At 39.7% G+C, this 61,395-nt stretch overlaps 1 protein-coding gene across 1 annotated transcript; it reads left to right on the plus strand.

Annotated features, from left to right (window-relative positions):
• The first annotated feature begins 45,986 nt into the window (after positions 1-45,986).
• ZNF510 (zinc finger protein 510) lies at positions 45,987-60,470 on the plus strand. The gene is made up of 6 exons (XM_036260375.1): positions 45,987-46,047; positions 47,717-48,003; positions 49,135-49,193; positions 56,298-56,424; positions 56,712-56,807; positions 58,786-60,470. Exons 2-6 carry the CDS (start codon positions 47,937-47,939, stop codon positions 60,468-60,470), a joined length of 2,034 nt encoding a protein of 677 aa, XP_036116268.1. The 5' UTR covers positions 45,987-46,047; positions 47,717-47,936.
• The last annotated feature ends 925 nt before the right edge of the window (positions 60,471-61,395 follow it).

Here is a 61,395-nt window from a genome sequence, read left to right on the forward strand (position 1 = left end):
CAGTGGTATTATTTGTTGATTGTTTGTGCAAACTCTCCATGTCACTGTGCAAGCGGGCGACGGAGGGACACACTCGACCTGCTCTTTCTTCTAGTCTTCCGCATTCTGCAATCAAGTCTTCTCCATTCTGTCTCTAAATGATGTGTGGGAGGTCAGAGAAAAGTTCAAACCACCTTTGTCTCTTGCTTATCGAATGTTTCTGAACTGGTCTCCTTCTCTCTAGTCCTAATCTCTTCCACGCCCCGCCCCACCTGCTCCCCCCAGGGCCTGCCCCCTCCCGGCGCCTTGGCTGAAGTGCAGCAGGACTTGGCGTTGCTCTGGACACCAAACTGCAGAGCGGCCTGCCTCGCAGACCTTCCTGGTGTGGCCCGGCCCGCTTCTCCAGCTGCATCTCTCCCTGCCACACATGCTCAGCTGAAACCACGACACAAATTACTTCCCACTCCCTGCATTTCTCATCCGTGTTTGCCTATTGGCCTTTCCCAAGCCGGTCCCTCTGACGTGAACACACTCGTCTCTTCTGCCTTTTCACCTGTGAGCTTTTAAGCTGCTCATCCTTTGGGCTCAGCTTAGAAATCTTCTTTGAAAGGCTTTGGTGATCACCCAGTGCGGGAGCCACTGCTCCACGCCCGCTGTTGGTCTGGGCCGTGACAGTAATCCTACTGGACAGTAATCTTCCAGAGGCTGTCTGCTCTTCCCTTGACTGGATTTCTAAACTAGCTGAGCTGCTTCCAAGCCCAGTTCGTGCGGACACCGAATTACACGTGAGAGTAAAGCTTTGTTGACAGATACACAGACTAAAGCAGAAATTAACAAGGTGGAGCCTCACAGCGGCAGAGGAGACTTAAACTAAGGGACTTAAAACACTTCGTATTTTTTTTCGATAGAAGCAAAGTCATTAAGAGGTTCACTATTAATAGGGTGCAAGACAAAGTCCAAAAACAACTCAGACCATCAAGAAAGGCACGTCCAAGGATTACTTCGCATAAGAGGAGCTCCGGGAGTGTCTGAGCTGCTCCCCGCGAGGGCCGCGAGCCCCAGGGGACAGCGCGGGAGGCAGTGAGCGTCTGGGGGAATCGTGGGAGAACAGGTGACACCGGAAAGCAGAAATGTAGGTGTGCTGGGCGAAAGGTCAGCTAGAGTAGGGTGGTGGGGACAGGGGTTAGCCGGCAGGTGGAGGGGAGATTAGCGAAGAATGCCTGAGGGGACAGAGGGAGGAGGGGTACGCTGGAAGAAGGGATCGGATGTCGAATCTGGGTGGAATGGTTGGCGGCTGGGTACCCTGAAAAGAAAGGTGAGGAGGTTGAAGAAGCCAAAAGGGTAAAGGAAAAAGGAAGTCCAAGGCCAGGGAGGACGTATTCCAGGGGTAGAAAAGATCCTAGGAGACAAAGGATGCGAGGGAAAAGTTTCCTTCCAAACTCTCCCTCCTCCCCCCAAAGATCAAGACTTAAGGCTTGTCAGTCCTTTGACTCAGCTGAGATGTGCAAATATCCTCGATGAGACAGATATCGTCTTAAATGTATCCTATTCTGTTGTGAAATTTATCAAGGTGTATTTATCAACTGTAGTTTAAGCCTGTCGTCCCAGGAAAGCCCCCCAAGAGCTAATGGTTCTTCCCTAGTACTTGGCCTTGTTGTGGTCTTGATCTCTCTACCTCTCAACCTCCTCACCTTTCCCCCACCTACCACCAACCTCCTGTGGAAGGGTGATCTTATTGATCGGTTAATCACCTATGATATATATGTTCAAATGAATAGTGATTGAATGAATAATTGCTCACAAATGGAGCAGCTTTGGCTCTGGTGTGATTCTTGTGTTGACAACAGTGAGGTGATTCAGATGAAACATAGTTTTGCAAACCAGCTTAATCCAATTTTCTCATAAGACGGTAGTGTACTTGAAAAGCACTATTGCAATTGAAAAGTCTTGTGATATCCAAGACAGAAACTTAGGACATGTGTGTAAATAAAAAAAATGAACAAAAAAGTATGAAATAGTCAACACATTCCTCAGAGAGACTAGATGAGTACTACTGAGGCTTGGAGACAGAAGGAATAGATTCCATATTGGGATGAGGGAAGGAGAAATCAAAAGATGTTTTCTGATTCTTTCTCTTCTTACCCCTTTAATGTTTTTTCCAGTTTCAAGACAATCCTCTATTATAGCATCCCTATTAAGATCTCACTTCTGTTCTTTCTTATTTCTCGCCTCTAGCTCCCCAGTGTCATTTCATTTCCTACCTAATTTAGCAGCGTGTCCATTTCTGGCTCCTTCCTCAATTCGTATTCTCCACATTTCCACAGAACATTTGTAGATCAACTTTGTCTTCAAAGAAAAGGGAGAAAGTGTAGTCCATTGATGATTAAGAGAGAGATTACTGAATCTCAAAATTTTTCAGATATAAAAAACATAAATCTGAAAATGGAAAGTATCTGCATATTAAAATTATGTTTTTTCCTCAGTTTCAGAGAACTTGAGTCTGAGTCTGAATTTTGATCATTTCATTTTGACATTGGAGGAAAGGAAGACATATTTCTAGAAGTTACTAATTAATCCATTAAACCAAATAACTAGAATTGTTTTTAATGGATTAAAACTAGATTTAGGTTGTATATATGCAACACTATCAATTTCATCACATTGATTTTTATTTCTAACATTTGGTCTTAAATTCAGACTGGAAGCAGTTATCCACAGCTTTATTAACATCTTTCTTTCAAAATTTTCTGTGTTGCAAAATATTTAACAATTCAATAATTTAACTGTTAAATGGAAAAATTTTTAAATCTTTCTGGATATGTTCAGTCTTCATAGTATTTAGAGATGGAGTAGACTATTAAGATCATCTATTTCAGTCATTTCATTTTATAATGAGTAAAGTGGGGTTCAAAAAGACTAAAATCTTGTAAAGGCTTCACCCAACTTGGGGTTTTCAACCCTGGCTGCATATTGGAATCATCTGGGGCACTTTTTAAAAAATGTAGTTGCTGCCCTGGCCAGTTTGGCTCAGTGGTTAGAGCGTCGGCCTGCGGTCCTAAGAGACCCGGGTTCGGTTCCCGCTAAGGTCATGTACCTCGGTTGCAGTTTGTCCCCGGCCCTGGTTGGTCGTGCGGGTGGCAGCCACTCGATGTGACCCTTTCACATCGATGTTTCTCTCTCTCTCTGTTCCTCTCTCCCCCCCACTCTACCTGAACAAAAAATGGAAAAATGTCCTCGGGTGAGGATAAAATAAAATAAAATAAATGTAGTTGCTCATTTGGCATTTGTTTCTTTGTTTCACCATGTTGGCTATCACAGTGGGCTTTGGAGCCTGCCAAATTTTCCACATGGGTGTTGGTGTTCTGCTGTTGTGGCTCCTTCTCCTGGGTTTGGATGAAGGAGGGAGGGCCCACGTTAAACACCACTGTCAAGTCTTACTTTCCTGCTTAGTGTTACTAGCCCAGGAATAGTTCAGTTATCCTCCAGCTTTTTGCCTAAAGGTTATCAGTAGTGGTTACTTGAAGAGCCTTGGGTACTCAGTTGAATGAAAAACTCCCTCAGGTGTTCAGCATAAGGGGAGTTCCCGAGGGGCAGATGCTGGTGGTTAATGAGCCTCAATTTGCATTTCAATGGCCCACCTGGGTGGGGTTGAATCTCCGAGGGAGGGGCCACCTCCTCTCCCAGAGCCCTAGGAAGGAGTAAGGACCACCTTCCTGCGTGGCTGCAACTCAGCAAAAGCTCTGAGCACCCTCCAAATCCTGAGTGTCCCCACACAGTTCCAGTCCAGTCCACCCTTCCTCTGCCAAAGCCCAAGATGAGTGGCTCTGGCTATTTTAGCATCTGTCCCTGCTCTGGGCTGTAGAGCCCCTTGGGACTTTAACCTCAAGGGCGCTGCTCACAGCTAAGACTGCTGCTGTCAAGTGGGCTCCCAGCCCACCTCTCGCACCTCCTCAGTCCTACCAGGATTGAGCCAGTGTCCCTGGTTATATGATCCTCACAAGCTGCTTTTCTGTTGCTTTTTTCTGATGATTTGTCTTTATTTTAGTTGTAATTCCAGTTTGGTCCTGGGAGATGGTCTATGTAGCTTCCATTCACTCCGTCATCATTTTGGAATTTTTCTCTTTGGCTTTTGTGACCCTTCTGAGTCAGCCCTTCTTTCTGATGACTTCAGTTATCATCTTAATAACTAATTTCTCTGAAATCCTTATTTTCATTTTAGACCTTTCTTCTTTATTCCAAAATTATGCAACCAACAGTGAAATCCATCACCTGTGAAACTAAATAGTTCCACGGGTGTTTTGAGTGCAAATGAAGAACCTCTCCTTCACTACAACCCAACCTCTCACTCTTATTCATTCTTCTCATCGGTGTGGATGGTGTCAGCATCTACTCGGTTGCTTCTGCAGCATCTCTGTATAGTTGCACAAGAAAATAATGACCAGATTTTGTTTCCTATGGGGATTCATTTCTTATAGGGATTCTTTATTTTTGTTGCTTTGCCTTCATTTGGGTCTTTTGCTTAAGACATTGCCCATTATTCATACAGAGCAATGGCTCCTCACTGGGGCCAGTTCTGCTTCTCAAGACACATTTGGCAATGTGTGGGGTTTTATTTTTCATTGAGTTGTAATTGACATATGATATTCTATTAATCAGAGGTCTACACAACATAGAAATTCAATATTTTTATGTATTATGAAGTGATAACCACGATATGTCTAGTTAGCACCTGTCACCATACAAAGTTACTATGATATAGTTGACTCTGGTCCCTAGGCAGTACCTTCCATCCATGACTTATTTATTGTATAACTGGAAGTTTGTACCTCTTAATTCCTTTCACCTATTTCTCCCATCCTTCGCCTCCCCTTCGGCAGCCACCAGTTTGCTCTCTACATCTATGAGTCTGTTTCTGTTTTGTTTTATTTGTTCATTTGTTTTGACTTTTACATTCCACATGTAAGTGAAATCATGCAGTATTTGACTTCTCTGTCTCACTTATATCACTTAACTAATATCCTCTAGGTCCATCCATGTTGTTGCAAATGGTAAGGTTCCATTGTGTGTATATAGATATGAATAAAGAATATAGCACATCTTCTTTATCCACATCTATCCATAAACACCTAGGTTGCTTCCGTGCCTCGGTAGTTATAAACAATGCCACGGTGAACATAGGGGTCCACATATCTTTTCAAATTCACGTTTTCATTTTCTTCAGATAAATACCCAGAAGTGGTATTGCTAGATAATATGATAGTTTTCTTTTTAATTTTTTGAGGAACCTGTGTAGAGATAATTTTATTATTACAACTGGGCATGCTACTGGCATCTGATCCATAGAAGACAGGGATACTGATAAACATCCTAAAATACACGGGGCAGTCTTGCACCAAAATAGCATCATCTGGTCCCCATGTCAGTAGCACCAGGTTGAATACATCCTGTTCTAGAGCATTGTTCCTGAAATATAAACATGGTGATGTGTAATACCTCCCCAGGCTTACATGCATCTCTTCATTGGGCCCCCTTTACCCCAACAGAGAACTCCAGGTTGGGGGGTATATACTCTCCAAAGGCCTCAGCATAATCCATTGGTGTATGGAAAAGATATACAAGAATTCTATTTACATAAACTTTACCTGAGAAAATAAGGCAATAAGCTTTTTCATATTATATAACAATATGTATGTATAATTTAAAAATAAATTTAAATGCATTGGAGTATGAGAATATATATATATTTTTTTACTAATTGTGCACATATCCCCAAAATATAAGACAGAGTTAGGACCATCTTTTATAGCATTTTGTTTTAAACTCCCTAAACAGTAAGTATATTAATTGTTAGTTTCCCAAGTATTTTCCGTGTCCCTGATTCTGGACCCTCAGTGGATGAGAAATGTGTTACTACAGGCCTTGGTGTCATTCAAGGACGTGACAGTGGAGTTCACGCAGGAGGAGTGGAGACAGACGGACTCTGCTCAGAGGACCCTGTACAGAGATGTGACGTGGAGAACTGCAGCCACCTCGTTTCACTGGGTGAGCAGACCTTACCCTGTGACTTCCTATGGACTGCAGATTCTCTTTTCCTTTTTTAAGTGTTAATCACTTCTGTTGAGGTGTATTTAACAGAAAATAAAATTCAGCCCTTTTCAGCATACAAGTCAGTGAGTTGTACCATCATCAAAATCATGATTTGGAATATTTCCATCATCCCCAAACGATGCCTGGTAGCCCTTCGCAGTGAATCTCCTCCCTGCATCCCTGCCTCTCAGAGCTCTGCCTATCACTGATCTGCTTCCTATTGCAAAAGTTTTGACTTGGCTTGAATTTCATTTAAATGCTGTCGTAAAGTATATACTGTCTATTGTCTGGCCTCTTTCACTTAGCATAATGCTTTTGAGACGTGTGTGTGTGTGTGTGTGTGTGTGTGTGTGTGTTTCACCAGTTTATTCTTTTTAACCAATTTATTCCTTTCAGTTGATAGACACATGGGTTTTTTGTTTTTCAGTTTAGGGCAGTTATGAATAAAGCAGCTATGAACATGTACATACTAGTATTTGTGTTGATATGTTTTCATTTCTCCTGTGTAAATGCCTAGGAGTGAGTTTGCTAGGTCTTCTGGTAAGTTTATGTGTGATTTTATAAGAACTCACCAAATGTTTCCAAGATGTCTGTACTGTTTCTCATGCCCATAAGTAATGTCTGAGAGTTCTCATCGCTCTTTGGTTACCAACATTTGGTTTGGTAAGTCTCATTATGTTTAACTGTTGTAGTCAGTGTCTAGTTATATCTTATTGGGTTGCAATTTGCATTTCCCTGGTAATTAACATGTTGAACCTTCTCTCATGTGCTATTTAATCATTCATAATCTCCTTTAATGAAGTGTTGATAAAATCTTTAACCCATTTTCTGTTTAGTTTAGTCTTTGTTGGTTTTGTTTGTTTGGGGCTTTGGCGGGGGTTTTGGTCCTATTTTGGTCTTACGGTTGAGCTGAAGGAGTTTAGACATTTATCAAGTATGTATTTTGCAAACCATTTTTCCCTCTATCTCTGGCTTGCTTTCTTAAAAAGAAAATGTTTTCAGATTGTTTTTAGTTTTCACATGTACTTAAAAAATCTTATTATATGACATGGTTATAGATGCACAGAAATTAACACAATTGTATTTTTGATAAGTTTCCTCCAATGGTTACTTTTCACTTGACTATAATACAGTCTTAACACCATTTGTAAGGAGACAGTGATACAATGTGTGTGAATAGCTCCATGCCATTTTATCACATGTGGAGATTCATGTAACCACCACCTCAAATAAGATACAGAACTGTTCCATCACCACAAAGACTTCTTTGATGTCACCTCCTTATAATCATATCCAGCCCCCACCATCTCTAATCTTAGCCAACTACTAATGTGCCCGTCATCTCTACAATTTTGCCATTTCAAGAATGTTATATAAATGGAATCATACAGTATTTGATGTGTTGAAATTGAGACCCATCCAAGTTTTTGTGTGTACCAATAGTTTATTTCTTTTATTACTAAAATGGTATTCCACTGTGTGAATGGATCATAATTTGTTTAGCCATTCACATATTTAAAGGACATTTTAGTTGTTTTCTAATTTGGGCTGTTTTAAATAAAGCTACTATGAATATTCATGTTCAGGTTTTTGTGTGATTGTGGTTGCTTGGTAAGTATATGTTTTGTTCTTTAAGAAACTGCCAAACTATTTTTCAGGGTAGCTGTACCACTTTGCATTTCTACCAGTAGTGAATGAGAAATTAAGTTTCTTTCTGTTCTTCCTCGGACTTAATATTATCGCTATTTTTTGTATTAGTGGTTAAAATAGGTGTATAATGATAGATCGTCGTGATCTTAATTTGCATTTCCTTAATGGTTAATGATGTTAAATATTTTTTCATGTTGTTCACATGACATTTATGTATTCTTAGATAGTAAATGTCTATTCATGACTGTTGTAAATTTTTTCCTTTCTTTATTGAGGTATAATGACAGATAAAAATTGCATATATTTGCCCAGCCAGTGTGGCTCAGTGGCTGAGCACTGACCCATGCACCAAGAGGTTGCTGGTTCGATTCCTGGTTAGGGCACATTCCCAGGTTGTGGCCAAATCCCCAGTGGGGGGCATGCAGGAGGCAGCCAATCGATGTTCTCTCTCATCAATGTTTCTATCTCTCTCTCCCTCTCCCTTCCTCTCTCACTCTAAAGCAGTGGTTCTCAACCTTCCTAATGCTGCAACCCTTTAATACAGTTCCTCATGTTGTGGTGACCCCCAACCATAAAATTATTTTTGTTGCTACTTCATAACTGTAATTTTGCTACTGTTATGTCTTAGGCGACCCCTGTGAAAGGGTCGTTCAACCCCCAAAGGGGTCACAACCCACAGGTTGAGAACCGCTGCAAAGTCAATAAAGAAAAAATATTTTTTTAAATTGTGTATATTTAAGGTATAAGACTTGATGTTTTGATATACATATACATTGTGGAAATAAGTGACCCAGGTCACTAAAATCAGAAATGAAAATGTTTACAGCTACAAATGTCTATCTCACTTTTGCCACATCTCATAAATTTTGATATGTTGTTTCCATTTTCACTCTCAGAGTATTTTCTAATTTTCCTTATTTCTTCTTTGACTTGTTGGTTATTTAAAGTATTTTGGGCCCAGGTTGGGTTGCTCAGTTGGTTGGAGCATCATCCCATACACCAAAAGGTTGCAGGTTTGATTCGTGGTCAAAGCCCATACCTAGGTTGCAGGTTAGATTCCCAGTCGGGGCACGTACGGCAACTGAGCAATGTTTCTTACACTGATGCTTCTCTGTCTCTCAGATCAATAAACATATCCTTGGGTGAGGACAACAAAATAAATAAATAAAAACATTTTGGTTATTTTTTTATATATCTGTGACACATTTTCCTTTTGTTATTAATTTCTTAGTACATTTGCATGGTATCTATTTTGTTCCTCTTATAATTTTTCTGTTTCTTTATATTTAAAATGAATTTCTTGTAGACATTATATACTTGGGTCTTGACTTTATATCCAATCTACTAATCTTTGCCTTCTAATTGCAATGATTAGACCATTGGTTGTGTTTAAATGTACCATGTGGCTCTTTGCTAACTCTTTTTCCAATAATTGTTTTCCTTTTTTCTACTTTTGCTGCTTTCTTTAGATTAATTGTATATTTATAGTGATTCTATCATATCTACGTTAGTGATTTATTAGCTGTGCTCTTTTCTGTGTGTGGTTGCTTTAGCATTTACAGTATACATCATTTTTTCTTAATTGAATTTATTGGGGCTACATTAGTCAATAAAATTATATAGGGTTAAGGTGTAGTTCTGTAATACATCATCTGTATATTGTGTGTTCACCACACCAGGTCATGTCTCTTTCCATTACCATTTTCCCCCCTTTACCCTCTCCTGCCTCTCCCCACCCCATTTTCCCCTGGGAATGTCCGTACTGTTGTCTCTCTGTAAGGTTTGGGATTGTTTCTTCATTTGTTTGTTTGTTTTGCTTAATCCCTTCACCTTTTTCATCTATCCCCCTACCCACCCCCTCTGACAGCTATGAGTCTATTTCTATTTTTTCAACATACATCTTTGACTTTATCACAGTCTACCTTCAAACAATAATGTTTACTTCATATATATAATAAGAATTTTATAAAAACTTTTTACCTTTCATTTTTTGTGGTGTTATCATCATATATCATAAATCTCACAGTATATTGTTGTTTAAAACATAATTGACCATGTTTTAGAGTTCTGAAAATTAGAAAAGTATTTTATTTTTATACTCATGTTTTCAGGTTATGGTACTCTTCATTTCTACATAGAAATCCATTCCCACCTGATGACATTTTTCTTCTGTCTAAAGAATTTGTTTTATCTTTTCCTGCAATACATGTTAGGAAGTGATAAATCAAGTTTCATCTGTCAGAAAATGTCTTGCATTTGCTAAGTATAGAATTCTAGGTTGACTTTTGTTCTCTTTAGAATTTTAAAACTGTCCATTTATTGTCGTCCGGCTCATATAATCTCTGACCAGAAGTAGGCATTCATTCTTATCTTTGTTCCTCTGTACATATTATGTCTTTCTCTGTCTACTTAAGATTTTCTTTTTGTCAGCAATCTTTAGCAATTTAATTGCAATGTACTTTGATGTGGGTTTCCTCCTTGGCATTCATTTAGTTTCTCGGATCTGAGGGTTTATACATTTCATAAAAATTTAAACATTTGTTCATTATTTCTTTAAAAAAAAATTTTTGTCCTCCTTTTTTTCTTCTGAAATGCTCCTTACCCGTGTTAGATAACTTGATCTTACCCCACAGATAACTGTGCTTATTGTTTTCCAGTCTTTTTTCACTGTTGGTTTTCTTCTTTGATAGTTTTAACTGATCGTAACTTAACTATGCCTTAAAGTTATTTATCTTTCCTTATGTGGCATCTGTATTTTTTTATTAATCCTCTCCAGTGTTTTCTTATCTGCTTTATGGTTGGTTGGTTTTCTCGTTGCAGATGTTTTTCATATTTAAAATTTTAGTTTGGAACTTTTTTTTTAATTCCCCTTTTCTTCTCATCATGTTCACGTTTCTCTTTCTCTTCTTGAACATATGGAGTACATTCGCTGTTTGAATGACCTTATTAATTTTATATGTGTCATTTCTTACTCTGTTGCTACTTACTGATTTTTCTCCTTAATAAGAGTTATATATCCCTGCTTGTGTTCATTCCTAGTAATTTTTGTTGGGTGCTGGATGTTATGAGTTTTATATTATGTGCTAGTCTTGTGTTATTTTAAATTTTGGGTGGTCTTTTCTGGGATGTAGCTGAGTGATTTAGAATGAATTTGATCCTTTCAAGGTTTGCTTTAACCTTTGTTATGTTAGATTCAGAGCTCACTTTAGTCTTGTTTTACTTAAGCTCCTCTGCTAAGGTGGTAATACCCTTCTGGTGTTATTCTCCCCAACTGGCCATAAATTAGGAAGTTCTTCTACCATGACTGGTGGGAACAGAAACTTCCTACCTCTATGCACACTTTGGTGATTTTCAACCTACTCTTTGTCACTGGTCTTCACCCCCCCCCCCCCACACACACACACACACACCACTGGTTTTCTTACATGCCTGTAAAGTTAGTATTCAGGAGACCTTTCTGCAGGTCTCCAAGACTTTTTATCAGTCCATCTCTCCTCTCTGGTATTTTATGCTACAAGTTCTAGTTGCCGTGGGTTCCTTAAAATCCATTTCTGTTTCCTCATCTTACTGCGTGAGCCAGGCTCTGTTTTGGTCTCTTGTGCTGTGGGTTGGAGCCTCTCTCATCACAAGCAGTAGTAACCCTGGAGCTCCCCTCACTCATTCCCCTACTACCAGGCATCCCTGTCTACACTGCCTGTTGTCTAGCGTCGAAAACCCATTTCATTTCAATTGTGTGGGTTTTTACACGTCTGCTATGGAGGGGTAAATCTGTTTCTTTTACTCAATTATGGCCAGATTTCAAAGTCCTTATGAAATCTCCTGTTCAAAACACAGAAATTGACCATTTTAGAAGTTGACGTCATAAGGGGGTTTAAGGAGAGCGATCCATGTGTGTAAGAAATGTTTTTTGTTGTCACTTCCCCAAAAAGTTCCTAGTGAACATCCTCAATGTGCTTCTGAATCTGTAGCACCTTCACTTTCAAAACAGGGAAAGCACGCAGCTAACTCATGTGCCGAATCATTCCCACTCACAGGCGCTGCTGTACCAGACCAGACGGATCTCCACGCTGGAACAAGGAGAAGACCCGTGTTTCGAGGGAAGACATCTGAGCAGAAGCCCCGGTGAGTCACTGAGCACTGGCAGGAGGCATCCAAGAAACGAGGCTCGAGTAGTCAGCTGGCAGTGAGCGGTGGGGGTCTTCCCAGCACCCTTGATCCAGAGGCCTTTACATTTGAAACTGCAGAAGTAACAATAGGTCTAAGTGTAAGGTGGGCAGCCAACAAAAGGAATGGATTATAAACATATTGATATTTTCATCTTTAAAAGGTAGGAGCGAAGTATAGCATTTGAAGCTAAAGAATAAATAATGGGTATATGTTAACCATAAAAAGATAAAAACTAAGATTAGGTCAATAAGGCAACTAAACTTGGGAGTAAACACATCAGAAGAGAGAAAGGAACCATTAATTTTATCATCATATAATAATTGCTCAATACTATCTAAATAAATAGATAACTAAGGAATTACATAATGTACTTAGAAAGACAGCTATTGGAACCAGCTGCAGTCTTCCTAATTGTTAGCAGTAGTATGTTTGACAGAGCGAAGAAAACAGCCGTGTTACTAGAAAACTTTCTGTAAAAGCTGCATCAAGGGTCCCCTGGCCTCCACCAGGTTCACTGAGTCTCTAGGACTCAGCACATGGTCACACTCATAGCTAAGGTGACACGGTGAAAAGATATATGGCGAAATCAGCACAGAGAAAGACACATGGGACAAAGTTGAGGGAAAACCGGGGCACGCTTCCAAGCCCTCCGGCTATGAATTGTGACAACACGTGAAATGTTGTCTAACTGGAAAATTCATGAGGACAAGGTTCTTCGAAACCATCTTGAAATCTAAGTTCTCAGATGCCAGCCAAGGGCTCATCTTCCAAGCAGGCTTTTCTAAGGGTAGCAGTCTCGGGCCAGCTGTGGTAACTCTTTTCTGCACAGAAGCTGTGCAAACTCACTACGTAACAGAGTGAAACAAACATCTGCTATATTACTAATGTAAACAAATTAAATTCACCTGTTAAGAGAAATGCTATCCTATTATCAAAGAGATACACCTAAAATGTAATGTAGGAAGTTTGAAATACAGTCATGAATTGTTAAGCCAATAAACAAAAAGAGCTCAATATTTATTTATGTAACTAATATGTAAGGTTCAATTCGGGTCAAAAAGGACAACTACTCAAAAAGACAAACTTTTAAAGGGTATATAAAAGTTTAGGATATTACTATACCAAATAAATTATCATCAAGAGTTGTAAGGAGAAACAGGACACATTCACTGTCACAGACCCTAATGTCCTCTCTGATCTCATACCGGCGCCAGCGGACCCTCGAACACCGCTCTGCAGGCCAGCGAAGACTAACACATTTACTCTTGGGCCGTTTATAGAAAAGGCTTACCGACCTCTGGTCTAGAAATTGTAAATAACATATTTTTAAAAAGTAATCTAGTCCAGGTCTTTCAAAACTCTATTTTGAAAACAAAGAATAAGCCTCATTGTAAAGGACCTTGGAGCATTGACAAAATGTAAACAAAATTTAGGCAAATGTCGATCAAGTGCACAAAGTAAACATTTTGTTTAATAACACTAAATTGTAAACAATATGAGAAAAATTAAAATCCCTCTGGCTTAAATCAATGTCATATATATCTTTTTAAAAAATAAACCTATTTAATCAAAGTAAATCAGTATTACAAAATATCCAAAAATTTTTTATTTTATTTTTTTATCATCCTCACCCGAGGACATTTTTCCATTTTTTGTTCAGGTAGAGTGGGAGGGAGAGAGAGGAACAGAGAGAGAGAGAAACATCGATGTGAAGGGACACATCGAGTGGTCGCCACCCGCACAACCAACCAGGGCCGGGGACAAACTGCAACCGAGGTACATGCCCTTAGCGGGAACCGAACCCGGGTCTCTCCGGACCGCAGGCCGACGCTCTAACCGCTGAGCCAAACCGGCCAGGGCCCCAAAATTTTTTAAATAAAATATATATCTATTAGAATTTTTGGACTATAGATAAAGCAGTACTTAGAGAAAAATTTTCAGTCTCATATATTTATTTTTAAAAACAAGAAAAGCCCTGGCCGGTTTGGTTCAGCGGTTGGAGTGTTGGCCTGCGGACCAGAGAGTCCCGGGTTCAGTTGCCACTAAGGGCACGTACCAAAAAAAGAAAAAAATAATAAAAAACAAGAAAAGTCTTAAACCTAAGCAGAGCAAAAAATGCAATAAAGATAAAGCTATAATGGTAAAATTATAAAACCAAAAGTTGGTTCTTGGAATAAAATAATTAAAATAGCTAATCTCAAGCAGGAAAAAGAAAGCACTATTCCTCATGTTAAGGAGATAAACCAAAGAACTAACGTGCAGATATGCACAACCAGTCCACACGGACACTAGACTGGGGAAGTCAGGAGGGGGGTGGGAGTGGGAAGGAAGGGGTCAATGGGTAAAAAGGGGAGCATCTAATACTTTCAACAATTTAAAAAAGGTTGAGCTCAGATTCCTACCTCTCTAATATACCAAAATATTTTAGCCTATCTCTTTCTTTTGTAAACTCTTAACCCACTTGGGTTTGTCAAAAGAAAATGAGTTTCTGCCAGAGAGCATACAGTTATTGAATGAACTCCTTTCATCAACGGGGTTATAATCTCCCAAAAAAAGGTAGTCTCTGTTTTACTCTTCCTTACTCTGGTACGTATCATCTAGTGAATATTATTTAATAACATTGTAGATTGATTGCAGATTCAGGTAGAGAATGGTGCTTCATACTGATTCACTCAGGAAACACTACCCATAAATGCAGATGCCCAAGTCAAACCTCTGGGACGTTTGAGTCATCGGGTGTAGGTCAGCACTGGAGCTGAGCCCTTGTGCTCATGGAAAAGCTGCCTAGATAATTCTGAAGCACACTGCTTTTTTATGGGCCACTTAATTCATATTACAGAAGTGTATAAAGAATATCACAATTATTTTGGAGAGCTGCGCAAAGCTGCATAAATATATCTTCTATCATATAAGGTGCTATTGGTTAAAAGGTGAACCATTATTTTAGGTACAACCAAGAAAGACATTGGACGTGCCATCAATTTTAAGATATCTTCTGATTTCAGTGATGGTAATTACTTTAAAAATTATGAGTCATCGATATGGGAGCTCTGCATGTATCGCTTGTGAAAATAAATTATTCAGGCACTAACTTCTTTCAGATTTTAAAATAAATATTGTTTAAATTTGCGAAAAGATATTAGAACCCCCTTTTTAAATTAAGATTTGGAAAAACAGTTTTACCCTGGCTCACAGGGCATCTAGATTCTAAATAGTTCTAAGGCTAGCATGGAAGATAATTTAGGGAAAGAATGTGAGGATAAAGTTATTGCTGGAAATAAACCATTTCATGGGGATTGATATCCTGACAAGACTAGAGCAGATCATACTGTGAACTAGTGGAAGAGTAGCTAGAATATAAAATGAGCATGTAGTTAGTGTAAACTTTCTTTCCTGATTCACTTCACTTAAATCTTTCAACGCCTTCAAATACTTTTAGCCTGACATTTTTTGCATGGAGTGTAACAGCAGGGCAAAAGTAGTCAAATATTCACAATAAATTTATGGTAAATAAATATAAAGGATATCACTAAAATTTCTAGGGCCAGTTTGAAACACATGATACTTAAAGTTCTCACGGTCAATAGCAACTAGATAGATGTGTTAAAAGGTAGACGGAAAATAGCATTAAGGCTTGGATAGGGGCAAGATTGGTTTGGGGGAAATGAGGAAGCAAATTGAAAAGAGGAAAGTTAAGACTTAATGAGCAAGAGCGATTCCCTATTGGACAACCCTGGTATGAATACCAAGGTCACAACCAGGATGAAGTGGTGACCCCAGTCCACTTGGAAAACTTACTTTAACTCTCAGTTTTTTCACTTTCACTGATACATTTATGTTTCTGTGAATGATACTACAGAGAATTCAAGGGTGGCCAATAGAATTACTTCTTTCAACACTAAAAAGTTGGTGCCATTATAAATGTATTTGTCTCCTTAGTACCATAACCCCTGATGAATGCATCCCATCCTCTGCTTTGTTCTGTTCACAGAATCCAACTCCACACTCAGTTGTTTCTTCCCTTTGTATCCTCTTCTCGACTCAGTTTTGAAAATTATATCTTAAGATGTCAAATACATATGTATATTTATTTCTAGTTTCTGCTCTCTTTTTCTACTACACAAGGTTTATTTTTAACTAAAAGGAAGAATATACACTTGGAATTTCTTTATTGTTGGGAAACTGAGTCAGAAACCAAGGGGTGATGTACCTAATAGGGCATATAAGTCCCCTTCCATAAGGAGTGTGTTAAATATCATAAAGCATTTTTAACTTTCTCATTTTTAGAAAAACCCAGACTTGATGGAGTTTCGGAGAAGAGCGCAGAAATCCAAGGCCAACAGTTGTGGAAAGTTTCATTTACCAACAAATCATTGACTACAGAGCAAGATGTCCCAGGAAAACCACGTCACCTGGACAGAAACGTTTTCCCTGCGGGAACGGCGGCCTGTCGGTTTGACACCACACGCCCGCTTACTTGCGTCTCAGCTCATTGGCCCCACACTGTCAATATTCAAGGAAGAAGGCTCGTGAGATTACTGTGTGTGAGAAGTGGCTCCTTGGTATCAAGGACGGCAGAACTGATACTGCAGAGAAGTCTTTTGTTTACAGTAAAAATGGAAACGCCTTTGGTCAGAAAGATGAAGTTGTTCAGCATCAGACAGTTCGGACTGTGTGGCTGGCTTTTGAATATAACGAATGTGGGAAAACTTTCCTTGAAAAAACTGCCCTCATTACATCCGATAGCACCGACCCAAAAGTGAACTTTTATCAACCCAATAAATTAGGGGAAAACCAGTGTGATAAGTCAACCCTTAGGGTCTCTAGAGCAATCATCCAGAAGAGAAGAGTCGCTATGAATTTCATGGATATGAATGTACTGAAACCAAAATAACTTCAGTAGAATCACTCAAAGAACTGACACAGAGGGAAACTTTCAGCCAAAAATCCCACATTAGAGAACACAAGAAAATTCACAGAGGGTGGAACCCTCTGAATATGGAAAGAATTTCAGCCATAATTCAGCCCTCTTGGTGCATCAGAGAACTCACAACAGACACGGCCTCTGACTGTGACACGTGTACAGAGGCATTGGCTTACCTGTCAACTTGCAACACACATCAGAGCTCACTTACCAGTGAGACCCCACGCGTGCCGTGAATGTGGGGATCCTGCTGGATGAGTCCACACACGAGTCAGCCGCAGAAAACACACCCGGGAGAAACGCCATGAATGTCACGAACGTGGGAAAGCTTTCGGTGAGAAATCCCGCCTGAGAAAGCATCTGAGCACTCACACGGGAGAAGCTCTACAATGTGATAGTTGTGAGAAATCTTTCAGTGCAAAGTCAGGCCTAAGAATACACCAGAGAACTCACACAGGGGGAAGCCCTATCGCTGTGCTAAACGCGGGAAAACTTTCAGCCAGAAATCAAGCCTTGGAGAACATCAGAAAGCCCATTCAGGAAGCTAAACATATGAATGGAAAGAATGTGGAAACTCTAAGGTGGAAATCAAATCTCACGATACAAAAGAGAACAAGTAAGAGAGAACCCCTGTGAATACAACGAACACTTGAAAGTTTGTCTGCAAGAGACCAGCCTTCACTAAACATCAGAGAACTTAAACAGGAGATAAAGTCTTAGAATATATTTTATATGGATAATCTTTCATCCCGAGGGCAGACCTCACTATAGATCACAGAACTCTCCCAGGAAAGAAACTCACAATATTTAAGATAATGACTTTTATAAAAATACTCTGTGCACTCAGTCCTCAGAAAACTCACACTGCAGGAAATCTGTGGGAACGTAATAAAAATGCGAAACCTTTGTGCCAGCACTTAAATCTCATTTATCATCAGAGAAATCGTAGTGAAAAAACTGAGAATGTAATCAATGTTTGATAACTGTTCAAAAAAAAAAAAAAATCTTTCTCAGTACAGCTGAAAATACCTAGCAGAGCAACACAGATAAGAAATGAGGTACTGGATATGGAACATCCTTCTATTCTAAGTCACCCCTCAATTTGACTTCCCAGGGGTAACCCCCTATGTTATAATAACCATTAATCGGTCACCAATAACCATTTCCTCTTCTCCCTCATGCCATACCTAGTCTAAATTTATCAGCCATTCTGTCATCCACATCAGGTCATATTATTAACATCTGGCTAGTGGAATGTGGGGGCAATGACAAGTCTCATTAGATACATCCCTTAAATTCTCTGTGTTTTTTCCGGTCCCTTGCCAGGGTGGAGTGGCAGCTATCTTCAGTGACACCATGGAGCTCAAGGTGGAAGGGAACATGGTCAAAGAGCGACTGCGAATGGAGTTTTCTCCATCTACACAGACTTTCGCAGTGACAAAATTAATGTGTTCTCTGCTGAGCTCCTACAGGGTTGGGTACACTTAATATTGACGTTTATTCGCCATCTTTCAGTTTACAAAGCCTCTGAGCATTTCTGTGGACATCTGACCTCGGTATCAGAAACATCACATAGGAGAAACCCCTACAATATACTGAATGGGCGTAGTTTTTATCAGTGAGTTTTCCTCATAAGTCAGAAAATATCAGGAGAAGAAATCCAACATTTCAACATATGTAGAAAATTCTTTACCAAAATTCGAAATCTCATTAGATATCTGATAATTCAGTTGTGAATGTGTGAGAGTTTTCAACAGGTCATCAAACTTTAATCTCTGTCAGAGTGTATTACAAGAGGAAAATCTGTTAATTTAAGAAAGGTACGTAATAGCTTTACCTAGCAAATTTTATATCAAAACTATTTTCCATGTGTAATATTAAAACATTTCATGATATGGAACTATTGATTCATAGATATTCACTAGAATAAAAAGCTTTAAAAGAATAAGAAATAAATTCCACCAACTGCACAGCATTGAAGTATGTAAATATTTCTGAGCTCTGTATTGTTTATCCATGTGGGTTTACACACATGCATGCCACATAACAGGTATTTGCTTTATGTGTTTTGACAATGTTGTAATAGAATTATGTAACCTTATTTAGTAACTATTCTGACATCAATTTCAGTTTGCCACATTTATATTAATAACACTTTAAGCTTTTATAGGAAGTCTCTGAAAATTCAAAATCATACCACATTCCCTTTCTCATGCTGCCATCTGATAATGTGGATATAGGAAAGGATATTGCTATTAATTATCTCTTTTCAATGAAGCCAAACTATTAAAACATGTACATTTAAGCATATATGTGTATGTATGTATATGTGTGTGTATGCACATATACACATACATATATATACACATAGATAACACATTAAATATCACTAACTCCTCAAAGGTATCAAGTACACTAAGGAACTCTGAAAACATTATTTATGTCCTTTCTTTATTTCTAGCTTTTATTTTGTGTGTGTGTGTGTGTGTTCACATAAGTTTTTTTTATTTAATTTATTTTTGTTACAGATGTTTCTCATTTTCCCCCCACTAATTCCCCCTTCTCCATCCCTCCCTACCCTGTCCCCAGTTTTATTGTCTATGTCCATTGTTCATGCATACATGCATGTAAGTTCTGTGATTTATCTCTTTCCCACCACTCCCTCTTCAGGTGATTGTCAGTCTGTACCCCACCTCCATGTCTCTGGGACTACCCCATTCCTCAGACTGTTATGTTCATTATATTTTACAAATAATTGAGGTCATATGATACTTGTCTTTCTCTGTTTGGATTGTTTGGCTTAGGATAATACTTTCCAGGTCCCTCCATGTCGTCTCAAAGGATGAGAGATCTTTCTTTCTTACAGCTGCATAGTACTCCATTGTGTATATGTACCACTGCTTTTTTATCCATTCGTCCACTGATGGACACTTGGGCTGTTTCTAGATCTTAGCTATTGTAAATATGCTTCTACAAACATGGGGGTACATATATTCTTTTTCATTGGTGTTTCAGGCTTCTTAAGGTATATTCCCAGCAGTGGGATCACTGGGTCAAATGGAAGTTCAATTTTTAATTTTTGGAGGTAGCACCATATTGTTTTCCATAGTGGCTGCACCAGTCTGTATTCCCACCAGCAGTGTACTAGAGTCCCCTTTTCTCCAAACCCTTGCCAACACTTGTTGTTTGATGATTTGTTGATGGCGGCCATTCTGACAGGTGTGAGGTGATACTTCATTGTTGTTTTAATTTGCATCTCTCTGATGATTAGTGATGTTGAGCATTTCTTCATATGTCTCTTGGCCATTTGTATATCCCGTTTTGAGAGGTGTCTATTTAGTTCCTCTGCCCATTTTTTAATTGTGTTCTTTGTCTTCCTTTTGTTGAGTTGTAGGAGCACTCTATATATATTGGAAATTAACCCCTTACCTGATATATCATTGGCAATGATGCTCTCCCATACAGTGGGTTGCCTTTCCATTTTGATGATTGTATCTTTTGTTGTGCAGAAGCTTTTGAGTTTGATGTAGTCCCATGTGTTCATTTTCTCTTTTGTTTCTGTTGCCTTAGGTGATGTATCAGTGAAAATTCTGCTGTGTATGATGTCTGGAATTTTGTTGCCTACAGTTTCCTCTGGGATTTTTATGAATTCATGAGTCATATTTAAGTCTTTTATCCATTTTGAGTTTATTCTTGTATAGGGTGTAAGTTGATGGTTTAGTTTCATTTTTTTGCATGTAGCTGTCAATTTTCCCAACACCATTTATTAAAGAGGTTGTCTTTACTCCTCTGTATGCTCTTGCCACCTTTGTCAAATATTAATTGAGCAAATTGCCTTGGGTCCATTTCTGAGTTCTCTGTTCTGTTCCACTGGTCTATATGCCTGTTCTTGTGCCAGTATCAGGCTGTTTTAATTACAGTGGCTTTGTAGTATAACCTGAAATCTGGTAATGTGATCCCTCCAACTTTGTTCTTCTTTTTCAAGATTGCTGTGGCTGTTCGAGGTCTTTTTTGGCTCCATATGAACTTTTGAAGTATGTGTTCTAGTTCTGTGAAGTATGTCATTGGTATTTTGATGGGAATTGCATTGAATCTATAGATTGCTTTGGGTAGTATGACCATTTTAATGATGTTAATTCTTCCAATCCAATAACAAGGTATGTGCTTTCACTTTTTTGTATCTTCCTCTATTTCTTTTTTCAAAGACCTGTATTTTTCTGCAAATAGATCCTTTATTTCTTTGGTTAAGTTTATTCCTAGGTATCTTAATTATTTTGCCGCAATGGTAAATGGGATTGTTTTCTTAGTTTCTCTTTCTGTGTGTTTATCATTGGTGTATAAGAATGCCATCGATATCTTGACGTTAATTTTATATCCTGCTACTTTTCCAAATTCATTTATTAAGTCTAGTAAATTTTTGATGGAGTCTTTGGGGTTTTCTACGTATAGTATCATGTCATCTGCAAATAATGACAGTTTCACTTCCTCCTATCCAATTTAGATTCTTTTTATTTTTTCTTCCTTTCTGTTTGCTGTGGCTAAGACTTCCATTACTATGTTAAATAAGAGTGGCGAAAGTGGACATCCTTGACTTGTTCCTGTTCTTAAGGGAAATGCTTTTAATATTTTCCCATTGAGTATGATGTTAGCTGTAGGTCTTTCATATATGGCCTTTATTATGTTGAGATAAAATTCCTCTATTCCCACATTGCTGAGTGTTTTTATCAGAAATGCAAGCTGGATTTTGTCAAAGGCTTTTTTGGCATCTATTGATATAATCACATGGTTTTTATCTTTCATTTTGTTTATTTATGTGGTATATCACATTTGCTGATTTGAGAATATTGTACCAGCCTTGCATCTTTGGGATGAACCCCACTTGGTCATGGTGAATAATTTTTTTGATGTATTGCTGGATCCAATTTGCTAATATTTTGTTCAGGACTTTGGCATCTATATTCATCAGGAATATTGGCTTATAGTTTTCTTTCTTTGTAATGTCTTTTTCTGGTTTTGGAATTAGAATTATGCTGGCCTTATAAAACAAGTTTGGAAGTCTTCCTTCTTCTTGAATTTTTTGAAATAGTTTGAGGAGAACAGGTATTAGTTCTTGTTTGAATGTTCGGTAAAACACCCCCATGTAGCCATCCGGGCCTGGGCTTTTGTTTGCTGGGAGAGTCTTGATTACATCTTCAATTTCCTTAGTTGTTATTGGTCTATTCAAGTTTTCTATCTCTTCCCAGTCCAGTTTTGAGAGACTATGAGTTTCTACAAATTTGTCCATTTCGTTTAGATTGTCAAATTTGTTGCCATATAATTGTTCATAGTAGTTGTTAACGATCTTTTATATTTCTGTGGAGTCAGTTATTACCTCTCCTCTTTCATTTCTCATTTTGTGTTTGGGTTCTCTCTCTCTCTCTCTCTCTCTCTCTCTCTCTCTCTCTCTCTGTTTCTTGGTGAGTCTAGCTAAGGGTCCATCAATCTTGTTTATCTTTTCGAAAAAACAGCTCTTTGTTTCATTGATCCTTTGAATTGTTTTCTTGGACTCTATGTCATTTATTTCTGCTCTGATCTTTACTATTTCCTTCCTTCTACTTGCTCTGGGGTTCTCCTTTTGTTTGCTTTCTAGTTCATTGAGTTGTGAGGTTAGAGAGTCTATTAGAGATTTTTCTTGTTTCTTGAGGTAGGCTTGTAGTGCTATGAACTTCCCTCTCAGAACTGCTTTCGCTGCATCCCATAGATTTTGTGTTGTTGTGTGTTCATTTTCATTGGTTTCCAGGAAGTTTTTAATTTCTTCCTTGATCTCCTCAGTAACCCATTCATTGTTTAATAATATGCTACATGTGTTCAAATGTCTCTACATGTTGCAGTTGATTTCTAGTTTCATGCCATTGTGATCTGAGAAGATGCTTGATATGATTTCAATCTTCTTGAATTTGTAGAGATTTAGTTTGTGTCCTAACATGTGGTCTATTTTTGAGAATGTCCCGTGGGGACTTGAGAAGAATGAATTCTGCAGTTTTGTGGTGTAATTATCTGTAGATATCTATTAAATCCATTTGGTCTAGTGCTTCATTTAGAGTCTCTGTTTCCTTGCTAATTTTTTGTCTAGAGGATCTATCCAGTGGTGTCAGCAGGGTGTTGAAGTCCCCTGCTATGATTGTATTGCTGTCGATTTCTCCTTTGAATTCCTCCAAAAGATTTTTAATATATTTTGGTGTTCCTATGTTGGGTGCATATATGTTTATCAAGGTTATATCTTCCTGTTGGATAGGTTCTTTCAATATTATGTAGTGGCCTTCTTTGTCTCTAGTTATGGCCTTCATTTTGAAATCTACTGTATCAGATATGAGTATTGCTACCCCAGCTTTTTTTCCTTTTCATTTCCTTGGAATATTTTTTTCCATCCCTTCACTTTCAACCTATGTGTGTTCTTTGTTGTAAAGTCGGTCTCTTGTAAACAACATATAGATGAGTCATGCTTTCTTATTCAATCAGCTACTCTGTGTCTTTTTATTGGAGCATTCAGTCCACTTACATTTAAGGTGATTATTGATATGTACTTATTTATTGCCATTTTTAGTTAGTTTGGTTATATTTTTCTTCCTATTTCTTCTACAAATTACACCAGTCCTTTTAACATTTCTTGCAGTGCTGGTTTGGTGCTAATGTATTCCCTTAGACTTTTTTTGTCTGGTAAACTCTTTATTTGATCTTCTGTTTTGAATGACAACCTTGCTGGATAGAGTAGTCTTGGATTCAGATCCTTGTTTTTCATGACCTTGATTACTTCATGCCATTCCCTTCTGGCCTGTAGTGTTTCTGTTGAGAAGTCAGCTGAGAGCCTTATGGGGGTTCCTTTGTAGGTAATTTGTTGCTTATCTCTTGCTGCTTTTAGAATTTTCTCTTTGTCTTTAATTTTTGGCATTTTAATTACTATATGTCTTGGTGTGAGCCTGTTTGGGTTCCTCTTACTTGGGGCTCTCAGTGCTTCTTGAACTTGAATGCCTTCTTCCTTCACCAAATTAGGGAAGTTTTCTGTCACTATTTCTTTGAATATATTCTCTAACCCTTGTTCATTTTCTTCTTCTTCGGGGACTCCTATGATGTGAATATTATGTTTCCAGTTGTCCCACTGTTCTCTTAAGCTGTCTGTCTGTTTTTTAATTGTTTTTTCCTTTTGGTTTTCTGATTGGTTGATTTTTTCTACCCTGTCTTCTAATTCACTGATCTGGTCCTCAGCTTCCTCTACTCTGCTGTTTAGACCTTCCAATGTGTTCTTTATTTCTAATATGTCATTCTTGATTTCTTCTTAGTGGTTTTTAATTTCCAATTGGTTGATTTTCCACATTTCTTTTTTTTTTTTTTTTTTTTTTCCACATTTCTATGTCCTTACTCATGCTGTTGCGCTTTCTCAAGATCATGGCTGTGAATTCGAGTTCTGTTAACTTGCTTAACTGCTCCACATTTATCTCATCTTTGGTAGAGGTCTCTTGTTCTTTCATTTGGCTTGTTTCTGTATTTCACCATTTTGGCTATCACAGTAGGCTTTGGAGCCTGCCAAATTTTCTGTTGGTGTTGGTGTTGTGCTGTTTGTGACTCCCTCCCCTGGGTTTGTATGAGCGAGGGAGGATCAACGTTAAACACCACTGTCAAGTCTTATTTTCCTGGTTAGAGTTGCTAGCCCAGAAATGGTAGTTATCGTCTAGCTTTTTGCCTGGAGGCTATCAGTTACTTGAAGAGCCTTGGTTTCTCATTTGAATGAAAAACTCCCTCAGGTGCTCAGCATAAGGGGATTTCCCAAGGGTGGGGCAGATGCTGGTTGTTAGTGAGCCTCAATTTGCATTTCAATGGCCCACCTGGGTGGGGATGAATCTCCGAGGGCGGGGCCATGGCCTCTCCCCAGAGCCCTGGGAAGGAGTAAGATGGCCACCATCCTGCGTGGCCGCAGCTCAGCAAAAGCTCTGAGCACCCTCCAAAACCAGAGTGTCCCCACACAGTTCCAGTCCAGTCCACCCTCCCTCTGCTGAGCCCAAGGTGGGTGGCTGTGGCTATTTTAGCATCTGTCCTGGCTCTGCACTGTGGAGCCACTTGGGAGTTTAACCTGAGGGTGCTGCTCACAGCTAAGGCCGCGGCTGTCTGTGGGCTCCCGGCCCTCTCTCGTTCCTCCGCATCCTACCAGGATCGAGTCAGTGTCCCTGGTTATATGGTCCTCCAAGCTGCTTTTCTGTTGCTCTTTCCTGTCGATTTGTCTTTATATTAGTTGTAATTCCAATTTGGTCCTGGGAGACAGTCTGTGTAGCTTCCATTCACTCTGCCGCCATTTTGGAATCATCTCCTCATAAGATTTTTTTAAGCCTTCCCCTAAATTAAAGGTATGCAGAGGGAAACAAAAACATTCCAACAAAAATGGATGGATGTGTCAGTTTTTTATATCATTTAGGCAGCAAAGCAATTTTTTATGGAATTATAAACAGATGTTTTTGTTTTACAAATTAGTCTTTAATGAAATGATTTGTGGCTCCAGAAACTATTCAGAATCTACCTATCCTTTCTACCTATCTCCACGTCTCCCCTAGTCATCTCAAAAGGTCCGAAAGGAACTCAGAATCTTTTCTTGTGCCTTTGAGATGTAAATGTCAACTTATAAAAGTCAACTCTTTCAAGCAGAAAATTCAGGCAGATAATTCTTAAAACAACAAAACAGTGAAAGGCCGTTTGCACAGATCCAACTTCTTTAATAAACTAGTGAGTTTTATATCATCATGCCCATCTCATGGTTAATTTTTTTTTTTTCATCCTCACCCGAGGACATTTTTCAATATTTTGTTCAGATAGAGTGGGAGGGGGAGACAGGAAGAGAGAGAGAGTGAGAAACATCGACATGAAAGGGACACATCGAGTGGCTGCCACCTGCACGACCTAACCAGGGCCGGGGACAAACTGCAACCAAGGTACGTGCCCTTAGCTGGAACCGAACCCGGGCCTCTCTGGACCACAGGCCAATGCTCTAACTGCTGAGCCAAACCAGTCAGGGCTCATGGTTAATTTTTTAGAATGGAAGCTATGAGGTCTTTATTTGCATCTGTCTGTATGTATGTGTGTATGTGCTATAGATATGTGATACTTCTACCTCAAGATAGTATCCCAAAATTGATTTTCAAAAGAGCTCTATGTAATTGGGTTAAAGAAAATTAAGCACTTGTAGAAATTAAATTCTCAGAAATAGAATAGAAACTAACCCAAATGAATTTCAGGTTCATGTGATCTGAAAAAATATTTAGTATTAGAGCTAGTTTAAATTTGAAGGTTTAAGTAAAACTGACAATCTTTAGAGTTATAAGAATTAAATGATTAATACCCTTGCCACTTGTAAGGGATTGGTTCTGGAGCTGGCCTGCCTCAGGCTGGTCAGAGTGCGTGAATTTTTAAATTTGTGCAGTAAAGATTTTACAATATGAGTCCAGGTGACTTTGAAAATACGTTTATTAAAGCTAGGGACAGTGAAACAAAGGGCTTAGGGGAGAAGAAGCAACAGGAACAAGCCTAGGTGGTGCTCTGCTTTGGCTTTCTATAAACACAATAGGAAAGAAGTGGGCCATGCTGGGCTGCATGGATGCAATGAAAAGTAAAAGTCATAGTGAAAGAAGTGAGCCAAGGCAGGGCTGCTTTTAGCCCACTGAAAAGTCAGAGAAAAGGGAGCCTTGGACACAGGTTCAAGGGGTAAGCCTGGGAAGTGCTGCTACTGCCCATTGCTCCCCTGGTTCCAAGTCTTGTGGGGATCCTTAGAGTTTAGGAGAGAAAAGTAAAGATTCATGCCTGAGAAGAAAGAAAGAAATGGGCATGTTCCAGAGAGAGCCCAACCAGGGTCTTTGTCTTGAGGGTTCTTATCTGTGTTCTAAAGGTGGGAATTTTAGGGGAGATCTTAGGGGATAATCTCAACAGAATATTCATCCACTTTATGCTGAGGCATCAAAATGAGATTTATTCCCCTGACTACATCTGTCCTTGCGAGTGGTTGGCCCATAGGGAACTAAATGAATTTCTGTTATCTGTCTCCCTTAGTCAGGTGATTTAAGCTATTTACCTTCTGGCTTGGGAGGAGAAGTATAAACCATTTATTCTTAAGTGTCCTTGGGTAGGGAAGGTAGGATTTTGTGATTTATTAGCTGGCTGTAAACTGCTTGTACTTTTTAACTGTCTCTCTCAGTTTCCCTATGCCACTTATCCTTGCTAAATAACCTGTCTCACTTTTATTCTACCTAGGCTTACTAGAGGTCAAGTAAGTTTATATTATCTGTTCCAAAATTTGTCAGTAAGAAAGATAAATTGAGCCTGGCCGGTATGGCTCAGTGGTTGAACGTCGACCCATGCACCAAGAGGTCGCCAGTTCGATTCCTGGTCAGGGCACATGCTCAGGTTGTGGGCCCAGTCCCCAGTGGGAGGTATGCAGGAAGTGGCCAATCGATGTTCTCTCTCATCAATGTTTCTATCTCTCTCTCCTTCTCCCTTCCTTTCTCTGTAAAATAAATAAATAAAGAAAACACTTTTTTTTTTATCCTCACCCGAGGATACTTTTTCATTCTTTGTTCAGATAGAGTAGGAGGGAGAGAGAGAGAGAGAGAAACATCGATGTGAAAGGGACACATCGAGTGGCTGCCACCCGCACGACCAACCAGGGCCGGGGACAAACTGCAACCGAGGTACATGCCCTTAGCGGGAACCGAACCCGGGTCTCTCCAGACCGCAGGCCGACGCTCTAACCGCTGAGCCAAACCAGCCAGGGCGAAAACACATTTTTTTTTATAAAGAAAGATAACTTGTTATGATAAAATTTTGTAAGTAATTTAAACATAATTGCTAACAGCAAGTAAAAGAAATATATATAAGAAGAGAACATTTGTAGTTGAACTTTAGTTTCCCCAAATATTTCTGGTAATCTGAAACCTTAAGTAAAGCTTTGTAAGATTAACCTAAATGATGGAAATTTATTTAATATCTAGTTCGTTTACAAAACACAGAAACCTTAGTTACTGAACATAGGCTTAACCACCTTTGGCTTCCTTTATAGATTAACTAAAGATACTTGGGTCTAGTTATAAACATTTTGTGCAACACAGAATTTTCTATGAAAAATCACATTTTTAGAAATTGCAAAAATATTTATCCACTGAATGCTAGTGTACATAACAGTTTATGGTTGTTTACTACACAGTAGTGGGACTGCTGGCTCCACCAATTTGCAATCCTACTAACAGTGCACAGGGGTTCACTTTTCTCCAAATACTTGTCAAAACATGTTGTTTGTTGATTTATTGATGATACCATTCTGACAGGTGTGAAATAATACCTCATTGTAGTTTTAATTTACATTTCTCTAATGATTAGTGACATTGAGCATCTTTCCATATGTCTATTGGCCTTCTATATGTTCTCTTTGGAGAAGTGTCTATTCAGGTCCTCTAATTTTTCTATTAAGTTATATGAGTTCTGTATAAATTTTGGATATTAACCCCTCATTGGATGTATTAGTAAACATCTTCTCCAGATTGGTAAGTTGCCTTTATGTTTTGTTGATGATTTACTTTGCGTTCAAAAACTTTTTAGCTTGATGTAGTTTCATTTGTTTATTTTTCTTTTATTTCCTTTGCCCAAAAAGATGTATCAAAAGAAAAAATTACTGAGGAATGTCAGAAAGTTTACTGACAAGAAAAATCTGAAATAAACAATCTAACCTTACACCTAAAGGAACTAGAAAAAAAACAACAAGCAAAGCCCAAAGTGAGTTGAAGGAAGGAAATAATAAAGGAGTAGAAATAAATGAAATAAAATCTAAAAAAACATTTAAAAAATCAATGAAACCAAAACCTGATTCTTTAAAAAGATAAACAACATTGATAAACATTTAACCAGACTCATGAAGAAAAAGAGAGAGAGGATCCAAATAAAAAAAAAAACAGGGTCCAGGCCGGTTTGGCTCAGTGGTTAGAGTGTCAGCCCACGGACCAATGAGTTGCGGGTTTGATTCTAGTCAAGGGCACATACCTCGATTGCAGTTTGTCCCTGACCCTAGTCAGCGTTGTGCGGGAGGCAACCAATTGATGTGTCTCTCTCACACTGATGTTTCTTTCTCTCTCTCTCCCTCCCCTGCATTCTATCTGAAGATAAACAGAAAAATATCCTCGGGTGAGCATTTAATTAAATAAAAATAAGAGGAAAAATAACAACTGATACCACAGAAATACAAAGGATTATAAGAAAATACTACAAACAATTATATGCCAACAAATTGGACAATCTGGAAGAAATTGATAAATTACTAGAAACATAATTTTCCAACACTGAATCAAAAAGAAACAAAAAATCTGAATGGACAGTTTACTACCAATGAAATTGAATTGGTAATACAAAAACTCCCAAAAAACAAAAGCCCTGGACCATTCAAAGAATTAACACCTATCCTTCTCAAATTATTCCAAGATATTCAAGAGTTGGGAAGGCTCAGGAGAAGATGATGATGATGGAGTGAATGGAAGCTACACAGAACATCTCCCAGGACCAAACTGGAATTACAACTAAAATAAAGACAAGTCATCAGGAAAAACCAACTGAAGAACAGTTGGAAGAGAGCCAGTACAACCATGGACAGAAAGAGGACGCCAAATTGAGCCTAGTAGGAACTGTAGAGGCATGTTGGGGTGGGCTGGGAGCCCGTGGACAGCAATGGAGGCTGTATTTCTTCCCACTGAGAAAGCAGGGGTAGTTAAAAGCACCAAATCAGCTACAGCCACTCACCTTGGGCTCCAGCAGAGGAGGGCGGACTGGACTAGAACTGTGTGGAGAGAGTTCAGGGCTCCAGGCTCAGGATAGAACTGAGGGCAGGATGAGAGGGCACTGGGAGTTCTGTACTGAATCATTCCCTCACAGAATGGTAGCCATATTATTCAAAGAGCCCCTTCCCAGAGACCCAGGGAGAAGCAATAGCTCATCCAGCAGGAATTAAATACCACCAGGCCAGGCCAGAGAAATGCAAACTAACACCCCACTAACACCACTGGATAGGTCTTCTAGACAAAAAATTAACAAGGACACAGAATCCTTAAATGATGAACTAGATCAGTGGGACTTAATTGATATTTACAGAGCATTTCACGGCAAAGCAGTCGAATACACATTCTTCTCAAGTGCACACAGGACATTCTTGAAGATAGACCACATATTAGGACACAAAGTAAGGCTCTACAAATTCAAGAAGATTGAAATATCAAGCATCTTCTCAGATCACAATGGCATGAAACTAGAAATTAATTATAGTAAAAACACTCAAAACATTCAAACACATGGAGGCTAAATAGCATGTTATTAAACAATGAATGGGTTGCCAATGAGATCGAGACAGAAGTCAAAAACTTCCTGGAAACTAAATAAGTGAATACACAGCAATATAAAATCTATGGGACACAGCAAAAACAGTCCTGAGAGGGAAATTCATAGCAATAAAAACCTACCTCAAGAAAGAAGAAAATTTTCTAATAAACTATCTAACCCAACAACTTAAAGATTTAGAAAGAGAAGAAAAAGAAAAACTCAGAGTTAGTAAAAGGAAGGAAATAATAAAAATTAGAGCAGAAATAAATGACATAGAGACTAAAAAAAAAAACAATACAAAAGATCAATGAAACCAAGAGCTGGTTCTTTGAAAAGATAAACAAGATTGATCAACTTTTAGCCAGACTCACCAAGAAACAAAAGACAGAGAACCCAAATTAAAACACGACTAAAAGAGGTGAAGTAACAACAGACACCACAGAAATACAAAGTATCATAAGAAAATACTATAAACAAGTATATGCCAACAAATTTGACAACCTAGGCAAAATGAACAAATTCTTAGAAGCATATACTATTCCAAAACTCAACTGGGAAGAGTCAGAAAACCTAAGCAGACCAATAACAATTAAGGAAATGGAAGAAGTAATCAATAAAATCCAAAAAAACAAAGCTTTGGTCTGGAAGAATACACTGGGGAGTTTTACCAAACATTCAAAGAACTATTACCTATTCTCCTCAAACTATTCCAAAAAATTCAAGAGGAAGGAAGACTTCCAAGTTCTTTTTATAAGGCCAACTTAATCCTAATCCCAAAATGAGTTAAAGACACTACAAAGATGCCCTGGCCAGTTTTGCTCAGCAGTTAGAGCATCAGCCTGCGGTCCAGAGAGACCCGGGTTCGGTTCCCGCTAAGGGTGCGACCTCGGTTGCAGTTTGTCCCTGGCCCTGGTTGGTCGTGCGGGTGGCAGCCACTTGATGTGTCCCCACTTGATGTGTCCTTTTCACGTTGATGTTTCTCTCTCTCTCTCTCTCTCTCTCTCTCTCTCTCTCTCTCTCTCTCTCACTCTCTCCCTCCCTTCCTCCCTCCCTCTCTTCCTCTCTCTCCCTCCCACTCTACCAGAACAAAAAAATGGAAAAATGTCCTCAGGTGAGGATAAAAAAAAAAAAGACACTACAAAGAAAGAAAATTATAGGCCAATACCCCTGATGAACATAGATGCCAAAGCCTTCAACAAAATCTTAACAAATCAAATCCAGCAATATATTTAAAAAATTATACACCACAACCAACTGGGATTTATCCCAGGGATGCAAGGCTGTAATAATATTCGTAAATCAATAAATGTGATACACCACATAAAAATGAAAGATAAAAATCACGTGATCATATCAATAGATGCTGAAAAAGCATTTGACAAAATCCAGCATCCATTTTTGATGAAAACTCTCAACAAAGTGGGAATAGAAGGATCATATCTCAACATAATAAAGGCCATTTATGACAAACCTACAGCCAACCTCATACTCAATGGGCAAACACTAAAAGCATTTCTCTCCCTGGCCAGTTTGGCTCAGTGGTTGGAGTGTGGGCCTGCAGACCAGAGAGTCCCGGGTTCAGTTCCTGCTGGGAGCACGTACCAAAAAAAAAAAAAAAAAAAAAAAAGCATTTCCCTTAAGAACAGGAACAAGACAGGGATTTCGACTTTCACCATTCTTATTTAACATAGTACTGAAAGTCTTAGCCACAGCAATCAGATTAGAAGAAAAAATAAAAAGGATACAAATTGGAAAGGAAGAAGTGAAACTCATTATTCGCAGATGACATGATATTGTACATAGAAACCCCTAACAACTCTGCCAAAAAACTACTAGATTTAATAAATGAATTTGGCAAAGTAGCAGGGTACAAAATCAACATCCAGAAATTATTGGCATTTTTATACACCAATAATGAACATATAGAAAGAAAAACTTTTTAAAAAAGCAATCCCATTTACCATTGTAACAAAAAAAATTAAGATACCTAGGAACAAACTTAACCAAAAAAGTAAAGGATCTGTTCGCAGAAAACTATGGAACATTGAAAAAAGAAATAGAGGAAGATGTAAAAAAGTGGAAGTACATACCTTGTTCGGAAGAATTAACATCATTAAAATGTCCATACTACCCAAAGCAATCTATATATTCAATGCAATCCCCATTCAAATACCAACAACATATTTCATGAAACTAGAACAAATACTCCAAAAGTTTATATGGAAACAAAAAAGACCCCAAATAGCCACAGCAATCTTAAGAAAGAAGAACCAAGTAGGAGAGATCATAATACCGGATATCAGGTTATACTACAAAGCCATTGTTATCAAAACAGCCTGGTACTGGCACAAGAACAGGCAAATGATCAATGGAACAGAACAGAGACCCCAGAAATTGACCCAAGACATTATGCTCAATTAATATTTGACAATGGTGGCAAGAGAACACAATGGAGTAAAGACAGTCTCTTTAATAAATGGTGTTGGGAAAATTGGACAGCTACGTGCAAAAAAAAATGAAGCTAAATCACCAACTTACACCATATACAAGAATAAACTCAAAATGGATAAAAGACTTAAATTTGACTCAGGAATCCATAAAAATCCTACAAGAAAAGGTAGGCAACAAAATTTCAGATATCACATGCAGCAGAATTTTCATTGATACAACCCCTAAGGCAAGAGAAACAAAGAAAAAAAATGAACACATGGGACTACATCGAACTAAAAAGCTTCTGCACAGCAAAAGAAACGAGCATCAAAATGGAATGGAAACCCACTATATGGGAGAGTATAATTGCCAACAATACATCAAATAAGGATTAATTTCCAAAATATAGAGAAAAAGCATTTGACAAACTGAAAAATGGGCAGAAGTCCTGGCCGGTTTGGCTCAGCGATTGGAGTATCGGCCTGTGGACCAGAGTCCAGGGTTCAGTTCCCGCTAGGGGCACGTACCAAAAAAAAAAAGAAAGAAAGAAAGAAAAATGGGCAGAGGACCTAAATAGACACCTCTCCAAATAGCTAAGAGACATATGAAAAAATGCTCCACGTCACTAATCATTAGAGAGATGCAAATTAAAACGACTATGAGGTATCACCTCACACTTATCAGAATGGCTGCCATCAACAAATCATCAAACAAGTGTTGGCGAGGGTGTGGAGAAAAGGGGACTCTAGCACACTGCTGGTGGGAATGCTGACTGGTGCAGCCACACTGGAAAACACTATGTGTTACCTCAAAAAATTACAAATTGATCTGCCATTTGACCCAGTGATCCCACTTCTAGGAATATATCCTAAGAAACCTGAAACACCAATCAGAAAAAATATATGTACCTATGTTCATAGCAGTGCTATTTACAATTGCTAAGATCTGGAAATAGCCCAAGTGTCCATCAATAGATGAGTGGTAAAAAAAAGTTGTGGTACATATACACAATGGAACACTATGCAGCTGTAAGAAAAGAAAAAGATCTCTTATCCTTTGAGATGACATGAAGGGACCTGGAGAGTATTATGCTAAGCGAAATAAGCCAAGCAGAAAAAGACAAATACCACATGATCTCACTTATTTGTGGAATATAATGAACAAAATAGACCCAGAGACAAAGAAAGGAGTACAGTTCAGACTGACAAACCTTAGAGAAGGGGGTTGGGGGAGAGGGATGAGATAAACCAAAGAATGTATACACACGTATGTGTAACCAATGGACATAGACAACAATGCTGTGGGGGGCAGGGGTGGGGTGGGGAGGAGGTTGTCTAGGGGACAAAAAGGAGAAACATCTATAACAAAATTAATTAATAAAAATTGCAAAAAAAAAAAAAGCTAATAACACACATTTCATGATGTGAATCCTTTTAAAATATCAGTATGTGGTCCAGCCGGTGTGGCTCAATGGTTGAGCATCAACCCATGCACCCAGAGGCTGCCAGTACAATTCTCATTCAGGGCACATGCCCAGGTTGTGGGCCTGATCTCCAGTGTGGGGCATGCAGAAGGTGGCCAATCTATGTTCTCTCTCATCGATGCTTCTATCTCTCTCTCCCTCTCCTTTACTCTCTCTCTCTAAAATCAATCAATCAATAAATAAAAGATCAGTATGTGGAAAACGTTCTCTACCATTCTAATTAATGTGCCCGCCATATTCTGAATATTCTGAAATATGTTCAAGGGTTGTGAAATATTAGAAACATAAATTTTAAAATATTCATTGTTGCATTTCCAAAAAAATGAAAATAAAAAAGTAAAAAGGATGGAATGCAAGCAACTAGAAGTTGTTATTCCATCCTAACAAATAAAAGACTGAACCAACCGAAAGTCAAAACTCTTCTGCCCTGGCCAGTTTGGCTCAGCGGTTAGAGCGTCAGCCCTCAGACCAGAGAGTCCGGGTTTGGTTCCCGCTAAGGGCACATACCTCAGTTGCAGTTTGTCCCCGGCCCTGGTTGGGGTCGTGTGGGTAGCAGCCAGTTGATGTGTCTCTCTCACATCGATGTTTCTCTGTCTCTCTCTCTTCCTCTCTCTCTCCCTCCCACTCTATCTGAAGATAGATGCAAAAGTGTCCTTGGGTGAGGATAAAAAAAAAAAAACTCTTCTTGGGAACATCAAAAAATTGAAATCACAGGACAAAACTCTACCCCCAAATTGGAAGAGACAGACAGGTGGATACAGAGAATCACAACTTACCATAACAGAGATCCATGGGCAGAAACCTCTATGGGAACCAGCAGTAGGGTAGAAAAATCTGAAGTGTGCCTGATCAATTGCTAGAGGCTAAGGATGGACAAGTCTGAGGGGGACAGTCTCAGGAAAATGTACCCACGCTTTTGTGAGTTTCACTTCCAGGAGCTCTGTCATGTTCTCACAGTGAAGACTGGAAAGAAATCCTCTTGTACTTCAAGTGGAGGAGGGGAAATATGGCCATTTGCAGTAAGTCAGAGCACTCTGTTCTTACCGTGGCCTACCTTCAAAGGAAACTATTTTACCAGAACCTAACCTGTTGTGGTTTTATCAGAACCTAACTGACTTGGGGAGAAATAAATACCCAACTGCAGCTTCCTCTAGCCATCCCACCCACCTAAGATGGGGAAAGGGATTAATAATCACTTGTGAAGTGTACATCCCAGAGGTACAGACTCAGTAAAAGACTGAAACCTAATTATGGGACTTTAGAACACTGTCCCTCCCCCCACGGCTAACACAACAAAACAAAGGCCTAAGTACCAGAGTTCTTTGTACCCAGTACATCATGTAGGTTTTCTTTCTTTATTTTTTATTTTTTTTAAGAAAGAGAGAGATAGAAACATCAATGTGAGAAAGATGCATTGTTCAGCTGCCTCCTGCATGCCCCCTACTGGGTATCAAGCCGGCAACTCAGGCATGTGTCCTGACCAGGAATTCAACAAGGACTCCTCAGTCCATGGGACCATGCTCAGTCCACTGAGCCACACCAGCCGGGCATGTCTGGCTTTCAAAAAAACTTTTACAAGGCTTAAAAGGTTTGAAGAGACATAGCTAGCATCAGAAGCAGAGTCAGATATGCAAGGAGTATTGAAATTATCAGACCATCAATTCAAAGCTAAGGGTTTTAATTGGGGAAAAAAGAGAAAAAAAATTGCACCATATGAGTAATGTAAGCAGAGAAGTAGAAATTCTAAGAAAGACTAGAAAAGAAATGCTAGAGATCAAAAACCCTATAACAGAAATGAAGAATCTCTTTAATGAATTCAGTATACTACACAATACTCAGGATCTAATTTCTGAGCCTGAAAATATCTTAATAGAAACCTCTACAACTGGAGAACCGAAAAATGGCGGCGGAGTGAACGGAGCTACACAGACCGTCTCCCAGAACCAAACTGGAATTACAACTATAACACAGACAAATCGACGGGAAAAACCAACAGAAAAGCAGCTTGCGAGGACCATACAACGAGGGACACTGACTCCATCCCGGTAGGCTTGCGAAGGCGCGAGACGGGGCTGGGAGCCCACGGTCGGCAGCTCGGCAGCAGCCTCAACTGTAAGCGGCGCCCGCGGGTCACACTCCCAGGCGGCCCCGCAGCGCAGCCGGGACAGAGGCTGAAACAGCCACAGCCACTCACCTTGGGCTCCGGCAGAGGGAGGGCAGACTGGACTGGAGCTGTGTCAGGACACTCGGGGTTTGGAGGGCGCTCAGAGCTTTGGCTGAGTGCAGCCACTCAGGACGGAGGCCACATTGCTTCTTCCCAGGGCTCTGGGGAGAGGCAGCAGCCCCTCCCTCGGAGATCCAACCCCACCCTGTGGGCCATTGAAGTGCTAATTGAGGCTCACTAACGACCAGCATCTGCCCCACCCTCGTGAAAGCCCCTTGGCTGAGCACCAGAGGGAGTTTTTCAATCAACTGACAACCCAAAACTCATCAATTAACCTAGACTGCTAGCCTCCAGGCAAAAAGCCAGAGGATAACAGTACGTTTCCTGGGCTGGCAACTTTAACCAGGAAAGTAAGACTTGACAGTGGTGTTAAACGCGGGTCCTCCCTCGCTCATCTAAACACAGGAGAGGGAGCCACAAACAGCAGAACACCAACACCCACAGGGAGAACTTGACAGGCTCCAAAGCCCACAGTGATAGCTAAAATGGTGAAACACAGAAACAGAAGCCAAATGAAAGAGCAAGACACCTCCACCGAAGATGAGATCAATGTGGAGCAATTAGGCATGTTAACAGAGCTAGAATTCAGAGCCATGATCTTGAGGAAGCTGAACAGCATGAGTAAGGATATAGAGACACTGAAAATAAGCCAAATGGAAATTAAAAACCAACAAGAAGAGATAAAAAATGACATATCCGAAATGAAAAACACATTGGAAGGTTTAAAAAGCAGAGTAGGGGAAGCTGAGGACCGGATCAGTGAATTAGAAGACAGGGTAGAAAAAATCAACCAATCAGAAAAACAAAAGGAAAAAACTATTAAAAAACAGGAAGACAGCTTAAGAGAACTATGGGACAACTGGAAACGTAATAATATTCGCATCATAGGAGTCCCCGAAGAAGAAGAAAAGGAGCAAGGGATAGAGAATATATTCAAAAAAATAGTGAGAGAAAACTTCCCTAATTTAGTGAAGGAAGAAGGCATTCAAGTTCAAGAAGCACAGAGAGTCCCAAGTAAGAAGAACCCAAACAGGCCCACACCAAGACACATAGTAATTAAAATGCCACAAATTAAAGACAAAGAGAGAATCCTAAAAGCAGCAAGAGATAAGCAACAGGTTACCTACAAAGGGAACCCCATAAGGCTCTCAGCTGACTTCTCACAAGAAACACTACAGGCCAGAAGGGAATGGCATGAGGTAATCAAGGTCATGAAAAACAAGAATCTGAATCCAAGACTACTCTACCCAGCAAGGCTATCATTCAAAATAGAAGAGCAAATAAAGAGCTTCCCAGACAAAAAAAAAGCTAAGGGAATACATTAGCACCAAACCAGCACTGCAAGAAATGTTAAAAGGACTGCTGTAATTACCAGGAGAAATGGGAAGAAAAATAGAACCACACTAAACAAAAATGGCAATAAATAAGTACATATCAATAATCACCTTAAACGTAAATGGATTGAATGCTCCCATAAAGAGACACAGAGTAGCTGATTGGATAAGAAAGCATGACTCATCTATATGTTGTTTACAAGAGACCCACCTCTCAACAAAAGACTCACATCGGTTGAAAGTGAAGGGATGGAAAAAAAATTTCCAAGCAAATGGAAAGCAAAAAAAAGCTGGGGTAGCAATTCTCATATCTGATAAAATAGATTTCAAAATGAAGTCCATAACTAGAGACAAAGACGGCCACTACATAATATTGAAAGGATCTATCCAACAGGAAGATATAACCTTGATAAACATATATGCACCCAATATAGGAGCACCAAAATATATTAAAAATCTTCTGGAGGACTTCCAAGGAGAAATCGACAACAATACAATTATAGCAGGGGATTTCAACACCCCGTTGACAGCACTGGATAGATCCTCTAGGCAAAAAATTAGCAAGGAAACAGAGACTCTAAATGAAGCACTAGACCAAATGGATTTAATAGACATCTACAGAGAATTACACCCCAAAACTACAGAATACACATTCTTCTCAAGTGCACATGGGACATTCTCAAAGATAGACCACATGATAGGACACAAACTAAACCTCTACAAGTTCAAGAAGATTGAAATCATATCAAGCATCTTCTCAGATCACAATGGCATGAAACTAGAAATCAATTGCAACAAGAATATGCAAAGACATTTCAACACATGGAGGCTAAATAGCATGTTATTAAACAATGAATGGGTCACCGAGGAGATCAAGGAAGAAATTAAAAACTTCCTGGAAACCAATGAAAATGAACACACAACAACACAAAATCTATGGGATGCAGTGAAAGCAGTTTTGAGAGGGAAGTTCATAGCACTACAGGCCTACCTCAAAAAACAAGAAAATTTTCTAATTGACTGTCTGACCTCACAACTTAAAGAATTAGAAAGCAAACAAAAAGAAAACCCCAGAGCAAGTAGAAGGAAGGAAATAGTAAAGATCAGAGCAGAAATAAATGACATAGAGACCAAAAAAACAATTCAAAGGATCAATGAAACAAAGAGCTGGTTTTTCGAAAAGATAAACAAGATAGATGGACCCTTAGCTAGACTCACCAAGAAACAAAGAGAGAGAACCCAAATACACAAAATCAGAAATGAAAGAGGAGAAGTAACAACCAACACCACGGAAATACAAAAGATCGTTAACAACTACTATGAACAACTATATGGCAACAAATTCGACAATCTCAGCGAAATGGACAAATTTCTAGAAACACACAGTCTCCCAAAACTATTCCCGGAAGAGATAGAAAACTTGAACAGACCAATAACAACTAAGGAAATTGAAGAGGTAATCAAGACTCTCCCAGCAAACAAAAGCCCAGGCCCAGATGGTTTCACGGGGGAGTTTTACCGAACATTCAAAAAAGAACTAACACCCATTCTCCTCAAACTATTTCAAAAAATTCAAGAAGAAGGAAGACTTCCAAACACGTTCTATGAGGCCAGCATAATTCTAATTCCAAAACCAGAAAAAGACACTACGAAGAAAGAAAACTACAGGCCAATATCCCTGATGAACATAGACGCCAAAATCCTGAACAAAATACTAGCAAATCGGATCCAGAAATACATCAAAAAAATTATTCACCATGACCAAGTGGGATTCATTCCAGGGATGCAAGGCTGGTACAATATTCGCAAATCAATAAACGTGATACACCACATAAACAAAATGAAGAATAAAAACCACATGATCATATCAATAGATGCTGAAAAAGCATTCGACAAAATCCAGCATCCATTTCTGATAAAAACGCTCAGCAATGTAGGAATAGAGGGATCATATCTCAACATAATAAAGGCCATATATGAAAGACCTACAGCCAACATCATACTCAATGGACAGAAACTAAAAACATTTCCATTAAGAACAGGAACAAGACAGGGATGTCCACTTTCGCCACTCCTATTTAACATTGTACTGGAAGTCTTAGCCACAGCAATCAGACATGAAGAAAAAATAAAAGGGATCCAAATTGGAAAGGAGGAAGTGAAACTGTCATTATTTGCAGATGACATGATATTGTACATAGAAAACCCTAAAGACTCCGTCAAAAATCTATTAGACTTAATAAATGAATTTGGCAAAGTAGCAGGATACAAAATTAACGTCAAGAAATCGACGGCATTCTTGTACATCAATGATGAACTCACAGAAAGAGAAACTGAAAAAACAATCCCATTTACCATCGCTCCAAAAAAATTACGATACCTAGGAATAAACTTAACCAAAGAAGTAAAAGACCTATTTGCAGAAAACTACAGGTCATTGAAAAAAGAAATAGAGGAAGATATAAAAAAGTGGAAGCACATACCCTGTTCATGGATTGGAAGAATTAACATAATTAAAATGTCCATACTACCCAAAGCAATCCATAGATTCAATGCAATCCCCATCAAAATACCAACGACATATTTCATAGAACTAGAACAAATACTTCAAAAGTTCACATGGAACCAAAAAAGACCCCGAATAGCCACAGCAATCTTGAAAAAGAAGAACAAAGTAGGTGGGATCACAATACCAGATATCAGGTTATACTACAAAGTGACTGTAACCAAAACAGCCTGGTACTGGCACAAGAACAGGCATATAGACCAGTGGAACAGAACTGAAAACCCAGAAATGGACCCAAGGCAATACGCTCAATTAATATTTGACAAAGGTGGCAAGAGCATACAGTGGAATAAAGACAGCCTCTTCAATAAATGGTGTTGGGAAAATTGGACAGCTACATGCTAAAAAATGAAACTAGACCATCAACTTACACCATACACAAAAATAAACTCAAAATAGATAAAAGACTTAAATGTGACCCGTGAATCCATAAAAATTCTAGAAGAAAATGTAGGCAACAAAATTTCGGACATCATACGGAGCAGAATTTTCACTGATACATCACCTAAGGCAACAGAAATAAAGGAGAAAATGAACACATGGGACTACATCAAACTAAAAAGCTTCTGCACAGCAAAAGAAACAATCATCAAAATGGAAAGGCAACCCACTGTATGGGAGAACATCATTGCCAATGATGTATCCGATAAGGGGTTAATTTCCAATATATATAGAGTGCTCATACAACTCCACAAAAGGAAGACAAAGAACCCAATTAAAAAATGGGCAGAGGAGCTGAATAGACACCTCTCCAAACAGGACATACAAATGGCCAAGAGACATATGAAGAAATGCTCAACATCACTAATCATCAGAGAGATGCAAATTAAAATAACGATGAGATATCACCTCACACCTGTCAGAATGGCCGCCATCAACAAATCATCAAACAACAAGTGTTGGCGAGGGTGTGGAGAAAAGGGGACTCTAGTACACTGCTGGTGGGAATGCAGACTGGTGCAGCCGCTATGGAAAACAATATGGTGCTACCTCCAAAAATTAAAAATTGAACTTCCATTTGACCCAGTGATCCCACTCCTGGGAATATACCCTAAGAAGCCTGAAACACCAATCAGGAAGAATATATGTACCCCCATGTTCATAGCAGCACTATTTACAATAGCTAAGATCTGGAAACAGCCCAAGTGTCCACCAGTAGACGAATGGATAAAAAAGCTGTGGTACATATACACCATGGAGTACTATGCAGCTGTAAGAAAGAAAGATCTCTTATCCTTTGAGACGACATGGAGGGACCTGGAAAGTATTATCCTAAGTGAAAGAAGCCAAGCAGAAAAAGACAAATACCACATGATCTCACTTATATACGGAATATAATGAACATAACAGTCTGAGGAATACAGTAGACCCAGACACATGGAAGTAGGGCACAGACTGACATCCCTCAGAAGAGGGGATGGGGGGTGGGGGGGTGGGAAGAGATAAACCACAGAACTTATATGCATGTATGCATGACCAATGGACATGGACAACTAAGCCGGGGACAGGGTGGAGGGGGGGTGGGGTGGGGGGTGCCAATGGGGTAAAAAGGTAAAATATCTGTAACAAAAAAATAAATAAAAATTCATTAAAAAAAAAAAAAAGAAACCTCTACAACTAAAAAGCAATACTGAGAAATGAAACAGAATGTCTAAGAAGTGTGGAAGTATTTCAAAAAGAGTAACATACTGATAATGGACTACCAGAAGAGAAAGAAAAGAAGCAAGAGAAATATTTGAAATAATAATAATTGATAATTTCCTTAAATTAATTTCACACAACAAACCACAGATTCAGGAGGCTCAGAGAACACAATACAAGATAAATGCTCCCAAAACTACACCTAGTCATATCATATTAAAATGGCAGAAAATAGAAGAAAAAAAATTAAAGAAGCCAGCAAAAAATAATACCTTGCCTACATAGGAGCAAAGATAAGAATGACATCTGACTTCTCAGAAACCATGCAAGTAAGAAAACAATGAAATGAAATATTTAAAGTGTTGAGAGAAAAAACTCACAAACCTAGAATTTTGTATCCTGCAAAATTATCCTTCAAAGGTGAAGGAGAAATAACAAATTTTTCAAAGAAACAAAAATTGAGAAACTGTGTTGCCAGTAAACCTGCTTTGCAAGAAATGCTATAATTCTTAAGAGGGAAAAAAAAAATTGTATAAATCAGAAACTAAATAAATAAATAAAGCAAAGGCATTAGAAAAGAAGTAATGCCCTGGCCAGTTTGGCTCAGCGGTTAGAGCGTCGGCCTGTGGTCCGGAGAGTCCCGGGTTCGGTTCCCGCTAAGGGCACGTACTTCGGTTGCAGTTTGTCCCCGGCCCTGGTTGGTCATGCGGGTGGCAGCCACTCGATGTGTCCCTTCACGTCGATGTTTCTCTCTCTCTCTCCTTCCTCTCTCTCCCTCCCACTCTATCTGTACAAAAAATGGAAAAATATCCTCGGGTGAGGATAAAAAAAAGAAAAGAAAAGAAGTAATAGTAAAATAAAACTTGGATTTTTCTTATTCTTAATTGATTTAACATAACAATTTGTTCAAAGTAATAGGAGCTACAGTGTATTAAATAATCATAGCATATATAAGTGAAATGAATGATAGGAATATTACAAGGCCCAGGAGGAAAGAATTAGAAGTTTTTGTTATTATACTTACTTGAACTATTCATGAGATTATATAGTGTTTTTTGAAAGTGGACTTGGGTTAGTTGGAAATAAGTGTCTATTGAAACTCTCAGACAACACTAAAAAAGGTACAAAAGGATGTAAATTGATATGCTAAAAATGAAAGAAAACAGAATCATATAAAATGCTCAAATAAAACCACAATGGGCAGAAAAGAAATGGAAAACAACGGGAGCAAAGAACAGGGCAACAAATAGAACAGTAACAAATATGGCAGATATTAATCCAACTATATTAATAATCACTTTAAACATCAATACCTACATATACCAGTTAAAAGACAAAGACAGGCAGACTGCACCATAAAATAAGACCCAATGATACGCTGTGTAGAAGAAATACACTTTAAATATAAAGATACATCGCCCTGGTTTGTTTGGTTCAGCGGTTAGAGCATCAGCCTGCAGTCCGGAGAGACCCGGGTTCGGTTCCCACTAAGGGCACGTACCCTGATTGCAGTTTGTCCCCGGCCCTGGTTGGGTTGTGCGGGTGGCAGCCACTTGATGTGTCCCTTTCATGTCGATGTTTCTCTCTCTCTCGCTCTCGCTCTTGCTCTTCCTCTCTCTCCCTCCCACTCTATCTGAACAAAAAATGGGAAAGTGTTTTCGGGTGAGGATAAAAAATAAATAATTATAAAGATACATATAGATTAAAAGTAAAAGGATAGAGAACAATGTAACATGCTAACACTTATCAGGATAACATTATAGTAGCTTAGTAATTCAGACAGAGCAGACTTCAGAGCAAGGAAATTTATTAGGGATAAAGGGAACTTTACATAATAACCAAAGTTCAAATCCTATTATTCCTTTCTAACACTCTTACTAAAACACTTCATGGTCCCATATGTGTGTATGCTCTACTTCGTTGCAACTGCTATTAAAATCCAAATTGTTCGCCCAGCTGGTCAGTGGCTGACCATCAACCCATGCACCAAGAGGTCGCCAGTTTGATCCCAGTCAGGGCAAATGCCCAGATTGTGTGCCAAATCCCCAGTAGGGAGCATGCAGGAGGCTGCCAATTGATGTTATCGCTCTCCCTTTCCCTTTCTCTCTCTCTAAAATTAATAAAGAAAAATAATTTTTTTTAATCCAAATTGTTCAACAAGCGTGTTGCTGGTGGTATTTGGCCGAAGTACACTGACATCTTCTACAGTTATTAATTGAAGTTCTGTTATGAAGAGCTCTTCCTTCTCCCCTTTTGTTTATTCTTATTCATTCATTTGTTTTATTTATATGGACACATGGAAACATGGAGATTTGTTTCATTATTTGGGCTATAATCCATTACTATATTTATCATTTTGCTAAATATATTGCAGCTTGGGTCACTGGGAAGTCTTTTGGGATAGCTGTGCCCTTTTTCCCCCTAGTAATACGTTTACTCTTTTTAGAGCAGTTTTAGTTCATAGTGAAATTGAGCAGAAAGAGCTGGGTGTTCCTATATATTGTCTGTGCCCCAACTCCTATATCATTCCCTACTATGAACATCCTGCTCTAGGGTATACATTTGTTACACTAAATGAACCTACATTGATATATCATTATCACCCAAATGTATCAGGGCCCACCGAATAGGGGCTTATGTTACAAATCTAAACCTAAATCGGCCTGAATTTATGGGAATACATCTCAGTGTTAAGGAACCTAACACACGGCAGTCACAGTACTCTGACTCAGCTTTTGCCGGCTTACTTGACCCTAGAAAACAGGGCCTGCCTTAGGAGGAAATCTCTGATCTAGCCACGCATGTCCTGTTTCCAGGTTGCCTCTTCAAGAGCTCTATAAAATCTGCTCTTGCCCAAAATCTCTCTGAAGAGTGATGCTGCTTGTTAGGCGCTCTGCCTCCCTATTCCATGATGGTTTTCCCTTGAATAAAGGACATCAAACGCGTTACTAGATTGTTTTAGGTTTGGCATTTGACTCATATATCTTTACTTCTCTTAGCGGCTCTGAGATAAAAGGCACAGTTTGAACAGTCCCAAAATTTCCCTTCATAAACTTTACATTACAAAAATTTCCAAACACACACAAAAGTAAAAAAAACAGCAAAATGAGAATACGAATATTCTAGAGGTAGAACTTAACATTTTGCTGTATTTGTCTTTCTAGTTACTTAATTACAAATAAATAATACAATACTAAATACTTTAATATGCATCTCGGAAAAAAAGTAAACTTGCCTACATAATCCCAATGTTATTATCAGAATTAACAAAAGTAACGATAACTTCCATTACTACCAGTCCACAGATCTCCACATTCGTTCCCAAATGTTTCAGGCGTGTTTGTGGGAAATGTAGTCTTGAATGGCATGGGCGTCGCGCGGCATTCTGGGAAGGGATGGCCCGAACTTCTCTCTGCGCCTGCGCGGCCGCCGCACGTTCCTGCCCGCGGCCTCTCCCGCCTCGCCAGTGCTGAGGGCTCGCACCTCAGGTGAGATCCTCGGGTGTCCGCGCCTCCGCGCGCCTGGCCGGCCCTCACCCAGGTCTGGGCTTGTGTCTAGGGGAAGGAAATAGGAGGTTCCGGGGTCCAACCCCGAAAGCGGGGCTGCCGCCGCCGAGCCTGGAGCCAGGCCTGGACGCAGAGCTGGGCACGGCGGGTGGGGCGCGCCCCTGCCCGCGGTCTCCGGTCTCCGTGGGCGCAGGTGGGGTGAGTCCTGGGCCCGGGATGCTGGGTGCGCGGGAGAGGGCGCCGCCGCTGCGGGCCTGGTGCACACCGCCTGGCGGGCGGGGGCGGGACGCGCTTCACAAGCCGACCGTGAACCTGACGCGCAGCGCGCGGGCCCTGGGTCTGCAGAGGTTGTTAGGAGCCAGAGGACCCGGTCAGTTCCGCCTCTGTCACTTGGGCATGGGTCAGGTTTGTCTTTTTTTTTTAATTATATAAAAACTGCTTTGTGGTGGTGTTCAGAGAGAAAAGCCAAAACTTAGAAAGCATTTATTTAACCAACTGCTAGTTAATGAGCTCTAATAAATACTAGTTATGATGGTCGGCTGCCATCCTACTTGGAAGGCAGCTTTGTTCTTTTCATTTAGTATTTCATTTCATTCTCACAGCCCCTCTATTTATAGGTATAACCACATCATTAAAAAATATGAAAATGGGCTCAGAGGAGTAAACTTTACACACCGAAGGTCACAAGGTGAGGAAGCTAGGATGCAAATACAGATGTGCTTGACTCCCAAATCAGACTTTGTAAACCCTGCCTACCTACAGGCCCCTGCTGCCGCTCTCAGGGCACTAGCCAGGGACTTGTGCCCAACCCCAGGACTGTGATTGTAAAGCCAGTGCAAGCCGAATGCCCCTCTGTGACAAGTGTCTGTATTCTGGCATTTCTGGCATCGCTCCCAAGCCTCTGGGTAAGGCTCCTGGCACCTCCTGCACTTGTGTCCGTCTTCAGAGGCACATTCTTGGTCTAGTGCAATAGAAAAATAAAGTGAGCCTCATGTACAATTTAAAATGCTCTAGTAGCCACATTAAAAACTAAAAAGAAATATGTGAAATTGATTTTAAAAACATACAGCAGGGCCTAGAATAATGACATTTCATTCAACAGCATTTTCTAATAACGTTGATGGGGGGGGGTATTCCTGGCTACACCACTGTTTATGTGGAGTTTGCATTTTCTCCCCACGTGTACATGGGTTTCCTCCAGGAACACCCATTTCCTCCTACATCCCAAAGATGTGCTCGTCAGGTTAATTGACGTATTTTCATCGTCCCAGTGTGAGTGAGTGTGAGTGTGTGTGTGCCCTGCAGTGGAAGGGCATCCTCTCCAGGGTGAGGTCCTGCCTTGCACCCTGAGCTGCTGAGGAGGCTGTGGACACCCTAAACCAGAATAGGCGGGTTAGAAGATCATTATAATACTTGTTTTTATTATTCTTTTTTAAACACATGTATAGCTCACATTTATTTCAATGTTTAGTATTGGAAGTGTTGTTTGGTCTTTATTTAGAAGTTTGATGATGTTTTTATAACCAGAAATATGCCATAGGTACTTAACTCTTGTTTATATCAATTCACTTATGATAAATTGGTTGTTATATGCCATTTCATTTAAAGCTGCTGTTTCCAAGAAGCTATTGATGATTTTAAGTGAGGACTTACTGTATTGTGTTTATCTTAATATGTACAAAATATGTACAAAATTCAACATGTGGCAGTAGCCACATTTCAAGTGCTCAACAGTAGGATTTGGCTAATGTCTACAGTAATGGATAAAACACTGAATCCCGCCCTGGCCGGTTTGGCTCAGCGGTTAGAGCGTCGGCCTGCAGTCCAGAGAGACCGGGGTTCGGTTCCCGCTAAGGGCACGTACCTCGGTTGTACTTTGTCCCCGGCCCTGGTTGGTCGTGCGGGTGGCAGCCACTCGATGTGTCCCTTCACATTGATGTTTCTCTCTCTCCCTCTCTCTCTCCCTCTCCCTCTCCCTCTCCCTCTCCCTCTCCCTCTCCCTCTCCCTCTCCCTCCCTCCCACTCTCTCTGAACAAAAAAAAATGGAAAAAAAATGTCCTCTAGTGAGGATTTAAAAAAAACACTGAATCCCAAGAGGATCAGGTTTAACTGCATCATATACACGAGTGGTTCCCAACTAGGGTGATTTTGCTCCCCAGAGGACTTTGGAAATGTCTAGAGATGTTTTTGGTTGTTACAGCTGGGGAGAGGCTTGCCACTGAAGTGCTGCTAGACATCCTATAATGCACAGGACAGCCCCCCTGATAAGAAGTTATCCAGCCCAAATTGTCAGCTTTGTTGAAATTCGGAAACACTGCTCTCTGTGAAAGTTTCAACTAAAAAAATTTGTTTCCTAGGCCTAAGTCTCAATGTCTCTGGAACAAAGTGGCTCTTGTGTGGCAAGACGGAGAGAGCCCTAGGGACAGGAGTCCTACCTGGAAGAACAGCCCCTCTGACAAGGACCACCCTCTCCAGAGCTTCAGAGCTGATGCAGGAGAACCCAGAGAGGGGTGGATTCTGATCCGCCCCACCAGAAGCAGTTCTTAATCCCTCGTCCAGAGAGAGCCCAACTTGGTGATGTCGCCACATCCAGAGGCCCTCACAGACTGTGTGACACTGGAAACTGGGGACCAGCTTGCAGAAGGTGGGAAGCTGGGATTGAGAGGGATGGGTGACTGTCAGGCTGCTCAGGAAAAGCCACAGCCAAGGAAATTCTGTCTTCTCCTTCTTAAATAGCCCTCCGTTTTCTTCCTTCTTCCTTCTTTCCAGATTCTGAGCCATTCTCGTATCATGCCCATCACATGTGGCATCTAGAAATATGCTGAAGCCTCCTTTATCCTGAACATGTAGAATCACAAAATGGTAGTATAGAAAGGGATTTCTATTTCCAACTCTTGAAACCTTAAAAATATCAAATCTGAGATGTATGTTCCCTGGCTACCCAGGACAGAACTAGGAACAAAGCACAGTGCTATTCATTCTGTCACAGGTCAGTCACTAGAAGTGTCTTATCAAAAGCAAGACTTTGGGGGGTTGGGGTAGATGAGGGTAAATGGAAGATAAATGATGATAGAGGGAGACTTGACTTTGGGTAGTAAACATACAATACAATATACAAATGATGTATTCTAGAATTATACACCTCAAGCCTACATAATTTTATTAACTAATGTCACCCCAATAAATTCAATAAATATTTTTTTTAATTAAAAAAAAGAACACATTCAAAAGAAAGAAGTAAATTTGACTCAAGAATTTTAGCCATCAAGGGGAGAATAGAAAAGGAAACTTAGCTGGGGGGAGAAAATAGTCTTTTTGAGAAACTGCAACAAATTAGAATAAAAGGATTTAAATTTTTTCATTAGTAAGCATCTTATTCTTTTTAGTTTTCTGTTGATTTTCTAACTCAGTGTAAATAATAACAATATAATTAATATTAAATATAATAATATTAATCCTCTGTTTTGATCTTTTTGTTAATTAGTCAGAGGGGACATACTTTTTTTAAATCAATAGTAAAATAATTTACAATCACCCAACAAAAAATAGTAAGGTTATACCTACATGATCATATCAGAGATATGTATATATCAGAATATGTGCATATTCGGGGAGTGCTGGCTCTGTGTGTTGCTTCCTGCCCCTTCTCAAGGGTCAGTGGATCGTTTTTCTGTAGGGAGGCCTTTTCCCCAGCTGGTGTGATGGGATTTTTAGGCAAGTGAATACAGAAGTTCACCAGACCTCTCATGACTTCATTCCTCTTTCCTTACCTCAGCTTATCCTTCACAGTTCTCTACACTTTCCCAAGAGCAGCAGAAAATGAACATACCTCGGGTGAGTTATTTATTAACTCCTTTTTTATAATGGGTTTTATCGGTGGTTAAGGAACTGTACATTGACATGGAAAAAGAGAACTAGAAAGATGCTGACATCGTTCAAGGAGGATAGAGCAAAGCAGATGAATAGCACAGCAGAGATGTCCTGTAGGGAGACGCAGGTCCTCATGTTACGGCTTTTCCAAAGTGCTGCTGCAAATCTCTTCCTAACTTTTCTGATAGGCGTGTCAGAGTCAGGCAGACAATATTAATTTAAAGATTTGTAATAATGACGTGCTTAAGCCAAACATTCCTCAAGGAACTTAAAATCCTCAAGTCAGGCAAAAATGTCTTTGTTGGTTTTCCTGTAGGTGATAGTGCAAATCTCTCTAATAATAACCCTGAACTAAATGCAGGATGTTTTCACTTTTTCCTCAGTAGAAGTAGAGGACATATTGCCAAGCAAGGCTTTTGTTCATACAGTTGTTCAGGTCACTAAACCAGAACTTGAGGGAGATATTTTCCTGATCATCCTGTTGAATTTGGGAATAATACTCAGACTGGGTGGAGGTCAGCATGAATGATCTGTATATTCACGTTCTTAAAACTGTCTCTCCCTAAACATTTCTCTCAAGTACCTGTCATAAACAGGTTGTTCGGGCAGTTTAAAGTTCTATTCTCTGGCCCGGCCAGAGTGTGGCTCAGTGGATTGAGCATTGCCTCAGTGGACTGAGAGGTTCCGGTTCAATTCTCTGTCAGGGCACATCCATCCCCAGTAGGGGGCATGCAGGAGGCAGCTGATTGAAGTATCTCTCTCACATTGATATTTCCATCTCTTTCTCCCTTTCTCTCTCTCTAAAACAGTAAAATATATATATATATATTTTTAAAGTACTAGTTTCTGACAAATGTCACCACACTTTTCATTCACATCTCAGTCCACTGCCTGAGGCCTTGATGTCTCTCCTCATATACCTGTGATCTGCATGTACCACTGACCTCATTACAGTCAAATCCAGTGGGCCCTGCCTAGCTGGTCCTTACCTCATGAGCCCTGCGTGCCGTGCCTGTCTGTCCCTCCCGGAAGAACTCTTGTGTTGGTGTCTGTGACACCCTCCTCTGCTGCCGTCCTGCCTCGTTCCCTTCATGGAGTCATGTCCTTCTCTTGTCACAGGTCTCATCCACAAGTTTCCATTCCTTCTCACTACTCTTCCAGCTAGTCTTCTTGACTCATTCTATCCCCTCTCTGGTTTTAACAATGATGTATTTGCTAGTTCTCCCAAGTGTGGCTCCGCAGCCCACCCTGATCCATTGCACTTTTTGTGATGTTGGAAGTGAGCTTCACCTGTCCTGCCCCAAGTGGTGGCCAACAGCCACCTGTGCTGTTGAACACTGGAAATGTGGCTTGTTTGATGAGGAACTGGATTTTCAAGTTTTAAATAGTCACGTGTGGCTACTGGCTACTATACTGGACATAGTTGACTCAACATCTGTCTGGGGGTGTCTGCAGCTCAGCTGATTCAAAGTAAAAGCCAACATTTACAGCTTTTCCCAAACGAATGCTCCTCATCTCCCCTTGTTTCTTGATAAACCCTATTCAGCCAAACACCCAAGCCGAAAAAGTGGGTGCATGCATCCTTGGCTGTCCTTCTCTTACTCACATTCTCTCAGCTCCTGCTGGGTCTGGTCAGTAATCACGTTTTACTACATTTCCTACTTGGGTCCAAAACAGTAGCAATTTTATATGGTTCAACCTAATGTATTTTTAATGTATTTCTCTACTTTATTCTTTCTACTGCTATCTTATGGTCTTTCAACTGAAGTGTTGGAATAGCTTCTCTACTAATCTGCCCACCTCTTTCTTCACCTCCTCAAGTACATTTCACATGGATTGTTCCATCTAAATGCTTGTGAAGTACTGTCTCTTCTGCAGGTAGAGTGGCTCCTCACCCCTACAATAAAATTCCCAGTTTTTCAAGATAATCAATTCAAGCTTTGGAGGCATTACTCCTTCCCATTTCTTCTTTTTATTTTACTGCTGCTCTGACTTTTTTTAAAATATGTTTTCATTTATTCTTTCTAGAGAGAGAGGAGTGGAGAGAGAGAAACATGTATCAGCTGCCTCCTGCACACCCCCTTCTGTGGATCGAGCCCACAACCTGGGTATGTGCCCTGACTAGCAATCCAGTTGGTGACCTTTTCGCGCATGGGATGACACTTAGTCCACTGAGCCAAGCTGGCTGCGCACTGCTCTGACTTTTTTGACATTTATTTGTTGAACAGTCAAGATGTTCCAGGGAATTGACACGTGCTATAGTTACAGCTTAAACAAAACAGATAGGTTTTTTTCTTAATACTGTTCACAGTCTAGTGGGAAGACTGAAAAATGGCGGCAGAATAGGTAAAAGCAACACATTCCTCCTCCAAATGCAAAACCAGAGTTACAGCTAAAATTTAGAGCAATTAACCTGAATTAACAACAGAAGGTCACCTGAACTGGAATATTATATCCAAGGAGTGAAAAAAAAAAAAGCTACAGAGACTGGTAAGAAGGGAGGAGACGCAGAAAGGTCTGGTCCCGGCACACAGGGCAGCGGCTATGAAGCCGAAGAAATATTGTGGCTGCAAAAGCCCCCCCAGAGGAAAGTAGGCGTCTCAATTCTACACCAGAACCCCAACCCAGAACCCCAGGGCCTGAAAGAAGAACCTGCATAACATTTGTCAGCAAAAATAAGCAGGGACTTTGTCCACCTGGAAGAGGAGGGGGTCTGCTGGAGTCCTGGGCAATCTCCTTAAAGGCTAATGCACAGGGACTCACTCTCGGGCACTTACCCAGGGCTCTGGTAGAGGGAAGGAGACTTGGGGCGTACACATGACATAAGGAGAAGATATGGGGGAGCATAGCACTGGACATTGGGAAGGTAGGCTCTGAGGTCCCAGTTCTCAGCCAATGTCTCACATGACCCTCAGACGCCATATCCCAGGGTCCAGCACTTTTATTCTTACAGCACCAGCTGGAGAAAGTGCACTATCCCTGTTCTTCAAATACTGGCAGCTTCATCCTACCAAACTCAAATCAGGCATAAAGGACTTTTGGCTGTACCCAAAAGGGACTTGAGATGTGCTTTTTTTCCTAGAGAAACTAGAGAGTCTCAGATGAACACTGAACTGAGTGGCTTGGGAACAGGAGCCAATCTTCTCCTCTCCCCACAGAGTAGGCAGGCTCCATCCCCAACGGAAGATGCCCTGGTCAGTGCCCCAGGCAGTAGGCAGCTACGGAGCATTTGCAAGCCTCCCTTCAAAATCCCTGGAAGGGCGCCGCACCAAAGGAGAAAGCAAGCAGCTAACTACTCAGCTGAGGACCCACACCACCCCCAACAAAAGACTGCCTGGATTTACATGTCCCAGCTCTGCCAGCACTGCCTTCAAAGCCCAGTCCCACAGGGAGAAAGAAATACAAATCAGAACAGACATTTGGAGCCACCCCCATCTGAGGCCTCCATCAGAGCCTTTGGCAGTGAATTGCAGAGATAGAAGGGGGTAACAAGCTCTCACACCTCCCAAGAGCTGATACCACCCCAAGCAGAATGGCCAGACTTAATCTATTCCTTCAGGCCTCACCTGCACCACCCAGCAGGTGCAGCCACAAAGGGTAAAGGGGTTACAATTCAGAACTGGAAATCTGGTATGTGCCCCTTGGAGCCACCCTTCAGGAGCACTGGTGGCCACCCGGAGCTAGAAGGTAAGCACCAACCCCAACAAAGGGCAGCCTGGATTAGCATTCCCCAAATTGGCTGGCACCACCTCCAAAGCATAGTCCTACCGGGGAAGGACGTGCAAACCAGAACTGGGACATTTGGAGCGACCCCCTCAAAGGCCTGCATCAGGGCCTCTAGCATTGAGCTGCAGAGAGAAGGGGATGACAAGCTCTCACACCTTCTAGAAGGCAGCACCACACCAAGCAGAGGGGGGCAGCCTTGATCTATTTCTCCAAGCCCCATCTGCACCTTCTGGCAGGTGCAGCCTTGCAGAGGAAAGGAAGCAGAGCTCAAAACCGTGAAATCTGGTATGACTCCCTTCAGGAACTCTAGAGTGAAGATAGAAGGAGAGCAGCTACATCTCTCTTGGGGGCTGAGGACCCACACCACCACAATCAAAGAGCAGATTGGATTTGCATTTCCAGATCCTGCTAGCCCCACCACCCTGCTAAAGTCATATCTGCTCGGGATAGAGGGGTGTAAATTGGAGCTTGGACATTGGATGTGACTTCCTTGGAGCACTCCACCAGGACCTCTGGCAGTGCACTATAGAGATAGAAGGAGGTAAATGGCTCCCCTTCCTCGCTCCTCAATGGCCAGCACCATCCCAAGCAGAGGGAGCAGCCTTGTTCTCTTCCTCCAAGTCCTGCCAGTACATCCCTGCTGATACAGCCTCACAGGTGAAAGGTCACACAACTCAGAACAGGGGTATCTGGTGTGAGCCTCTCAAAGCTTCCCCTCAGGATCTCTAGTGGGGCACTGCTGAGCTAGAAGGCAAGCAACTAGCTCCCCTCTTGAGGGCCAAGGGCCCGTGTCACCCCAATCAAAGGGCAAATTGGGGATTTGTATTTCCAAATCCTGCTGGCTCCATCCTGTACCCATGAATAGGCCAACAAAAATTAGTTCCCAATTACAATAGGAGAGTCCTCATAACCCACCAAGGGACATTCCTAGAGCATTCAGCTCAGGAGATCAAGGAGACTTAAGCACTGTGTTCCACAGGACACTTACTACAGGTGGCCACCCCATGAAGACTTGGAGTCATACTAGTTCTATCTAACACAGAAATAAAGAGAAAGAGGCAACTAAAATGGGGCAACAAAGAAACAACCCCCAAATGAAAGAAAAGGGAAAAGATCTAGAAAAAGAACTAAATGAAATGGAAGCAAGCAGTTTATTAGTCAGAGTTTAAAATAATGATTATAAAGATACTCAAACAACTTAGAATTACAAGGACTTTAATGAAAACTACATCAACATGACAAAAGAGAGAAACTGAACAAGAGCCAGTCAGAAGTGAAGAATAGCAAATTTGATATCAAGAATACACTGGAAAGAATTAAAAGGCTGGATGAAGTGGAGAATAGAATCATGACTTGGAAGACAAGGTAGGGGAAAAAAAAACAAAAAACACCCCAAACAGAACAAAAAAAAAAAAGAATTTAAAAGAATGAGGATAGTTTAAGGGAAATTTGGGGCAACAAGAAACATAAAAACAGCCTCATCAGAGGGGTACCAGAAGGAGAAGAAAGCGAGCAAAGGCTAGAGAACCTGTTTGTCAGAATACAAAAAACTTCCCTAACCTGGTAAAAGAAAAAAGTACACAAGTTCAGGAAACACAGAGTCACAATCAGGATGAACCCAGAGACCCATGACAAGACACATCATAAACAAAATGGCCAAGACTAAAGACATAGAATCTTTGCCTTTGACTAAAGACAAAGGCTGTAAGAGGGAGACAGTTAGTTACCTGCAAGGGAGCCCCCTTTAGGCTGTCAGCAAATTTCTCAACAGAAACACTTTAGGACAGAAGAGATTGGCATGAAGTATTCAAAGTAATGAAAAGCAATAATCTGCAACCAAGACTGCTCTATACAGCAAGGCTATCATTTAAAATTGAAGGTGAAATAAAGAGCTCAGTCAAAAAAAGGCTAAAGGAGTTCAGTACCACCAAACCAGCATTGCAAGAAATGCTAAAGAGACTGCTTTAAGAACAAGAAGAAATACAGAGAAAAAGGAACATAGGCGTAAAGAAAAAAAAAAATCACATTAAATAAGGACATATCAATAATAACCTTAAATGTAAATGGATTAAATGCTCTAATCAAAAGATATAGCGTAGCTGAATGGATAAGAAAACACGACCTCTATACACTGTCTACAAGAGACCCACCTCAGAATAAAAGATTCAAATAGGCTGAAAGCGAAGGGATGGAAAAAAATATTCCATACAGCCTGGCTTGTGTGGCTCAGTGGTTGACCATCAACCCATGAACCAGGAGGTTACTAGTTCGATTCCCAGTTAGGGCACATGCCTGGGTTGGGTACAGGCTCAATCTCCAGTAGGGGGCTATGTAGGAGGCAACAAATTGATGTTTCTATCTCTCTCTCTCCCTCTCCCTTTCTCTCTGAAATCAATAAAAACATTTAAAAAATGTATTCCATGCAAATGGAAATGAAAAAAAAAAGCAAGGAGCCCTGGCCAGTTTTGCTCAGCAGTTAGAGTGTCAGCCTGCAGACCAGAGAGGCCCGGGTTCAGTTCCCACTAAGGGCATATACCTTGGTTGCAGTTTGTCCCCAGCCCCAGATAAAATAGACTTCAAAATGAAGGCCTTAACAAGAGGCAAAGGTCACTACACAATATTAAAAGAATTGATCCAACAAGAGGATATAACCTTGGTAGACATTCATGCACCCAATATAGGAGCACCAAAAAATATTTTAAAACTTCTGGAGGACTTTAAGGGAGAGATCAACAGCAATACAATCATAGTAAGATAGACCACATGTTAGGACACAAACTAAGTCAAACTTTCCTTTAATTAGATTGGTTAGTCCAGAAGTTGGCACATTTGTTCTGTAATGGGTCAGATAGTACATATTTTTCTTTGAGTGTTATAAGGTCTCTTATGGAACTACTAGGCTCTGCTGTTTCAGCACAAAAGCAACAATAGACAATACAGAATGACTGGGTGTGTGTGACTGTGTCCCAATAAAACTTAGTTTAAAAAGTGGCAAGCTGTATTTGGCCACAGATCATAATTTGCTGACCCCTAGCCTAGAGTATGTATATTGAGGTGTAGGATAAAAAATAGAAGGAAATTTATTATTTTTTCCCTAAAATATACTCAAGCAACAAAGGCTTTACTAATGTACTTATTGATTTTACATGTATGTAACTAAAAAATATATACAAATTAAGTTATACTTTTACTAATTAATTCCAAAGTATAAAATTAGATCCAAAATAAGCATACTTGTTTTCATTTGTTGTTTTAAGCTCTTTACAGTAAACATAAGAATTGTTTTCATATGTATTTTTCTGTGTCACCTAATTCTTAATCCTTAGAAATGTACTGTTGCAGGCCTCAGTGTCATTCAAGGATGTGACTGTGGAGTTCACCCAGGAGGAGTGGCAGCAGATGGGTCCTATTCAAAGGACCCTGTACAGAGATGTGATGCTGGAGACCTACAACAACCTAGTCTCAGTGGGTGAGCATATAAGCATAACTTTACTTTTGTAACACTATATAGAAGGCATTTCTTATTCATGCACTAGTACACATGGATACTTTCTTAGATTTTAATGTTATTTTGTCTTTTAATTTAGGGATATAAAGTAATTAAACCCTGTTAAGGAATTTGTGTGTTGTCAACTCCCAATGATAAATTCAAATGAGGACCTTCGGGTTGCTCTTCCCGAAGCTGTATCTTTTTCCACTTTTGAATACTAAAAACCGTATCATCTGGTCTAAGTACTCCATTGTTCCTTATTACAGGAAACTGCATTGTCAAACCAGAGGTTATCTTCAAGTTGGAGCAAGGAGAAGAGCCATGGTTCTCACAGAAAGAATTATCCAACGAGAACCACCAAGGTGGGTTACTGAGCACTAGCAGACAGAATTCTGTGGGTGGAGTTAGACTCCAGAAGGTTGGTTTAGCAGTGAACACTTATGTATTTTAAGACTTTTCTTAAAGGGTACAAAAAGCACCAATCAAAAGAAAATGATTAACAGACTTGACTAAATTAAAATTGAGAACTTTTTTCATAAAAGATACCATTAAAAGGATGAAAAAACAAGCCACAGAGGAGCAGAATATGTATTCAGTACAAGTAACATAAGAAGGATAAGCATCCTACAAATGTAAGAACTTCTGCAGGACCATTTAGGAAAGGGTAGCAGCCCAACTGAAAAACAGGCTAAAGACTTTTGAATAGGAACTTTGAAATGGTCATTAAATCTTTGAAAATGTGTTCAATCTTATTCGTTTTCACAGAGTGCAAGAAATATTTAAGGTGAGGTAAGAGAGACTTATATGCTGTAGGATTAACAAATCTGGTAATGCCACATCCTGATGAGGATGTGAAATATTAAATATCCCCATTCTCTGACTGAAATGTAAACTGGTAAAAACGCCTTGAAATTAGGAGGATGCTATCAAGCCAAGTTGAAGTTTTACACACCTTGTCACCAAGCATCCCCTTTCCCAACTGTATCCCCTCCAGTAAAGCATGACTGTATTCTCTAGAATGAGTAAAACAATATTTATGGCAGTATTGTTTTTGCCAAAAATTGGGCTCATCAGCAGTAGAATTAAAGAAACAGTTGTATTTCTAAGGGAGAATTATAAAGCTACATAAAGTATTATAAACATAATATTAAGTAAAAGAAACCAAAAAATATGACTATGTATATATGATTATAAATATGTGTCAGAAAAAAGCAAAACTCAGTTACATTTTTAGGAAGTCATATATTGATGCCAAAACAACAAAGGAAATTATTACATAAACATTTAGAGAGTGGTGAACTCATAAGCATGAAGAAACTGTAACCAGGGAGGGTCAAATAGGGATTTTTGCAGAGCAATTTGTGTTCTATTTTTTGACATGGTTTCTAATTCCATGAATGTTCACTATATACTGTCATATTGAACATGTAAGTTTGATGCAGATATAAATTATGTTTCATGCTTAATGGAGTTAAGAGATGAGCCAAAAATAGATGGTATTTACAAGTCAATAACCTATAAACAGCAGGCATCCAGAATACATAGAGAATTTGGACTTTTCTTAAGCATCATCTTTGCACTGAGACTTTCCATGATACCTCATTTAAGACTGCACTACTTATATAAAATTGAAATGTGGAAATTTAGGATGAGGTAGGTGATTAGGGTCACTTATCGTTCAATTTTGATAGGTAGAATGAATCTAATCTACCAGTGAATCGACTTTAGTTGCAAGAATGGATTTTTCTTTTATCAAGTTTTCATACACTTGTTTGTATTACCATATAGACTCACAGCTATAAGGTGTGTTAAACCCTTTCCCTGTTGGACCTAGCCCATCAAATCTTATTATCTTCTTATTTTTCTTATTACTCTATTTAACCTTATAGTCCTTACTGTATTCATCCCATTATCAGGTTTTCCTGCTCTCTAAAATAACCACTCCAATAAAAGTCTAATTTTGATTTTCTTTTTTCAAATCTTTATTGTTGGATGTAAAATGTATTACAGATGTTCCACATTTTTCCCCCATTGACCCACTCCCGCCCCCTTCCCACCTTTTCCCACACTATTGTCTGTGTTGATTTTCTTTTGATTTCCCTTTTTCATCCAGGTAGGAAAGTCTCATCTGTCAAAATTTAAATACAGATATGCATTTATTACCAGTTTTCTCTCTCATTTTTATTATTTCAATATTTTTTTTAAAATAGTGAATACACACACACACGTGTGCACGCATGCACGCAAATTATTTAATCTTGAGAAACCAAAAACTGAAATGTATATAAGCCCCACTCACAAAAAATATAAGAGTCATAAGATGTTTTCTATTTTTCTCAGTTTTAGAACATTACAGAGATGGTGACCTGATCAAGAACAAGAAAATCAAAGACCAACACTTGCAGCAAGTAACATGGATCAATAATAAACCTTTGACTAGTGAAGAAGAGGAATTTTGGGGAAAACCATTTAATCTGCACATAGCTCCTGTTTCTTCAATAAAAATGTCCTGTAAATATGACTCATGGGGAGTGAATTTGCAAAATATTTCTCAATTTATCATTAATAGAACCTATTCAACAAAAAAAACAGGTTGCAATAATGTCTATGAAAATTTGCCTTTCAAAATTAACTTTGAGAGAACTACTGGAGAGAAATTTTATGAAAATAATAAAAATGGGAAAGCCCTTGGTTATAAGGAAAATCTTCCTGAGCATCAAAAATGTCAAACTTTGGGTCAAGCTTTTGAATATAATGAAACTGAAAAGTTCTATGATGAGGCTGCCTGTGTTACTCACACAGGAAAAAAACCCTGTAAAGATGATGAATTTAGGAAAAACTGTGATAAGTTAAATCTCGTTGACCAAACAATAACTGGGACAGAAGAGAAACACACTCATCTTAAGAAGTGTGGGAAATCCTTCTGTGAGAAGACAGCTGTCAAAGACTACAATAAATTTAACATGGCTGTTAAATTCTATGAATGTAATGCCAGTGGGAATAATTTCAACAGGAAGCCACAACTCACTCAGCCTCAGAGTATTGCCACAGAAGAGAATGCATTGGGATGTAACGACAAAACACAAACTGGTGATAAATCCTTTGAATATCATGAAAGTAGAAAATCCTGCTGGATGTCAGCCCACAGAGTACGCCAGAGAACTCACTCTGAGGTAAAACCCTATAAATGTAATGAATGTGGGAAATCTTTCTGTCAAAAAGGACATCTCATTCAACATCAGAGAACTCATACAGGAGAGAAACCATTTGAATGTAATGAATGTGGAAAATCGTTCTCCCAGAAGTCCCATCTCAGTACACATCAGAGAATTCACACAGCAGAAAAACCCTATAAATGTAATGAATGTGGGAAAACATTTGTTCAGAAGTCAACCCTCAGGGGACATCAGAGAATTCATACAGGAGAGAAGCCTTATGAATGTAGTGAGTGTGGGAAAACTTTTGTTCAAAAGTCAACCCTCAGAGACCATCATAGAATCCACACAGGGGAGAAATCATTTCAGTGTAATGAATGTGGGAAAACTTTTGGCCAGAAATCAAACCTCAGAATACATCAGCGAACTCATGGTGGTGAGAAAAGTTATCAGTGTAATGAATGTGAAAAGTCCTTCTGGCGAAAAGACCATCTCATTCAACATCAGAAAACGCACACAGGAGAGAAACCATTTAAATGTAACGAATGTGGGAAAACTTTTGCACGGACATCAACCCTCAGAGTTCATCAGAGAATTCACACTGGGGAGAAACCATTTAAATGTAATGAATGTGGGAAAAAATTTGTTCGGAAGGCAATCCTTAGTGATCATCAGAGAATTCATACAGGGGAGAAACCCTTTCTATGTAATAAATGTGGGAAAACTTTTGGCCAGAAATCAAACCTCAGAATACATCAGAGAACTCACAGTGGGGAGAAACCTTACAAATGTAGTGAATATGGAAAGTTGTATAAGAAGTCAACTCTAAATGTATGCCACAGAATTCAGGCAGGGAGAAAACCCTTTTGATATAACTATGAAAAATCCTTCTGGCTAAAAGAACAACCCATTTGACATTAGAAAATTTACACAGGAAAAAACATATAAATATGAAAGTAAGAAGAATTTTGTCTAAAAGGTAACCTTGACATTATATCAGAGAAATCACACAGGCTTGTATTCTTCCAAGCTAAGGAATGAAGTCATGCCCTATTAGATAACTCGTACACATCATGCAGGCTGGTAATCTGTTCACTAGTAAGAATTTCACTTTTCCTCTTGGCATATAGCTAATCTAAATTTCCCAGTCTCCCTCTCATCTCCATGGGACTTTGTGACTGGCTAGTGGAATGTGGATGCTCATGTAGCATGCCACATCCGGTTCTGACAAAAGACTTCCCCTACAAACTATCAGGCTGCAGTATGGGTAAAATGGAGATGACTTCCAAGCCCATCTTGGTACCTTGGTTTAATATGGCAGAGGGCAAGGTAAAGGCCAGGGTGCCTGTAGTATGTGGAACCAAATTCTCTTCCACATCTTTTCATTTAAACATTTTGTGAGCAAGACTTAAGCTTGTATTGTGTTGAGCTCTTATACGTTTAGGTCTGTTTCTGCACATGATTTAGCCATCCCACTCCTAGAGAGGCAGAACACTACTGTGTAAGCAAGCTTACCTCAGCCAGTGGTTACAAACCTTGTTAAAGAGAGTTGATATGTCAAAGATTATCAGAGACTTTATACAAAACACATCCTTTCAATATAATGAAGTAGTCTATGGCCATACTACCTTGAACGCAACCGATCTCATCTGCTTGATATAATGAAGTAGATTATACCACCTGACATTGGGCTTTGGATGAATCAAAAAAGTTGGAAGATCTCCTTTTCATTATTATTGGATAAATACTGAGCAGCTATCATGCAGCTAAAGTGAACAGGGCTTGTTTAATGTCA

This window comes from Molossus molossus, unplaced genomic scaffold (assembly GCF_014108415.1).
Source record: "Molossus molossus isolate mMolMol1 unplaced genomic scaffold, mMolMol1.p scaffold_m16_p_14, whole genome shotgun sequence".
Lineage (NCBI taxonomy): Eukaryota > Metazoa > Chordata > Mammalia > Chiroptera > Molossidae > Molossus > Molossus molossus.

Bases quoted from the DNA above. Each gene is read 5' to 3' on its own strand.
- ZNF510 (XM_036260375.1), top strand. From the start codon at position 47,937: ATGTCGCCACATCCAGAGGCCCTCACAGACTGTGTGACACTGGAAACT. The intron at 48,004-49,134 runs GTGGGAAGCTGG...TCCTTACCTCAG, and splicing joins TGGGGACCAGCTTGCAGAAG to CTTATCCTTCACAGTTCTCT. The intron at 56,425-56,711 runs GTGAGCATATAA...TCCTTATTACAG, and splicing joins CAACAACCTAGTCTCAGTGG to GAAACTGCATTGTCAAACCA.